Genomic DNA, 60,948 nt, shown 5'->3' with positions numbered 1-60,948 from the left:
ATGTGTTTGTAACAGGCATGTTATATACGATGTTTCCATTATTTCGACTGTCTTGATTTCGTGTTCAAAGTCCATAGTGAGGAATGCAACTCATGTTTATAGGATATCTGAATCGTGTCTGTTAAAATAGAACGCTCTGAAATTGACACAAATAACTTCACATGTGTGCACAGTCGTCTGGGCGTGCATATCCTACTATATTACGACATATTAACTGTCGTCACCTGTTACTAGAGCGAGTCTGCCTGTCAAAAGTCCAGCGGCCATAGCTTTCATTCATCAGATCCCACGCCGATATTTCAACCAATCAGAAAACAGAAAATGACGCACCCTCCGTTGAGGATTCCCACTAACCGTCAGGAACGGTCGACTTATTTACATGAAGGGTGAAACGACTGGCCCACATACTTAAAGTAAGAAGATAGCCGAGTGTAAAGTGTAAAATTTATAACATTATATTCCATTAGATTTCTTTGTCCTTTAAAACAAGTTGCAAAAACCGGGAAAGAAGATTATGTTGGACAAAGGCCACAGCTGCTTTTCTAATACCACCTATTGTCTTTATGAATTCTTCTGTTCTATTTTTAGCTCCACGAGATTCCGCCTTCGTGGACAGACGTCAGAGGACGGTCACGACAGACACGTTTGAACAACCTTGTTGCCTGGTCTTGTGAAACTTTACTCGCCCCACGTGGAAAAGATTATAAATTGGTCAGTCAAAAATGCAGTCGAATAATATAGCAAGATGTTTGAGAGAAGTATTACGTTTAATTCCTGCCGACTTCACAGATTCAGGGCTAAAAACTATGGCAACGGCGCAACTGATAGAACAACAACGACAGTCAACGTTTGCGCCTCATCCGATGGCGGCAGGAGGGAAGAAACCCAAATATCTGGTATGGAAAAAAAAAAAAAAACACTTAAAATACTGGGAATATTAAGGTTGAGACTGCTGTCACGTGGTAGATGTTAATTCATTGTAGAACCAGCTTTTTCACAGTGAACATCAGGAAGGGTTCTTTCATTGCCTAACCGTACTGTTTAAAGGATCATCTGCTCTACAATTAACGGCCAGACTACTTAATTTTTGGTATGATAATATGTATTTTGCAAAAAAGTCTTTTCATTGAAGGAATTAAGCTAGTTTGAAAAGTATTTTCTTAAGAAGAGCATTTGTCTTTCGATGGTGTGGGTGTTTTTTTTTTAAAAGTTGGAATATTAATTAGATCGTTTCATCTGGTTTGATATATTTGACAACAGTATTCAGAATCTTTTTTAATTTAGGTGATGGGAAAGTTATTCCGGTTCAGGCTGTGCCAAGCTCAAATATATTAAACATTGAGGTGTATTTTCAACAATTTGTGATATTTAGTATTACCTGCCTCAGTGTTTATTAATCGAACTGAGAAATCCAGGTGGCTCATTCTGCAAAGCCCAAATAGCGGAATAACATGAACGAAGTGGACCATTTCATATCTGAAATTGTTCAAAATAGACCTTAAACTTTAATTTAATTTGACTGAAATTTAAATTCTCCAAAGGAGAAATTCATGCACCTGGAACGAGTAAGTTTTTTCAACTCTAAACCTGGTTGCTTCGAAGGAAGCCCTGTACTCTGCCTCTCTTGTTTTTTTGTTCCTTTTTAATATTTATATATACGTGTGTTGTGGAATGTTGTGCTGTGAACAACTCTTTTGTGTGGGTGTCAACACCAGCTTGTGCTCTTTCAAGCATGATTCATTTTACTATGGAATTGATACATGTTATTTATCAACTGTTTTTTATATGCCTTACATGGGGATCTGCATGTGTGTGTTGTTTGTACTGAACGTGTGTGTTGTTTGTACTGAGTGTGTGTATGTGTGCAAAACTGTGATTCTTGTTTATTATCTCTGTACTCACTTGATATACTTTCCTTTTATGACAAATATTGTCTGATAATGAGAATGTTCCATTCCTGACACTAGCCGACACTTTGCCATTCTCAACTGATTGCCCTTAATAGTGTTACGCCTCAATCTGAGGTAGATCTACACCCTTACAATCTTGATGACCTTTATAATATGTGTTTTAATCCTATCCAGCTCAGTGATGTTAAACAAGGCAACACCTTTACTGATGATAATCAACCTTGCAGTTGCACATTGGGATGACTTCAATGCAGCTTAGTCCTCTTATTTCTTACAATCGTCTTTCGTTATAGAACCTCTTCTTAACCCTAACTGACCAGCTATCCTTTTTACACTTTAATGCAAGAAGCTTTCATAAGCACTTCACAAAAATTTTAGGTTTCCTATATGACCTAAACTACCCTTTTGCTTGTCTTTGGCTTCTCTGAATGCTGGCTTTCACCTGACACTATTTATAAATTTCCCTGTACAAATTTTCTCTGCAATTTTGTGTGCAAAAAAGTGGGGGTCTAGTACTGTTCATCTCGTCTCACATTGAGTCTTGTCGTCTTACACATGATCTTTGTTTTATCGATGACTCTGTTTGCTGTGAATATCTGTTTGTCAAGGACCTGCATGGTGGGAAAACATACCTCCTCGATTTAGTCTCCCCTGCCCCCTGATACAGATGTTAACGATTTCAACACAAGGCTACTGTCTGTCCTAGAAACATGTCAAGACGAATGGAAAAAATGTGTTATTGTGGGAGGTGTCAATATAGATTTGTTAAAATTTGATAATCACCATCAGACAAAATCTTTTTTCGAAGTTTTGACCTCACACTATTTTTTTCCCCAAATAAAGGAAAACAACCAGGGTTCAGTCCCATTCGGCAGCTCTAATAGATAACATTTTTCAAATTTCCACAGAGATCATATGTTCTCTGGAATTTTACTGACTGATATAACAGACCACTATGTAATCTTTCATGTTATATAATCTAGCCACACCAAACACCTTGCAAGTAAGCCCACTACATACAGAAAATATACTGATAATGAGAAACATATTTTTATTACAGTGGTCCAGAACACTGACTGGTCTCTCGTAACAAATGAACAAAGTGACCTTAACACAGCAGCAAGTTCCTTTATTATTAAACTTGATGACATCCATAATGACTTTCCTTACAATAAACCTGGTAACTAATAAACTAAAAATAATTCAGCCGTGGGTGACATCTGCTCTCCTCACCTTCATTCATGAATCATAAGCAACTTAAGATTAACACCTACGAGAATCGAAAGCAGTATGGAGCATATAGGAACAAGCTGAACAAAACCTTGCGCTACACAAGGAAAAATTATTTGAGGAAAATTTTAATAAACATAATAATATAAAAAAAAGGCATGGATAATTCTGAATCAGACAATGGATAGGGACAAAAAATATAAATTGCCCCCCTCCTTCAGCATAAAGGGCACTAGAAAAGAGGACGTCAAATACATTGCCCTACAATTCATCAAGTATTTCAGCTCTGTAGCAATCGACCTCTATTCCCACATCCCAGTAGCTGGTGGTAATACATTTCACACCCATTTAAAACCCCTACAACTTGCCCAGTGCCGTCTGACTTTCTAATCGCCTTAATCACACCTCTCCTTCGTTTCATGATAGGCAAATCCTCCATCTTTTAAATCTAAATGTATTTTACTGACTCACATATTCTTCTATCATCCAGAACAAATCCCCATAAGTTTCACTAACTATGTGTCTAAACAGTTCACAGTCCACAATTATGTAACAAGAGGACGTACTTCTGATCTCAATAATACTATCTATAAATCTAATCTCTCGTATTATTCTGTGAAGTGTACGGGTCCCCGGGAATGGAACAAATTGTCCATCTGCATACGCTGTATATCTTTAAAATCTCGCTTTAAATCTAAGCTAAAATCATACAACAATCAAATAATATCCAGTGATGTACTGAGACACTATTCATAACACATGGTTTTTTGTTACTTCTCCTGTTATAATCTTGCTTGTGTTGCCACGCTTTGTATAATTGGTTTATGTACATGTAAATCTCTGCCTTACTGAAAGCCTTTGAAAATATCGGCCATGGCATGATTTTATATTCCTTCAGTCGGGATAGATCAAGCTCTCTTGAGCTTTAATCCTGCCAGTGTACTGTATGTAACTATATGTAACTTTATGGATATGTTTTGTCAGTGTCTATAAAGTTTGGCCTTTCTGTTTTTTCATTTGTACTACATTTGTAAATATACAAATCAAAACAAATCAGTTTAGTAGGATGAAAAAGTAAATTTGAGTATGGCAGTTGATGGGTGTAGTAGGGATAATCAGGATGTTCTGAAATTACATCCTACATCATGAATATTCATGGTGGGCAGTTTGCCCAAAGTGATTCCAGGCTAAGTTGATTATAGCTGCCATGGTGACACCTGCTATAAAGATATGTTACCATGGTAGTTACAATCAACTTAGCATACAATCTCTTTGTGCAAGAGGCTCAAATAGTGTAACTCTCAGAACTGAAAATTTTATTGTGACTTAAAATTTAGTACTTAAGCATTTTATTTAGCCATTAGCTTTTCACTCCTGATGATGGCAAAATGTATTGCCTAAATATTGAGCTACAATGAAGTCTCCCTTTTGTTCGGAGTAAATAGGTTACGGTATTACATAAAACATACCAGTGGCACTACAGGCTTGTGAATGCCTTTTTACATGGTATTACTACAACCAATATTTTACTAAACTACATGCTTGAGTTGACATGGTGAGGTTTCACCTTGAAACTGAATGCGGCTGTTTACACTTTATCAGGGTCACCCTGATGTTTATCTTGTGGCAGGGTAAGACTAGGAAAGAGGAGGGAGGAGCACACCCTATATTCCCTCCCTCCCTCTGTGACCTATGACCTGGAAAGTCGCCAAACTTGCTTATAAGCCAGATTGAACCGGTTTAGTCTGCTCAGACTCTGCCAAATCATTGGGCTCTACAGATGTAATCTGCCTTAATCACATTGCCTACTTATTTACCAGCTTAGCAGGCAGTAGTATGCCCTTGACAGCCTAAGCTTAACTAGGCTTTTTAGGAGATACACTGAGATATTTTTATTCCTGGCCTGATCAAATCACATGCCGCTACATCCCTACGTTAGTTTGCTCATGCAAAAAATCGTTACACCAGTAATTCACCTGTGATGTCATTGACCCACAGCGATAATCATATCATTATCTGTTTTCCCCAGGGCTGGGCTGGGATTACAGCTTTCAGCCTTTAAGATAAAGCCAGCATATTTGGGAAACCCAGAACTGTGGTATCTAGCAGTAATGTACACAGAGAACATACATCTTAATTTGGCTGTCTAGAGATTAACATATGTACTGCTGGGTCAGGATTGGGTTACAAGGACAACTGTACATGTAGAAGTTGTCCTTAATCTAATGGAATTAGCCTGGTTTACAGCTTTTGCCTTGTGCAAGGTTCACACCTTTTTAGTAAAAGTTCATTTTGGAGATAAATGGTGATTACCTGTTTCCTATGTTTTCATGTTGACAGAAAACGTAGTAATGTTAGGGCACTCAAGCCATGTTTCTATTGTGCATTGATAGAAAAAATGCAAAGTTTGTTTCTTATTTGAAGTTTGTGGTCAAATTTCTTAAAGCTAACAGGTGGCATTTGAACACTATTCAGGGGAAAGCACCATGAGCGGTTAGTTCTGCCAGCATAAACTAACACACTATGGAGACTTTGTCAGATAAGGTGTCATGGGAGATTTCTTCCCCTTTGAGGATTGATCAGTGAGGCAGCGCTGTAAATATAATAATGGCATTAAAACCTCCCTACTACAGGATGACACCATGATAAGTCATCAGTTACAAATTTGACAAGAATATCATTCTTGAGGACACCAAGATCTTTCTCGGTCTAATTCACAGTGTCTTTCTGTGCTAGCCAACTCTAGCTTTTCTCCAGAATGCATTGTTGTAAACAATGGAGGATGGAGGTATGTTTAATAGACAAGGTGGACCACTATCTAAGCCTTTACCACTGAGGTCACAAGTTCATATTCAGCTTTCAACATGCATGTGATGGTGTGACAAGGCTTTGTCTTGGGTCTGCAAAGTTTTCTCCTAAACGTGGCTGCCATCATCCAGGTGATATAGTCTTGTGTAGGGGTTTATCACAAGTCAAATAAACCTGTTTATAATTTAAGCGAATAAATTTTCGAACAGGTACAAGTGCTTGTTTTAAGTCACCGCTGTTTGCTGTAAAAAAGCCTTTTAATCTGTTTGGGGTTTGATAGAAGGGTCAGATTGGTCTTGTTAATAAAAATTGTTCCCAGCTTTCATTCCAGCGAGCATCTAAGATTTAGTATTAGAAATGATATATTTTTAAATAATTTTGTTGCAATCGTATCTTAAACAGCAGAGGTGATAAAAGCTGATGTCCGCTTTCTGTTTCAGATTGTGGGTTTGGGTAACCATGACCGTCCTCTGACACGTCACAGCGTTGGCATGCAGGTAGTGGACAAACTTGCTGGGTATCTTCATGCCCCGTGGGTCAAGGACCAGAAGAACTGCGTGGGGTTCGTTGCACAGACTTCGATATCGGACAACCTTGATGTGGTCCTACTGAAACCCAAAATGCCCATGAATGTCAACGGGACAAGTGTGGCCAAAACAGGTATGATGTGAGGGAGGCGGCAACTGTTAGAAAATCAGAAATAAGCGTCATCAGTAAGTTTGTTGGCAAACAAAATAGAAGGCTAGGGGCCTCCGTGGCTCAGTTGGTTAGCATGCTAGTGCAGCGTGATGACCCAGAAGCCTCTCACTCACACAGTAGCTGTGAGTTCAAGTCCAGCTCATGCTGGCTTCCTCTCCGGCCTTATGTGAGAAGGTCTGACAGCAACCTGCGGATGTTTGTGGTTTTCCCTGGGTACAAATACTTGGTCTGTACCTGCCGTCATATATATGTGAAATATTCTCGAGTGTGGCGTAAAACACCAATCAAATAAATGAATAAATAACAGTCTAGGAAAATCTGCTTATCGTGTTCTTATTGTGTATACTATATTTCCATGAAGTGATATTGGTTATTATGTCTGGACCATCGTTATGACCACCTACTTGGGATACTTTGTCCATTTATCCCAGTCATACAAGTACTACTTTTTTTTTGAAATTGTGAAGATCTTAGTAAGAATTGTCCACGAGCAGAGATGCATACTAAAAGTGTAGGTTTGTATGCTTGGGTTTTTATGTCGTACTTTACAATTCTTCAGTCATATGACAAAGTAAGTGTGCGTGCACCTACATTCTGTGTTCTTGTGGCAGGGTGAGTCCATTCCGCCAATAAAGTATCATGCCAGAGACACCAGACATGACACCTCACCCAGTCACATCATACTGACATCCGTCTCCGGTTCAGTGATGACGTCATTTCCGAAAATTTTGTACAGTTGACGAGAAATATATATATAAAATATTATTAAGAAGTATAAAGTGTTTCTCAGAAATGAAATTATTTTCTTCATTTGTTGTTGGCATAACTTTCATTTTCCTTAAAATCATAATCTTTGTATAGAGATTCTTTGCATATATCCTGTAATCCTGTGCCCAGTGATTTGGAGTCACACATTTTACACTTAGCTGTGTCCAGTTTTAACAAACACTTTGAGTAGTTTACGAAAAAAGCATTCAGGTGATAAATATTACCTGTAGCTATATGTTATATGTATCCTTTTAAACAGCACATTTGTTTGACACAGTTGGTAGAGTGTCCTAAGACTTTAAAAGAGAAAGTTGCAGCTTCCTCGCTTGGTGTTCAGCATGAAGGGGATAGTGCAATGACTGGTTGACCCGTATCAGTATAAGGCCTCGGGTGGGGCGGCCTACTTGCCTAAGGCATCTCAGTGAAGCAGCACTACATGAAAGAGCGGTGGAAACCCGTCCTGCAACAAGGAGGCACATTACATGCACTCTAAGGATTCCTTCATCATCATATGACTGAAAAATTGTTAATTAGGACGTTAAACCCGAAGCACTCACTCACTCACCCCCCTCACTCATTTGTTTGACCTACAGTGTTAACATTCTTGTTTCTCTCCAGCACAATTGTTTGACATAGAACCTCAGCATATCTACCTGGTCCATGATGACATTGACAAGTCATTAGGGAAGGTGGCAGTCAAGGAGCTGGGCAGTGCAAAGTGAGTTTTATATCACAGGATCCTTCAAAAATGGAAAAAATTGTTAAGTTGGTGCAGGATATAATGGCAAAACTTCCAGACATTCATATTATTAAAATGGTTGTAATTTTATTTGCATGGAAGTTTTGTCCTGATTAATCGGTTATTTCCAGACTTGTCCTTTGTCATTACGATTGTGTGAAGTGGTCAAACACCTGATTTTAAGGTAACACCATATTGGAGAAAATCTGCTCATTGGTGTAAGGTAGGGTGACTAGAGCCAGAAGACTGAGAAAGATAATGCAGAAATGCAGGACCATTGGGCAGTTACAACCATAAAAGCCCATTTTAGCAGTGGCATGTTTGCTAAACAGATCCAGTTCTTGTTTGTTTTTGGGGTGTTAACTTCATGTAAAAGACCTGTTGCATTTCTCTCATATTGTTTGCTTTTTTCTCATTATTGTTTGCTTTTTTCTCATTTCAGTGGCCATAACGGTGTGCGATCATGTATGAATTCCTTGAGATCAGATGTAAGTACTTACAGTTTCAGGTCCCAAAATTCTTTTCATACAAAGACTAAGTCAAATATTCACTCTATAAATTTTCTGGCATTTTATTGATCACTCTGCTTGTTAGGCCTTGGTGACAAACGATCAACAGCGATCCTGTAACCTTATGTGCAGTCTGTTGTGTAATGGAGACTGCTTGTCTTCAGTAACTTGCTAAAGGTCGTTGGTTTATGCAGGACACTCTGACTTCTTCTACTCTTAAAACTGACCGCCTGTGTGCAAATGAAATTTCTTGGGTAAAGTCCTAAGCAACAGTGAAATAAATAAAATATGTCAAAACATGTCTTCTTTGATTTGTTCATGTTGTTCTTTTTTCTCACAGCTTTAAGAAGTATATTGTAGTGTAACATCCAGAAACAAATGAAGACCGCTATTCATTCTGTTGTAGCTCATGCCCAGGTTAAAGATTGGAATAGACCGGCCTCCCAGCAAAGACGAGGTGTCTGATTATGTCCTGTCAGAGTTTTCCTCGTCAGAGCAACAGATCGTGAATCGAGCAGTGGACACGTGTCTCGTCACAATAGCTGATCACATGGCCCGCAGAACAGGTGTGGAGCTCCGCAAAGTTTTAAACCTTCCTCAGGCTGAGTCAAAAACCAGACCTGAATCAAAACGGGAAATGTGATCTGGATTAACTTTAAGAGCTTTAAATTTATTAAATACAGCACAACAATGCAAATGTGATGTGGACAAAACGGAACTGAATTTAAACAGACTAAGGGACAGCTGTGCAACTGCATTCTGTGTGTGGTGATTGGAAATATTTGTTTACTTTCACCTTCATAGCTGAAATGAAAGGCTGGAGTTATGAATTTGGGAACATCTGTCATTAGGTAGAATGCTTCTGTTAAAACTGTGCATACGTCTGTTTTCAGTAAGATTTTGATGTTGTATAGCACAGAAAAGCGCAAGTTTCAGATACATATTTTTTTTTTTCTCATTCTGTGTGAAAGGTGGATTTATTTGTCTGTGTGAGTTTATAAGAGGAGGTTAGTCAACGGTTTAAATGTTCTCATTATTGCCTTGTGCTGTGCGATTTTTTTGTTACATAAAATTGTCTTTCATCCTGATATGTCCTATGGATTTTAATGCCCGTCCTAAATAATTGTCTTAAATTGATCAGTAATATGATCTTGGACACTTTTATAGTATTTAATGTTCATCAGATCCATTTAAATACATGTTCGCAATTCAACAGTCTTTACCATATATCCCATCAATACATAGCCATTGTCTGTATTTTTTTCTTTATATATTGTTTCTTTTCAAATTTATTGCCTATTGAGAATGCCAGTGTGATAGACATTTGAATGTCCTAGCTTATGTAGGACTTATGTTCGTGAAGGAAATTTTTCAGCATTTGAGGAAAACTGACATTTTGGTTTCCTAGTTATCTTGTTATTACACACTTTTCAGTTCTGATATAGGTGATATTTTTATTGGAGGAAACTGCAATAGCCAGGTTCCTCATAAGACAAAGCCATCAGAAGAAATGTGTGTATTGGGCTAATGGTGTTGCTCCTGATTTATGTTTAAAACTTACTTGCCAAGGAATTGAGCTGGAGAAAAGATTATTTATCCTATAAGTGCATTAAATTTGTCAAAACTTTGTTTTTATTATATTTCCTGTTACATGAAAGATACAACCTTAACATTTGTGATGCTTGAAATACCTGTTAACGTCTCATCATTTCAAGTTGTAACTGAAATAATGTAATGTATGATTGTTGAAAATAAAACATTAAGCTAATTAGAGATGCTTGTAATATCACGTTTTAATTTCATAAAAGATGAATTTTTTTTCAGATTGTAAGATTGAAACCCTTACAAACAAAACTGACCCTTTGTATGTGCCCTCGTACAAGTGAAGTATTCTCAAGTACTGCATAAAACTCCAACTAAGTAAACAAATGATTGATCGGGTGTTTACTTTCAATCAGTAGGACTCGTAAGGTGTGGGTTCAACCCCAGTTATGGAGAGGGAATTTGTAGGTTAGTCAGTAATTTGCCAGAGGTTAGTTTACCCCAGCTGCTCCAGTTCCATCTCCTCGTACAACAGACTTCATCATAGAAGTGAACAATTCTTAAGCATCATTTAAATCAGATCAATCAAAAATATATCTAAATAAACAAAGTTATACAGGGAGGCTGGCAGTGATCCCGCTTGGCTTGTATTTCCCTGTGATGGCTGACGTGTACACTGGATGGTCAATACATATGACAAAAATTTTGTGGAGAAATTCCTGAATGAGTTATACTGTTTTCTTTACTCTCCTATAGCTTATCAATTTGGTGGCGAAAAATTAATCTTCCAGAAGCCCAGCGTATTTCATGTACCAAGGGAAGGTAATTTTCATGCGCACTGAGGGGGATACCTCAGCCTCATCGCTGATGTTTGGTCTGATTGCTGGTTTTATGAGTTCACAAAGTCACAGAGAGAATAAGTAAAGCATATACAGCATGACAGATATATAGTATTTGTGACTTAATAGTCACTTTTACAATTTTGACACCGTTTTTGATTAATAATTGAACAGGAAAGCTACAAACTAGCTTGTTTACACAGGTTAACTGCCAGCTAAATCATTCTTTCAGTGTGAGTAGGCCAAGGCCATGTCTTGAGGCATTGGTATGTAATCTTAAATACGCCAGATATAGTCACTGACTCAGAAACAAAACTGAAACAGATCTCGGAATCGAAAGCTAATCGATCATTTCATGGAGTGTGATGTAATACTGCAAGCGGTCTAAAATTATAAGTATATGACAACCTGTTCTTCTAATAACTTCTAAAAGGAAGTTTTGACTTGTTGTGTTTGTTTGGAAAGTACAGTTGGTATAACTGGCGAAATGAGGCAGTCTTTGGTTGTTTATAGTGCACTTGATGTGCCAAGGGGAGATAACTTCCATGCGCAACAAGGGGGATAATGCTGTCTCATGGCTTGGGCTTAGTGGCTTGATGAGCTCACAAAGAAGTAAAGATTGATGAGAACATTCACATGATTGCACAATAAGCATATGTGATTTTATTGCATTCTGTGTAAAAGATTTAAGACATCTTTAATGAACGATGAACAAATGTGCACCTTACAATCTTATTTACAAAAAAGGTAGGCTGTGAGAGGCACACCAAATTAAAGGGAGGAAAGGCATTTTGAGTGTACAATAGCAATTCTTGCCTTGTATACAAGTGACACTTTTCACAATACAATATAAAAATAATCTTGGCTGAATGGCAATTTCTTCTTGTTGCAGCTCATAAACTTTTATTGTCATAATAGTCTAATTTGCTCCTGTGGGAAGGTCTGCCAGCAACGTGTGGATGGTCGCGAGTTTCCCCCGCGCTCTGTCCGGTTTCCTTCCACCATAATGCTGGCCGCTTTTGTATAAGTGAAATATTTTTGAGTACGGCGTAAAACACCAGTCAAATAAATAAAATAAATAATTTGTACCCTAACTACTCATCACATTTTGATTCAAAATCACTCAGATTGTTGTTCACATCCTGAAGGCATTATTCTGTGCAGACTTAAAATTATACTTTTTATGACACCCTGAAACTGTCTTTGGAGCTGTTTCAGTGCTGTTGTTTAACATATATCAGTTAGTGGTGGTCATCGCATATGATTGCAAATATCTGCTAATTATCATATATCACCCAATCACCAAGCAACATGTTTTTATTTCGGGTAATGTAATTCTTCAACCTTTTTGAATGTTTACAAGGTGTTTATTCAAGGATATATTATATTCATTATACCAATCCAACCAGTGTGGTTTTGTCTCCAAAATCTAATGATAAATCTGCATAAATTGCACTGAAAGTTGCTCTTTCATGTGCGAAAAGGTTGAGGAATTAGGGTAGATCCTCTTACTGGGAACAAGACTCTTCCACTGGAATCTCCATGTAATGACAGCTGGCTACAACCTTTGTTGTTTGCAGACAGTATTTCTCTCTGTAACTTGGAGGAAAGTTTTGCAAACGCCCTGAAAACATTACAACACGTTATATATTCAGACGGATACACACTGACATGAAATGAATACTTTTGATGCTTTAAAAAATGAGGTATCTAAAAACACCTATACTAATTTAAAGATTTTACCCTAAATGATATAACATTTCGTCCACAAAAAGTGCATTTTTAGAGGCAAATAAATGTCACAAAATATTATTTTTGGTCATGAAACCTTTCTAAAATCAATGTAACTCTCAGAATCAAGAAAAATGGGCAAATACAGTGCATATATATACAGTGTGATGATTTTTTCGGTATCTTTTATTCCCAGATGTAATTTGCCATACAATCTAACATTTAACACTACTTTTCCTAGTTAAAAACCAAATCTGTTAAAAGTGTATTCTTAAATGTTATTTTAAACAGATATTCTCCCTGGTTTCTCGGGATGCCCTTTACTTTTTTTGTCGCCCTTCGCTCATAACATCAGTGGCCTATCGCGTCACATTTTACTTGATCGGCATACTTTACTACTGGTATTTGGGCCCCCGATATTATGAGCGTAGCAAGTAATTAATAGTACTGTATCTACTAACAAGCTTGCTGCAGCTATACAAATTGGTCACACAAATTTCAAGTATTCATGTATGTAGTATATATGCTTTAGGATTAACGTTGTACATAACAATTTTTCAGTCAAATGACGAGAAGGCGTCAATGAGTGTGTGTACATATACATATCTTCTTGTAGCAGGGTGAGTCCATGCTGTCAAAATTCTGTCAAGCATTCAACTATGCTATATGATTGATCTAATATTTCTTTCATTACTGGTGGAAATCTGTCCTGCAACAAGAAGGCACATTGCATGCACTCTAAGGATTCCTTCGTCGTCATATGACTGAAAAATTGTTAAATACAGCGCTAAAACCCAAGCACTCACTCATTCACTCTGTTTCATTCTTTCTTTATTCATTAATCTGAAGAGGAATTAAGCTGGCAACATTGTAAAAGCACCATCCTATAAGTGAAGAATTCTTGAGCATCGGGTTAAACAAAAATCAAAATAAAGTCAATAAATAAATGACAAAGATGCTTGGTAAATGCTGGTTTTCATAAAGCATACATGAAATCAGTAATGGTTTCCCTTAAGCTCTGCTCAGCTTTACCCAACAGTAAATCTAATTAATTAAGAATTAAAATATTCTTAAGTATGGCGCTAAACACTAATTGATCCATTATTTTATCATTAAGATGGCTATGAGATGGTCACATGAGGTAGCCATCACATATTACCCATGTACCATAATTGCGAGATGGCCAGTTTCTCACAACAGTTTTATCACTTTCTACTGTTACACCTTTTACAGCTCCTGCTTCATGGTTTGTGTAGAGTTGACAACCAGTAGTTCTCCAGTTGCTTTTGAAAAGGTTTAAGGAGCCATTTTTTCTTACTTGTGTGGATGTGTGGAAAGTTCAACTGAAGATTCTTGAGACATGCATCAGTGTACATGATGTGCCAAGGGGAGGTAATTTTCATGCGCATGAAAGGGAACAACCCTGCCTCATTCACGTACAATGGTTACACGATGATGCAGCAGTTCAGGTTGTGCGAAGACACAGTGTGACGACTGTGGTATGGTCAGATGGTCAGATGGGGATGGGAGGCACACCTGGTTAATATGACTCTCATCCAAGTATAATTGACTTGCTATTCATTTTTACATGTAGGATACTATTAGTATGGGAGCAGGTTTGCCGAGAAATTTATATGATTTGCATACCCTATTTCCTCTAATTTTTAGGACACCTTGTCTGCTCATCATAGATGATATATATGTTATTGTAGCGGGAATATTGAGTATCTTTTTATTCACTTGGTTCCATGTAGACCATCTAATGAACAACATACTCATATCTCTACTTTTCCAAAAGGCTGGTAAAGAAATGTAATATTCTACTTTCAACACTATTAATATCTGTGCCAAAAGTTAGAAGAGTTTAGGGTATACATGGATAGGATTCATCTTGCTGTTGACTTGTTCTCAGAAATATATTGTGAAGAGCAGCTTTAGTAATGAATTGACATCTCATTCCCTAACACATGACAAATGCATCAACCTAAGCTTAAACATTCACTACTATGATGCTATTTCTTAATATACTATTGTAGAGAATCTACAAGCAGAGGACATCTTGTTTGTCAAATCTGGTTCATTTATCCTTATACAGTCTCAGTTAAAAACTGACAATACCTTCAGTATCATTTGTCAGAGCCCTCAATATCTTAATTAGTCTACAGAACTTTTAATTTGTCCACCCTCTACGCATTAAGTATGTATTTGCTTTAGCAATTTTAGTTGTATCACAGGGAGAAAAAATGCCAGATTTTGAACAACTAAATTCCCTTGTCCCACTGATCCCCCACTGAACATTGCATAAAAACAGTACCATTGGAGCATTGTAATAAATTGAACAATGCTGAGACACTATAATATGACTGCTGAAATTAATCATCACGAAGACTCAATGACTCATTTTGAATGATCACCACATGAATGATCATGTAAAATACTCATCTTGAATACTCAAATGAATCATGACGGATACTCAAATGAATTCCCATGAATGCTCAAATGTATCATGAATATTCAAGTGAATAATTTTAATATGTGAATGAATACTCAAATTTATCATTATGAATACTTGAATGAATCATACTGAATACCCAATTGTATCATCCATTACAAATGTTAAAATGAATCACCATGAATACTCTCCCCTTCCCACCCATCACTTCATCCTATGCTGATCAGTGGAGCAGTGGCTTTCTTGTTTTCCCCAAAAGTTTTGGCCGACTTAGAAGTTCAGAATTTCAAGAGTACAATTTTTATTCTTCTTCACAAAATATTATTTTTAAGACAACAATTTGAACACTACTGTTGACTCATAATTTAAGTCTAAAATGTCAATTTCCTCGTCTTCAATAAACAAACAATGTGTGCTGCACCCTCAACCACAAGACAACAATGATCAGTATCATACAGAAAACTTACACGTACAGCAATGTGAAATGTGTATATACAGTACAATATGTATGTACATCTTTATTTACATGGCTGAGGTACAATAAATACAAATGGTAATTGTAAACAACAGGAACACTTACTTACCAGATTAATTTATAGATATAAATTTGTAAAAAAATCTTCTACAAGATTATTTATAAACTAGAGGAAACTTTTTGCTTTTGAGTCTTTCAATACATTTCAGTGACAACTTTTAGCTAATATAAGTCAGACTATAAAAATAATTTCCACTTATTAGATTTTGTGTTTAATTAAAAGATTTGTGGTTAAAAAACAGTAGTGTTGCCAGCAATTTTTGTACGTTCAAAAGTTGATGAAAGAAAAGACAAAAAAAACCCCAATAGTTTAGGACATGAGAATAAAAGTCTTAACAAGTAGATGCTGTACAGACATAAGTCAAATTACTCACCAAGATAACAACTCAACTCAGAGTACAATCAGCGATGAAACAGTACATGTCGGTACACATAAAGTAAATCTCTATTTAAGTCTTAATAGTTAACTTCTTTCATCACAGAACTTGCACAAAAATTTTCTAAAAATTCATAACAAGACAAGACCGAGTCACTTATAGAGAAAATACGTGTACCTTTGGGAACACAGAACACTACGCCACGTACATCATTAAAAGTGCCATGCAGTGTGCCTTTCTCCAAATACACACACACAAAAAAGACAACAAAACATGCAATAAAAAATATTGTTATTCAGCATTTCATCTCATGTTTTGTGATAGAGATTACCTGCCGACAGATTCAAACAATTTGAGCTGCTCATTTATTGGCCAAGTCTTATATCCAACAACCATTTTTACTGGTCATGCAAATGTGGAGACATCCTATCACAGACAGCCTTTGAAACAATGTGTGAAGAGGCCAATCAAATTTCCATATAGGTGTCAACGGTTCACCAGGTGATGTGCACCCAACCAATGAAAATCATTAATAGGCTTTACTTGATAGTTTCTTTGAGGATGTAATTGGCCCAAGGGCCATAGGACTTCCAAACCGCTCTCTACTGTGAAGGTCTTTCAGAATGGCTTCCTGGGACCCTGGAGGTGCTTTCTTCAGTAACTGGTCCGCATAAAACATTGCCTGAAGAATCACAAATAAGGACAACATTGAGAAAGATAGTAAATGAACTCAAATTTTGCCCCAAAAGTGCCTTTTTAGAGGCAAACAAAACATTACCTTTGGTGATGGAACTCACATTTTTTCAGGAAGTATATCAGCAAACCATACAGTTTAGCATTCTTCAAGTGACACATCTGATTGATTCATCTATATTATAGGACCACTTAAGAGTTTTTTGCAAAGATTGAATTATTTCTTATCAGAAAAACTTAAGCACTGACATCCAAAGTATAATTTTAAGGCTTTTATTTGATTCTGAAAGTGCATTTTTACGTACTGGTTCCAAACTTTAGGTGAAATGCAGTACTTATTGATGTTACTCAGTGCAGGTAACCCTTAGCTAAGTGTACTTCATATATCTACAGCATACTTTATCAGCTAAGTGTGCTTCTTGAACACCTGAGTCTAATCAACCAGAACTGATTTCTCACCTTAGGAGCACTGACAGTCTGAACTCCGACAGAGCGTGTGAGGACTTTCCGCAGAGCTCCTAGTCGTGTCGTGATTGACAACCCCTTCATCTTGTCAGTGTGGGTAGGGATTTGGTTCTGTGGTCTGGGGATGAGTCCTAGGTCTCCAAGCTGGTAATGTGGAAGGGTGCCAGGCCCGGAGGTCATCGCCATCTGACTGTCAGGGGGAGATAACACAGGTGAAAAGACGTGATAATATGATACAGGACAATGCAGGCTCAATTCCAGCTCAATGAAAACATACTACATCAGTATGTAACAATGAAAAGTAGTACGACTTACAAAATAAAAAGAAATCTCCACCATCAATGACTCTTCTTAAAGTTACTTGAAACAATTTTTCAAAATATAACTTATTTTAATTAAAAACTGTAAAAAAAGTTCACTGAAAATTCCAGTTATTTACAGCCATTATAAAATAATTACATTTGATAGCTACATGTAAAAACATGATGAAAATGTATTATCAGGAGTTTAATGTGTGCTATAAACAGTATATACTGTCACTTCTTCTTGCATTACAGTGCAGAACAGTTAATATTTGTTTATTAATAAAAAAATTATTGTAAGCCACATATTCCACTAGTCATTCAACAATGGGAGAGTGAGCCAGTATAAATTAAAACATCTTCCCTTGACATTGCTGTATTCTCCAACAATCACCACAGGTCTCCTGTTAGCCTTTTTCTTGCCTACTGGCCTTACCCCTTGTGGATTCCCTTGCCTATTGGCCTTACCCCTTGAGGATTCCCTCACTTATTAGCTTACCCTTGCCGATGCCCTTGCCTATCAGCTTTACCCCTTGTGGATTTCCTTGCCTACTGGCGTTAGCGTTCTTTCTTACCGATGCCCTTGTCTATTGGCCTCCATCTTCGCAGATACATTTGTCTATCCTTTGCGGATGCTTTTGCCTATTAGCCTTACCCCTTGCAGATCCCTTTGTTCATTAGCCTTACCCCTTGAGGATGCCCTCACTTATTAGCTTACCCTTGCTGATGCCCTTGCCTATCAGCTTTACCCCTAGTGGATTTCCTTGCCTACTGGTGTTAGCGTTCTTTCTTACCGATGCCCTTGTCTATTGGCCTCCCTCTTCGCAGATACATTTGTCTATCCTTTGCGGATGCTTTGCCCTATTAGCCTTACCCCTTGCAGATCCCTTTGTTCATTAGCCTTACCCCTTAAAAATGCCCTCACTTATTAGCTTACCCTTGTGGATGCCCTTGCCTATCAGCCTTACCCCTAGGGGATGCCCTTGCCTATTGGCCTTACCCCATGTGCATGTCCTTGCCTATTGACTTTACCCCTTGCACATCCTCCTGCCAATTAGACTTACCCCTTGCAGATGCCCTTGTCTATTAGCCTTACCCCTTGCAGGTGCCCTTGCCTTTAAGCCTTACAAATTGCAGGTGCTCTTGCCAATTAGCCTTACTCCTTGCAGGTGCCCTTGCCAATTAGCCTTACCCTGTCCAGATGCCCTTGCCTTTAAGCCTTACCCTTTGTAGGTGCCCTTGCCAATTAGCCTTACCCTTTCCAGATGCCCTTGCCTTTAAGCCTTACCCTTTGTAAGTGCCCTTGCCTATTAGCCTTACCCCTTGCAGGTGCCCTTGCCAATTAGCCTTACCCTTTCCGGATGCCCTTGCCACTGCCTGGGATCTTGGTGCTCCTCTCTTTGACGTCATACTGTTTGCCAAGGTCCCCAGGGAGTGGCCCCACCCCAATGGCTGCAGCGCTGTTCAGCAGGACCAGTAGGTTTTCCAGCATGTGATCTCGTCTCTCCAGATCGTTAAGGTCCTCCTCTTCCTCATCCTCAGGCTTCTCTGTCTGTAAACATTGTACAGGTGAGATAACGACAACATGAGAACGATACAGATACAACAGTTCATCTGCATTACACCTGGAAAGGCCAAGTAAAAACAATAACTATTACAATTAAAACTACCTTCTAAATGACATGCAATGCACTTATAAAATTTTTAAGTATATTTATCATGATTTAATTCTACTTCTTATCATCATCCACATACATAAGGTATCTAATTCCTCGGCATTATACTCCAGGAAATCTGAAGTGGTCTCAGTTGACTTAAAGCCCTTAAATCTGTGTGACACTCAGAAAGGGTGTTCCAAGTAAGGATAATAATTGTTACAATTCAGACTACATTGTAAATGTTCTTGTTTATTTATTATGATTATATTCTTGTTCTTATCAGCACTGTGTCTGGACATAATGAGCTAGAGACAAATAAATACACAGAACCTTTTCTGAACCTTGGCCTGTCATGGCAGACTGAATAACACACACATTTTTCCATTAACTAAGGCAACACCTAAATTGTTTTTTTTTTTTGGGTGGAATGTATCTCTTTCCAATGAGGAAGGTGTAAAAATATAACTTAAAAATCACCTAATTTATGAGAAAAGTGGACTGTACCAGCAATTTTTCTTGCTGAAGATCGAACAAAATGAAATGGTGGTGTTTTATATTTATTCCATTTTTTGATTTTTTGATTTTTCAACCACCTCTGCAAGCAATATTTTGAAACATTCTGACAGAACTATGAGGTGTTGAAAAACAATGTGCACAGTTTTATGAAGCTTGCATCTTTAGTGACACATATTTTCAACAGGTTTGTGCTCTGGTGGTAGACAAAAAGAGAACAAATTTATTTATGTAATTGGCGTACTCAAGAATATTTTACTCATATGGTGGCGGCCAGCAATTTGGGTGGAGGAAACCAAATAAAGCCAACATCAGCTGGGCTTGAACTCACAGTGACCATATTGGTGAGAGGCTCCTGGGTCATTGCGCCTCTCTGGAGTGCTAACTTTCTGCCACCGAGGCCTTCAGCGAATTCTATACTTCTAAATGATGCAGGTGGACAGACAGACTGACAGCTGGACTTAATTATACCAAAATACAACCCATAATGTGGGTTCATCATAAGTAGGGTTAGAAACCATCATTTCATCAGTTTAAGAATTGACAGCCATCGAATCTGATTCCTGGTGACGCTTTATACTAGTTTATTAAATATGTCTCTGAATTCAATTTAGTGGTTATAAATTCTTTCCTGTGCGCCTGCTTTGTACATCTAGGTGCAACCTGTGCAAGAAGCTTCTCCTTAAATTTGACCCCTGACTGGCAAGTCATTCTCACCCTGAGAGCCAGTCTTAAGGCCATGGCTGTGTCTGTCAACACCTTCTCCAGCCTCAACTTGTCCTTTTTGGCTGCTTCCAGGCAGGACTGAATCTCCATGACATTCTGCTGCAGTAGCTCCTGATCGCGCGTCAACGCTTCCATCTCCTGGCTGAAACATTAGAAACATAACAATGGATTCATTTACAGTTTGTTTATTTTCTATATTTATATATGTATAATCATTCTAGACTTATACATTACTCAATGGGGAGAATCACTGGTGAAGAAAATAAGGTGAGAGCAAAATCCTGAGGAAACCAGACCAGAATCAAGCCCAGGGGAAACCTGGTAGGTAAAAGCCCAGATGTAACCCAGGTAGGAAAAAGACCACAGGAAACCAGATTAGAGCCAAGTCCAGAGGAAATCAGGCCACATCTAAGCCCAGAGGAAACCAGGCCAGAGCCAAGCCCAGAGCAAATCAGGCCACATCCAAGCCCAGAGGAAACCAGGCCAGAGCCAAACCCAGAGCAAATCAGGCCGCAGCCAAGTCCAGAATGAAACCTAGTTAAACAAAAGTCCAGAGGAAACCAGGCCATAGGCAAGGTTAGGCATGTAGTCAGACGAAACCAGGCCAGAGCCTAGCCAAGAAGTTGAAAGCTGTCAAACATCTATTTCTCCTGACTAAGTTCCCACGTCGTCAATGGACAGGAACAATAAAAATTCCACAAACTTTGCTGCACTGCAACTTTTTGGACTGAGTATATATTGTAAGCCCAGGACTGGATTTGAACCCCTAATCTCAAGAGGAGGTAACAGTTTGACCAGACTTACTTGTGACTCTCCTCCTGAGCTCTGTATGTTCGGCACGCTTTCTCCAGCTCCTCAAATTCTTCCTCTCTTGACTCATACTCCATTATCATCTCCTCCTGGTTCCTACATTTCTCTGTCAACATCCTTATAATCTGAAACGTGCAGGGAAGTCAACCAGAATGATTCTCAGTGAGTCACAACAGGTGAATTTGTCGTTTTCTCTCTGCTGTGATCTTCAGTTCTTCCGTACAGATCGTTGGGAATTACGAATACTTTATATTATCAACAGAAAGGAAGATAGTATTTGGTTTACTACACTTAAAATTCCCTTTCAATCTGTCATATTGTTTACATGTGTGATACATGGGCAAACATTGCATTGTGGGAATCATTGTGGTTGCTTTTAGTGAGGAGTCAAATGTAACTCATATGTGTATTTAGCTGAACTAACACAAAAAAAAATTTTGAGGGGATATGTCCCTTTAAAATACAATATTTACGTCAGCACTGTTCACAATAGACAAAAGACTGCGTATTAAAATCTTTTCTGGGTATCAACAATGGAGCATCCCCCTCATGGATTTGTGCTTTACATGTACGTAAAACTTGAGTTCATACAGGCTGCACACTTTCAGGTAGCACAGTTAACATTTACGTTAACACTGCTGTAAAAGAAAAGACAAATTAATAATAATAATAGCAGGGTGCGAACAGACCTAAACCGCCAGTCTGATATCTGGCATAACTGTATAAATTGACCTTGAATATGGATTTCTCATCAGCCCATGGATTCAATACACCATTGTATAAGAGCAACCAGAATCATGATGTCACGTCACCTGTACCCCATGCACATGCGGTTAAAAGGCAAAACAGAGTTTGGATGATGTAAGCGGAAACAGCTGCATTTAGATTGGGTTACAGAAATAATGTGTGCCTGATTTGTTAAAACTAATAACATAGCAGTCCTTCAATATTCCAATGTGAGTGAATCTGCTTCCTTTGAACTACCATATCAGGGTTATGCAACACCATAAAAATAAAAAAAGTATGCTTTTAAACTTTATGTGAGATACTTTATCGATGCATGTATACATTTGGTCTGGTGTTGTCTGGTATTGGGTGCCAATGGCCATACAGCACTGTGTGAGTTCTCCACCACACTGTGTGAGTTCTCCACCACACAGTACATGCTGTACTGCACTTGGTCTATGACACCACTTGACTATGTGGTCCTTCACTGTGGTATAAACACAAAAATGCCACACACCCCACAGTCTCTGAAACATGACAAGAACAAACCTTCTGATTACTGTGATTTTTCTTGGCCAGTTCCTTTTCATTGGCTTCTAAAAGCTCCACCTGCTGCTTCTGTTTCTTCTCCTTCTGCTTGATCTCATCGTTCTCCTGTATCAGCTCCATTGTTTTGTCCGACATTTTGGCTAGCTGTGCATTAATGGAGACATTCTCACGGATGGTTCTCTTTGTTGTGTCTGCCATTTGTTTGTTTGACACCTTTCGAAACTCTGCCGCTACCTGGTTCACTCGTAAAACCATCTCTTTTTTTAACCTGAAAGTAACAGAATTTAAATAAAATTTAAATTTAAAAGAATTTATCTATTACTGTTTTGACTCTTCATTTTATCACAAATTGCATGGTAAAGGGAAAGAATACCCTAATCTTTAAAATTTGCATGTGATCACACTAATAAAAAGAATAAAATAAAAGATAAGAATCCTTTACCAGTCACTCGATATTCGATAGAAAACTCAAGACTATTTTACATATTACACCAGATGAATAATTAAAACCACACAACTGGTTTTCCAACTTGATCTGTCATTCCACAAATAAACTTCCACACAAAATTTTATCAAAACAGGGCGGTCTATGGAGCAGTTATTGCACAGAATCTAATGTGTGACAGATGGACAAACCCAAATTAATATTCCCTGCTTGTGGCAAAAACCGAAAAGATATTATTTCTTTTCAGATTTAGTTTTCCACAGTCCTTCAGGTCATGATTATGTACTTTGTGTTTACTTGGATTAATCCCCCTCCATCACCCCCAAACAATATCATCCTGAAGACACCTACCTGTCTTTATCAATGACAGCTTTCCTCTCCAAACTGTAGATGACATCTTTATGGTCTTGTTCTTTCTGAAACAGCTGAGCCTCCAAATCAGCAAACTTAGCCATTAAATCTTCTTTCTGTACTTTGAACTCTTCCAGTGAGGAGAGTTTACCTCCTAAGATGAGAAGAGAAACAACTTTATCAACAGTACATGTAACCAAAAAAATAACAGAATAAAAAAAAAAAAAAAACTAAAACAGGGCAATAAACAACTTATAGAGAAGATAAAATCTTAAAGAATAATTATGCGAATATGTTCTACAGAGGTCAAAACAATAAACAACTTATAGAGCAGCTAAAATCTTGAAAGATGAATATCTGACAGACGCTTATAGAGGGTCTTATTGTGTTCGTCAAAAGAACTATCCAAAAAACCACATAAGCAAAATTTAAAGAACCAAATGAAACTTTTGATACTATTTGTATCCTGATATTGACCTCCTTTTTACAAAATCATTCTTGTGAATACAAGTTTTATGTTTTTCCTTGTTTCGTTTCAGCCTTTAAGGTCTATTGCCTTAATGGTTAATTTTTTTTTCTCAAAAATCAAACATAGATTCAATAAAAAAACTCTGGACATAACCCTTTGGTATATTTTAAAAAGCTATGACAACATTCAATCTACAAGTACTACAAACACTAAAGACTAGAAATGACGAATTTGTATTACCCAGAATCATGTTCTCTGACGTTAAAGTATCTTTAGTCTCTTGAAATTCTGTGCGGAGTTGCCTTAGTGCAGACTCATACTGTTCCTTCTCTGCATCTTTGGCCTGATGAAGGCCAATCAGCCTGTCGTTTAAAGTGGCAATCTCATCCGCTGCAAGCAATAATCAATCTTTCCATCACAAAGGGTGTAGTGAGTTAGGCACACCATCATAAACTGAAGAACTGCTTAAAAAAGTCATATTTATTCACTTGTCTGTCTGGCTGATGTTTACAACACACTTAACAAGTGTTGGTAATATGGCTGCAGTCACTTTCTGATGTGAATGCAGGTGGGCACAGCCATGGGAAAACCACCCACCTTACTAGACACCAGACAAATCTTTCGACTTGCACTAACCAAGCCAGAGCTGAATTTGAAGCTGAGACATCAACCTTAGAGGATATTAGACTTATAGCAGAAGACCCGTTTGATCTTCTGAATAGTCTCTGTTCTATCATCATTACACGGTGGGCTACACAATAGTTATGTATATACATGTACAACAATTAAAACCATCTGCTCCTCTTTGTGTACAAAATCTTCACTTACATGATAATATTTGATTAAATGTAGATGTATACATATTTCAAAACCAGATTCAGAGAGCGCTCATTACATTTATACTATGTGTGTAGTGGATACATATATTAAGTGCATGTATTAGCTTGCACTTGTTTTTAATTATGTATGTCTATGTAATTATAAACAATCCACAACAGCAGAATCGCCATCTGTTCTTTTGACAGAGCAACAATGAAACAGAAGCTTACTTCTTTGTTCCACTTGTTTTTTCCAGAAAGAAACAATTTCTTTCTTGTCTGATGCCATTTGATCAAACTTGTCCTGGAATTGTCCATTTTTAACCAGCAATTCGTCACACCGCTTTTGATATCTGTCAACACAAGTGTTACACAATGTAAATTAAGATACTAGGCTGCTTAACTTCCATAATACAACAACATATATCTCTATTCACCACATAATAATAGATTAAACGGGTAAAAATATATGACTTTCCATGGACTGCCTAAAAATTTAAATCACAATAAAGTAACATCATAATACCCCAGTATATTTATTACACGACAAATTCTTTTATGCATATCTGTTGTTCAATACAGAGTTTGAGTTCATTGCAACTCAGTTTTTAATACCCCTTTCCAACTTTTTGATCAGGAGCTCAGAGTTTCTCAAAATTCTATCACTATAACACTCTTAAATTTCAAGTACCATGTGTTTTTGATAATACTCATGTATTTCACCTCATCCAGCCTTGAAACAATTATGGATTAGGAAGACATGCTTTACTGACGCCGGCTAAGGTTTAAGGTGCAAAAGCAGTTAAGGCATCATGTTTCTCATCTTGTTTCTGATACATTACTTCATTTGTAAAGGTTTCTCTTGGTAAATCAAATCAGTTTCCCAACTCTACAATCAGCAAAGAGGAGGTTTAAGTAAATTCCTGGTTGGTCTCTTGACAGAGGATATAATGTCAGTTCACTGAAGAATCTGTTTTTCGCAATGAATATCTGGGAAGCTGGTTAGTGACACATAACACACGAGTCCATAGTTTTACCTTTTGTGAGCCAGTCAGTGTGCCGAAAAAAGAGCTAGAATACAGTGGTTTCAAGTTATGATGTGACTTCACTTTGTAACTTGATCTCGTCACTTTACAGAACAGTAGGATTAATCACTGCCTTTTAACAAGGGCAGGTATATACAAAAATGAACATTATCCACAAAATATATGACTTTAATTACCTGCATGACCCAGATTGCAAATCCTCTCAAATAAATATTTAAGGTAATAAAATTCATTGATTATGGATGATATTACTGTATATACTAGCTTGGAAAGACTCCAACTCATTTTCCTATACTGGCCTAGCGTCATTGGAGCCTTGATGTTTACAATGTTAATTTTATACTCAACGAAGATCCAGGCCCATTGTCATTGTTATCTAACAAGTCTAGTGGAAATAAAAGACACCAATCTAAAGACCAGCTTTCCGCAAACACCGCCAACGCCACCATCCCCACCCGTCCCTACTCAGGTTAGAATAGATTTATTACAGCCATGAAAGCTTCCACGGTATAAGCTCTTCGGCAACCACCATCATGTTGAGCAAATATGCACATCTCCTGCTTCATAATGGAGCAGTGGAAATATGGCGAAATTCGCCAAGGAGCGTATATCGAAGAAACTTTCATGGCTAAAATAAATCTATTCTAAATTGAGTAGGAACGTATGGTGGTGTGGCAGTGCGGTGGGTGTGGAAAGCAGGTCTTTAGGCTGGTGTCTTTAATTACCGCGAGACTTGTGCGATAACAGACAATCAGCCTGTACCTTTGTTGAGTATGAAATTAACACTGTAAGCGTCTAGACAGAAAACAACGCTAGGCATATACAAGAAAAGGAGTTGGAATCTTTTGGGGTTATGTATATATACATGTCCATGTTAAAATGCATTGATTTTGCCCCACTGTGCTGGAAAGCCAAAAACAAACCAAGCCCATCTGCTGAAGGATTAAACAGCACTACTAGGACTAACAACATGCACTTCGTGATCTATACACACGTACTAAATCATAGAGAGTGTTGACAAAGTGACAACTGAGCCAAAAATACAACCAACCTAGCCAAACGTTGCTCCAAGTCTCTAATCTGAATCAAGAAGTATTCCCTGCTGAGTTCGTTCAGCGTGTCCGACGTTGGTTTTGAGGCGGATGGCCTCGCAGATTTCTTCCCACTCTTCTTCTTTTTTCCACTCTTTTTCTTTTTAGGCGGCATAGTCAGGTGTTCTTACACAAGCCTGGAAATCAGGACAGGTCTGCTATTCTCCAGTAAAGAAACAAACGCTCTTGTTGTTTAAACCTGATGTATATGATGAAGACACTGTCGCAGTCCTGTCGTCTCAACTCAGATGTTTTGGTCCGCCATATTGTTGTGCTCCGTGGTCGTCATTGTCATAGCAACGAACGTTTAATTGAAAAGATAATAAAAACTGAACATTGAAATAAGTTCTACTTTACGTAATGCATCCATAAATTGGTGCTTTTACAAAAAAGAAACAACGACAGTATCTATAATTTAAAACAAAATACAAATCAGGTCACATGACCTGAACATGGCGACCAGAACAAAGTGGCGAAAGGTTTTGTATGAAAATCAAGGAGTTCCAGACAATTACGTGGACGAGACTTTCCTGGATGAACTTAAAAAGAATTGTAATTATTTATACACTTCTTTCTTGTTTTACGAATTGGCATACTAAATAAACGCTATCACTAAACGTCAAAGTGTGTTGCGGAAACTGGACATCCAGTAACACCAGTACCCAATTTCTTTATTGATTTGTTATGAGTTACTAGTACGTGGACAAGAATCTAAAGTTGCAGTTATCATATCGCTAAGTATTGGGTTGGCTCTCCTGTGGTTATCTCACTTTCAGTGTCAAACTCCTACAAATGTGTTAGAATTTTGGAATAATTACAGTGAGAAACATTCCAGACAGAAATTGCTCTGACATTAGGAATGGCAACATTTAGTTGGCCCCAAAACAACGTCAGAGCGTGCTGCATTTAAAAACTTGATGTAGTTACATACCCCGGTTAAATAACGTCGAGGCTGTCAGTACAGCGGTTCGCTTTGAGCATCATCAAGGAATCTCGGACCTAGGGAATAACAGATCGACATTGTTCTTACGATAAATCAACAAACGAAAGGATACATAAAGGAACATAAGTGTCTGCAAACTTAAGGCTGTGAAGACATATTTGATAGATAATTTTTGTCTCGTACGCCGTGACCCACTTCCAGAACAACTGCATCAGGATGGCCTTGGATGGCTTCAAATCAACGTCCGAGCAATCTCGGACCAGAAACATTCTAACCTGTTCAAATCTAGTCCGAGTACACTAGCCCAAAGCTAAGCTGGAATGTTTTACGTAACACTCAGCTTCCTTCATATAAACTTTTACAAGTACAATAAAAATAACAGCTCGATCCCTATCTTACATCTGGCATGCACTGATCCCCCGAGTTAACCAAACTGTAGTTATCTCATAGCCAGCATCGATAAAACATCTTTTAACAGTAATACAGCCATTTAAACTTACAAGCCAAACAAGATGAACCAATGTCGGCCATGTTTTATGGCGAATATATAAATATGTCTACGGCATTGAAGAACAAGGACTACTACGCTGTAAGTCCAGCTCACGCTGGCTCACTCTCTGCTGAGAAGGCCAGTGGTGAGTTTCCACGAAGCTTTACTCGGTTGCCTCCCGCCATAACGCTGGCCCTCCTCGTATATATGCAATATTCTTGACTAGGGTGTAAAAGATCAATTAAATAAATAAATAAATAAACATGACATAATCACTGAATGCTGTGCAAGGAACTAGTATGACATATCTTAGGAATTCTTTTTGTTTTGACTGTTTCCAGTGTATACAAGGAAGTACGACTACTGGTCTGTATTAAAGGAGTCAGGAGTTGTCACACAGCAAATTAGCAGGTGAGCTTCCTGGTTCAGCTAATACACTGTTTAGGTAAAGGTGAATTGTGTTATTAATAAAAGAAAAGACATACCCAAGCATCAGTATATCCAATGGCAGGGAATGAATAGTTAAGCAAAATGTTAGAGGGGTTATTTCAAACAGTAGGCGATGTACTGAGGGGCTTGTTCCATCATTGATTTGCTGTGGACATATTAAATATTGTAAATTACAGGCTTCATGACTTAGTCCGTTAGTCTGTTCTCTTAGTCATATGACTGAAAAATTGTTAAGTGCGACATTAAACCCCAAGCACTCACTCACTCACTTAGTCTGTTTGAATCAATGTTAAACAAAATATTAGGGTTATTATGTTAAAAAGTACTGTATGTAATGAATTCAGTTTTTGCACACATATATCAATTATGGTAAAGCACAGAATTAACCACATAGTGTTTTATATATGCTGTAAGAATCAATGTTGCAGTAAATATTAGGGGTGGTATCTGAAAAAGTACTGCATGTAATGACCTGAAGTTTTGCATGCATATATACAAGCACAGTGACACAAGGGAATGTTCCATGGCAGATGCTCTGCATACATATTAATTACTGTAATTTACTGGGCCGCATCTACATGGTGAGTAAGGGCACTCAAGCAAAAAAGTAAACATTAATCAGTATATTTCTGTCTTTCTTTTCAACAGTGTATGCTTGTTTGTGGTGGTGTACATCTCCATGAGTGAGAAGATGTTGTCACCAGAGTTACTGTTCCTGATTTCCTCACTCCTCACTCTGATTGGTTACATAACCTATGATATCATAGATGACAGAGAAGGACGTTCAGAGTCAGGGCGCTCCAGTGAGTTTCTTTCAAATTCAGAAATTTATGTTTTTCTGCAATTGTGTGTTGGGTATAAATGACATAAAATTACATTACTTCCCAAACAAACCTCAAAACACCGATGTAAGATCAATAGAACTGTCAGAATCAGGCATAAAATGCAACTTAGTCATTTGTAAAATTATAGGTCATTTACAGTTGGTAAATAAATTAAAACAAGTATTATAATGATTGCTATAGTAAGACTGATACCTCAGTGTTGAGTTTTATCGTGACAAAGGTTAGAGAAATGGCGCCATTGACTGTGAAAAACCCAGGCTTGGACGGGAAATTTGTAGAAACCACACCCATTTTTTATAGCCATATAAGGTTGATTAATCAGTCAGAATGAAGCAAAATGTGTGACATCAAAAATGCTGAACTTAAGGTGAAAGGCATTATCTGTAATAACAAAATTAAATAAAGGAATTAAGGTTAAAGGAAGGGAAGTTTTAATCCCATCTACTGGTGGAATTAATCTCAGACTTTGCACCAACATTTACAAATGTCAATATTGCAAATTCAGCAGATTTGATGAATTTTTGCTACCTAAGGGAGTTACCCTAATTCCTCAACCATTTCACGTATCAAAGAGCAACTTTCCGTGCAATTTATGCACATTTTAAATTTTATTTTAGACACAAAATGTGGGGCTTCACAAAGTGAAATTTTATCAGTGTGCTCAGAATAATGTCTTCAGAATATGCTTGAGTAAACACCTTTCCAACAAGCGAAAAGGCTGAGTGAGTGAGTGAGTGAGTGATTGAGTGAGTGCTTTGGGGCAAAAAGGTTGAAGAATTACAGTAATCCAGCATGGTCATGGTAAGGCGGCTTCTTTGCTGTTTATATCTACTAGCCCAATTCAATTCAATCTACATGCATATCATTAATTGAGGAGATTATGTACTAATTAGTTACCTTATTATTAATATTGCAAATTAATATCTGTCATTAATTATTCATTTTAAGCCTAATTTAAGGTGAGATTGATCACTGCCGTCAAATATTTTGGCCTACAGACTAGACATACATGAACATCATGTTCTTATTAGTGACATTACAATTAGGGAGGGAATTTGGATAGCTTTAAGCAGCTGACAAAGTTTGTTGTAAGATGAACTAAGGCCACACCAATAGAATTTGTTGTTTTTTTTTTCCAATGATAGAGGAGCTGATAAAAAAAAATAATAGAAATATGGTTGAATTGGTGGGAAATGTGGACTATCCCAGCAAGTTTTCCTGTTGAAGACATTCTTGTGTGGTAGGAAAGGTTTGAAAGAAAAACCACCAAAATATCAAGATCAGACAAAATAAAAGGTGGATTTTCAGTTTTATTTTCATTCCGTTTTTAGATTGTTTAGTGTTGGCTCACCTGTAAAACACAAAGCAAATTAGTGTTGCTTTGGTAACATGAAAGAGAAAATCTTTCAGGTTAAAGTCTTTATCTTTTTCAGGGGTGGATGATTTGAAGACTGTTGTGATGTTCATTGGGTTCAGTTTTGGTTTGTCTCCTGTCCTGGTCTCCCTGACGGAGACCATCAGCACAGACACAATCTACGCCATGACCACCATTACACTGCTCGCTAACTTACTCTGCCATGATTATGGAGCCAACTCTGCCATGTGAGTTTTTGTCAGGTTAAATAAGTCTCGAGTTTAAATCCAGCCAGATTACAGGAGATGGGATTTCAGATCCGGCCTGTGACAGTTAATTTTTTGGACCCCCTGCTCTTGCTGCTTGTGGTGCTTAGGTGATTAAAAGCAGTCAGCGATGCTCGTGTGGGTAGTTGTAGTCTAATGTTCATTGAATACCACTTCTCATCCACTGGTCCCTGGGTTCCCTTTCTGTTTTTGTTTTGTTTTGTTTTGTTTTGTTTTTTGTTTTGTTTTTTTTTTGTTTTTGTTTTTGTTTTTTCATACCTTCTGATTGTTGTGAAATGGCAACTTATGCAGCTGGACTTGTATTGAATTACTTAACGGAATTTTTAAACATGTAACAATGATTGGTAACTGCATGATTGAGGTCATATTTTGTAACAAAGTTTGTCAGTAACTAACCTGAAGTTGATAGTATTACCCTTGACACGTATCTGGTTTTGTCCACCCATAATACTGACCGCCATTGTATAACAGAAAACTTCTTGGGTATGGCGTTTTACAAAAGTCAGTCAATCAGTCAAATTCAGCTCACTCTTTTGTAATACGGAACCACTTGGCAGGACAGTTAGCCCTTATAGTCATTGTGATGATGAAATATCTCACTCGTTCACCAAATAAGCTGACGTGAAACACTGGCTGCCTTATATGAATTTTACAATTGAACATCGATAATAGTAAATGATTTGAATTATTAGTTGAGCATCATATGACTGAAGTATAATTCCAGTGGGAATGTCATTCTAATGGAAAAGGTTATTATATACTTATTAAAGAAATACTTCAGGAATGTAACTGCCTTAATTCCCATGAAAACAAAATATAAGTACAAAAATTTTGTTTTAAATGATTTTTCATTTAAAGCATATTTCATTTTAGAGGGGCCTCCGTGGCTCAGTTGGTTAGCGCGCTAGCGCAGCATAATGACCCAGGAGCCTCTCACCAATGCGGTCGCTGTGAGTTCAATTCCAGCTCATGCTGGCTTCCTCTCCAGCCATAAGTGGGAAGGTCTGCCAGCAACCTGTGGATGGTCGTGGGTTTCCGCTGGGCTCTGTCCGGTTTCCTCCCACCATAATGTTGGCCGCCGTTGTATAAGTGAAATATTCTTGAGTATGGCGTAAAACACCAATCAAATAAATAAATAAATAAATAAATTCATTTTAGAATTTATGTAAAATGATAAAATGATGACATTGCAGGGTGTCCTGGTCTGTGTCACTCAATGCAGGATTATTTGCCTCTGTCTGTCTGGCGTCACGACTTCACAGCTCAACGTATGCATTTTCATTGGTCACGTTTTCTTTAGAGTTGTTTGCCCTTTGGCCTTTACTGCGACGTAAACTGAAGGTAAGCTGTGTTTATGAAAACAGTTGCAAAAAAAAAAAAAGTGTGAAAACCTACAGATTTTTTGTTAAAGATTTTTAAAAATCACTCAACGTTTCACATCAGTCAAATTCTGTTTTGAATATTTGACTTATATTGTGAATGTAAATGCAGTATATTCGCATTTTTTGCTTTGTTCAGTTACCAACAATATTATTCATTTTTATGTTCAATTGGCTTAGTCCTTAGTGAAGAATTTTCCCCATACACTACAGCATTCATGTTTCTTTGTGGAGGAAATTGTTTGAAGACATGCCTTTAGCCCATGCATTTGACCTTTTAGATAACTTTATGAAACCTTCAAACATATTTACATTTTAGCAGACATGTCCCAGCAGTCACATTCTCCTGACAGTGCTGTCTGGTATAGGTGCAGCCCTCATGTTGCTGCATGTGTCAGCAGTTTGCGCTATTCTCTACATACTTCTTCACATCTTCATCACATTTGTCTGCCCAGCCTGGCTCATCAGTCTCCAACCATTTAAAAAGTGAGTATCTTACCTGTTTAACTTTCTTTTGTACTACAAGTTATGGTTGTATACTAATTACTGATTAGTAGATTAAATGCTGATTTTTGAGACAGATTTTCACAGGATGGCTTCAGTTCATTCAAGTTTGTGAGGTTAACTAAATATTTTAAGAACATAGAGCAGTAGAAATGGCATTTGGAATGTAGAAGGTCCCACATAAGACAAAGTGTAAAATAACAACGATTTCCACTACAAACACTTGGTGTTAATGTGGTGCCTATTGGGGACTACTGTTTTAGCTTGTCAGAGTGGTAGGTGTCATTTAGAAAGGGATTTTGAGTAAGTTTTTTTTTGCTCTTGGAGACCACACTTTCTGGATATAGCTTGGATTCTAGTGATGAAAATTGGCTGAGACCACTCTGAGCAACCTCTGAATCCGGCACCTAATCATCAGCAATACTTGTCAACCATCTAGACCAAATGTCTGTGGCCTAACGGTGAGCGTGCTAGGGCAGCACAGTGACCCAGCAAAATTCTCGTCAAAGTGGACACTGTGATTTCAAGCTCATGCTGGCTTCCTCTGTGGTCATACATGGGAAGGTCTGCCAGCAACGTGCAGGTAGTCATGGAATTCCACCATAATTCTGGTTGGCGTCGTGCAAGTTAAATATCCTTGAGTATGGCCTAAAACACTGGTAAAATAAATACATAAATAAATTTAATAGCTTATTTCTTTTTTGAACATATAAGATTGTCCCCTATTTTCTGTTTTCAAGGGACGGATTAGTTGTCTATTCCATTTTAATTGTATGAACAGTTGTTCATTAGATTTTGGTTCTGTACCTGAGAGTTGTTGCCCTTTGATATGTGCTCACACAATGATTGCTCCCTTAAACTTCTGCACATGTACTGTTTTATAACATAAACCTCACTTGCAATATGTCTGTTTTATGTGCTTATACTGTATTATTTTGGTCAGCAAAGCATTCATTTCAACCACAGTGAGAAATCATTAGGGGAGTTTCGAGTTTGAACTAAAGAAATTCTGTTGTATCATGTGACCTGTCAAAAATGTTAGTCAGCTATTTTTGATCACATTTACTGTAACGTGGACGCATTAATTAATTTTCACAGAAAGTCATTTGGAGTGTACGAACAATGACAAACTTTTGACGAGTCACATGATACAGGTGAACTGTTTTTACCTTGGATGACAAAAGAGTTCCAACTCGAAACTGCCATGTTCTGTCCTTGTTGTTTAACAAACCCATTTTCGAACTCTTGCTGGTCTGTGTATTTCTAGATTGGAGATATTCAACAAATTGAATGAAGTGGTCGTTGATTGAATATTTGTGTTTTTCTTTTTCAGTAACATATATGGTCCTTGGGATGAAGCTGTTATCCAGGACAGCTGAGAGTGACATGGGAAAAACCTGTAATCAAGCCACCTGTGATGATAGTGCTGGAGCACTCTGTGCTCTGAGGTCACACACCTGACAGCTGACAGTGACACAGGACAAGCCTGTAATCAAGTCACCTGTGATGGTAATGCTGGAGAACTCTGTGCTCTGAGGTCACACACCTGATAGCTGACACTGACACAGGACAAGCCTGTAATCAAGTCACCTGTGATGATAGTGCTCGAGCACTATGTGCTCTGAGGTCACACACCTGACAGCTCACACTGACACAGGACATGCCTGTAATCAAGTCACCTGTGATGATAGTGCTGGAGCACTCTGTGCCCTGAGGTCGCAAACTTGACAGCTGACTGTGAAACAGGACAAGCCTGTAATCAAGTCACCTGTGATGATAGTGCTGGAGAACTCTGTGCTCTGAGATCACACACCTGACAGCTCAGTGACACAGGACACACAAGTAATCTAGTCACCTATGATGATGGTGCTGGAGAACTCTGTGCTCTGAGATCACACACCTGACAGCTCAGTGACACAGGGAACACAAGTAATCTAGTCACCTGTGATGATAGTGCTGAAGAACTCTGTGCTCTGAGATCACACACCTGACAGCTCAGTGACACAGGGCACACAAGTAATCTAGTCACCTGTGATGATGGTGCTGGAGAACTCTGTGCTCTGAGATCACACACCTGACAGCTCAGTGACACAGGGCACACAAGTAATCTAGTCACCTGTGATGATAGTGCTGGAGAACTCTGTGCTCTGAGATCACACACCTGACAGCTCAGTGACACAGGGCACACAAGTAATCTTGTCACTTGTGATGATAGTGCTGAAGCCTGAAACATGTATTTAGTCTCCACAAATGAAATTCTTTCTATACCAGTAGTTATCTCTTATTTCCTTCAGAGTTGACTTTAGGATCTTTGATGTATAATTTAACACAATTCCACCAATGAAGTAGCGGAGCAGAGGAGCTTTTGTGACCAATCAGCATCTCCATCTAAAGTGTTCAAGGCAGACTGGAGCTTTCATCATCATGTGACGTCGATTTTGGAATGTAGCCAGTATGATCATGTGACTTTAAAGGTATATGCTGAGAGATTTCACTGGATGACCTGGCTAAGACTAACCTGTAACTTAGTCGAATTGCATAGTTTATTGGAAACAGTCAAGTGATTGGCTGCAGCAGAGTGAAACACACATATAATTGTAAAACAGAAAAGGGTGGCCAGCGTCATATCCCATCGTTTGTGCTCATACCGCCTTTTGGATCTTATTGTGACATGCACACCTATTTCATTGTAAGAAACACTGGGATTCCACCCCAAAGCTTGACTCTGTTAGAACTGTCAGTTAACCCCACAGATAGGACGGTGTCAGAAGTGGGATTCTTATTAAACAGGTTCAGTATGATTTTCCATATGAGTTTTGTGTAGGAAATGTTTTCCCAATTACAGAAATGTCAGTCTGATCTACCATATAAATTGCAGTTAGATTGCATATGTGCTCACTGATTTTTTGTGCAAAGTTAATTAAATGGTTGACTGAATAAAACCTCTTCCACTCTGAGATGCAATGTAATAAAATTACACTGAGTGTCATATAGTCATATAATCAGGCGCAAAACCTGACAGCAGACATTCTCTGTATCACAAATCTTGGTGTCAGGCATGAGATCATTATTAAAAGCAATTGCCCGAATGATTTGATCGTGCTTTGAGGTGTAGTTTAGTGTTAGAAAGTTGATATAGATAACCAATACCTATACCAATTATCAACCATAATGGACGCTTTTGGTTAGTAATATTATGAGCAATCTAAAATAAAAACAAAACATTTAAAAATTTAAAAATGACCATGACTGCCAGCGGCACAAGACAAGCATAGCATAACATAATCAGTCAGTATCAACAGGTGATCAGTACAAACATGCAAGACCATGGAAACAAACATGCGCAAAGAGCTAATACAACATCGGTGTACAGAATACAAATATTATAAAAAGGTCGCTGTGAGTTCAAGTCCAGCTCATGCTGGCTTCCTCTCCCGCCGTACGTTGGAAGGTCTTCCAGCAACCTGCGGATGGTCGTGAGTTTCCCCCGGGCTCTGCCCGGTTTCCACCTACTATAATGCTGGCCGCTGTCGTATAAGTGAAATATTCTTGAGTACGGCGTATAAACACCAATCAAATTAATCAAATCATTATAAAAAAAAAACGCACGTTCGCTTATCCAACGTTTTACCTTTGACAACCTTCGTATTGTCACGGTTTGCCATAGGGGTTTGACTATAATCACGTAACTGGTGAACACGATAACATATTAATACGAGACAGTTCTGTAATAGATAGGAATGCCTAGGGGCTGCTCTAGGCTAGAGCAAAGGCAAAAGGCGCCATGTTAGAAGTGCTGAGCTGCACCGTGCAAATTCATAGCTGCTCTGAGCCAATCGTCAGCACACTCTTAGGTCACGTGACTAGAATACTGGAGATGAAGACAAAGCGAATTTAACCCAGATGAGATAGGCATCAAAGAAGATTTTAGCATAAAACATGAAAAATTTAGCTTATAGGTAAGAAACTCTTTCTGGAAAAGTAATCCGAACGTATATAGCCTTCAGATATGATAGTTTCATGATTCTGTAGTACTTTAAGCTGCAAAACTTCATTTCACTCATTTAGCTCCATTTTATTCATCACCTTCGAGGAAATCGGGTGCTCAAAACTATGAATACAAAGCTCAGCTACATTACAGTGCTATTTTATAACTAATGTATAGCTGGAAATACAGCCCTACACTACATCATCGTTGTACACTAATAGCAATACAACTTGCAATATACCACATAAATTCAATACGAGTGCTGATTGATCAATGCAGTGTGCTACCCAGTCCATCCACGCAGACACACATTCACATTCGAGATAGAAAGGACAAACCCAGAGCTTAAAGGGATACAAAATCGACGCTGATTGGTTGGGTATATGGTTTCTTAGGTTACCCCCCCACCCAATAAATCTGCCCTACCTAAAATTCAGCTTAAACTACTTGCCTTTCTCTCAGACTAGCCAGTCAGAAACGGTTCTGTATGCCAGACTAGCGAGAGGTCAAAGTGCATCTGAGATACATATCTTAATCAACAACAACTTCATCCTAGCATGGTACACGATTTGGATGTTGATTCGATGTATGCGCCTAGAACATTCCTTGTGTATTTTCATAGGACGAGTCAAAATGTGTGCCATCTAAAAACAACATCAGATATGTAATTTCGGTTTAGGCGACGTCACTTACACTTAATTCAATTGTGTCTTTATGCATTGGAAAATAAACAACTTAATTGGAAATTGTACATATGCTTAGTTTCGCGTTGCTCACTCTCCTAACAAGGCACAATCTCTGCAAACGTCAATTCATCGTAAATTGCTTTCAAATCGAAACTCTCAACCTAGACACGGTTGTGTAAGCCCTGGGATTCGTTTCACAAAACTTCTGTAGCCGTCTAAGGTCTGTCAGTCCGCTAAGTGCCATTTAGCTGGACTATCGTGATTTGTTCTTCTGTTTCGTTTTCGACATAGTTTGTTTACAAAGGTTATAGTAGTTCGGCCCTTTGACATTTCTGAAAAGCCGTAAATCCTGTATTCACTAATCCAGCTCAATGATTTGCGACACTCACACAGAATAGGAATAGCTCTATTCACTAAGTGCCTTTCAGCATTTTCCCTCAAGTGACCTGCAAATATAGCACAGCAAAAATTGTACTTTTTCGCACTTTGATGGCCATTTGACCAGATTCGTGGTCAGGACGCCAAGCTAAGCTAGGTAACACGTTTAGAATTCATTTTCTTTTCATTTGACACCCTTCCGCTGTATAAATCCACAGAATTCGTACCGGAACTGTTTGTTGTAAATCCCGTATATAGTAGGGTTAAAGGAGTGGATTGTGAAATTCTCCATCGATTGCAGGGTGAGGTCATCCATATACCCGTGGTAAAAATTCTACGAAAGCCGTACCGTGACAAAAGGGAACTAGCAGAAGAAATATATCCCTGTTATGAATGCATTTGTATAGGTCGCTTTTGTTCCTCTTGGCCCTGTTTTACCTTTGTTCGCGTTGGTCTGTGTTTGTGCCGTAAACACAGGGCGTCAGTTATACTCTTGGCGCTTCCCGTAGACGCTGGTGTAGAAATAAATGATGACGCTTGCCCCAGGGAAAAAGAGAAGTGACCCAACAGCGTAAATATATATCAGTCGAACAAGGTCAGGAGATCAGAATTTGAGGTTGTCGCAGTAAACGCACTCTCCAAACGGCACTAACGGCATGGCGGCTGAGATGGACGAGTATGACCAGCAGAAGGCAACGGTCGCTCCGAACTTGTTCCTGTTCAGAATTTGGCGATATCGTAATGACCTTGTAACGGCTACGTAACGGTCACCGGCAAGGCAATCCAGAGTCAACCGATCCACATACGCCAACCACATGCTGATAAATCCAAACAAGATACACAAATGGTGTCCAAACATCCAGCGGTCTTTGAAGACACTGGGCGTCACTAACACCGCAGACACCAAGGCGAAGGTGAAATGTTTAAAGCCCAAGTTGGTCACGAAGTAGGACACACTGTACAGAGCGTGACGCCGGACAACAGTGGCAATCAACAAACTGTTACCAATGACGGTGAGCGTGTAATACGTTATTTCGACAATAGTTAAAGCGGTGGGGGCAGCATCAGAATAAGGGTCTATATCTGTGAGATTGTGACAATCGGTAACGTTTAACGTCAGCACTGCCATTTTTCTATTCTCGGCTTCAGATTTGAACGGACAGGAATGTCGTGATCTCGATGTGCCCAAACTGACCTTCGACCTGACGCTATGCACCCTGGTAATAAGGCGAAATCAGTACAAGATGTAGATTTGTTGGAAAATGGGTTTTACCTTAGACTTACTGTGAGGTACATGTTAGGTACATAACTAGGTCCATACATGAACAGCCACCAACTAAAACAACAAAAGAATACACCGCTACAGACCGACTTGTTTTACGCGCGCAATGCATTTCCCATTGTCAACGAGACAGCTTATTCAAAAAAACACATACATGGACCTTATAAAAATGAAAAACAATATACAATATACAACATGCACCCCCATGCAGACATGCAGACATCATTCAAATGTACGTACTTGATCCAGGATTTTCATGTGATTATTGGTTAAATGTGATGACAACAAAGCATTTTGAATAATTCTAGAGCAATGACGTTTAATGAACTGTATTTAACATCACTGCATTTCTGTTTTGTTTGTCTAAGTCTGGTTAGGGGCGTGTAATTTGTTACTATTTAAACGTTTACATGAACATTTTGAAAAACTCTAACTGAGGTAAATTGACAAGAGGCCATATTTCACTGGTTACGTGTGGCCATTTCCCAGTTATCACAATGTTGGCGCTAATCTTGTTTTGCTCCCTATGCTGTAGTCCTTTGTATGTGGAGAGCAAATTACGATGGTGACGTTGTCTACTGAAACCATTTTGGAACTATTTTAAATGCGAAAACGTATCTTTATTTTTCAGCAGGTCAGTCTGTCTGTCCAATTTTTGACATCCTGTTTCTTAATAAGTTTATTCTATCTTTCGAAATTGACTATTCACTCGCCAGAGGACTGAGAATAAGGGATGTCGCCACTGTGGAAGGTCTGACAGCAACCTGCAGATGGCGGTGGGTTTCCCTCGGCTCTGTCCGGTTTCCTCCCACCAGAATGCTGGCCGTCGTCGTAAAATATTTTTGCACCAGTGGAATAAATAAATCAAATATTCTGCTGAAATGAAATTAAAGGGGGGTTATTTTCCAACCGGAAAACTGGATTGCATGATTGGCTAAAATCTCAATATAAAATATGACTTAATACCATTATTAGCTAATACAATTTCGAACAAGTGGACCCTGGGATAGCCCCTGTTCTGGACGTCCGTGCGCAAGGTGGACACACCTGCTATGAAGCTTGTGAGCTTTCAGTTTCACCCTCATTCATTTGTTGTGTGTGTGTGTGTGTGCTTGGGTTTTAACGTCTTACTTAACAATTTTTCAGTCACGAAGGAATCCCTAGAGTGCTATGAGGCCTGATGTGGTGTCATTTATAGCCTGAGAAACCTCTGTCAAAATCAACCCTGACCAAACAATAGTCTGTCTTACATTGTTTTCGATTCAACTTTAAACTTGTGGTCGGCGTGGTGTTCACGTGAAAAAATGAACTTTAGAATGTCAACCTGTAAGCCAAATTGTTGTATCCTGTATTGCCACGAATAAACGACTCCAGCTAGTTATTTAATAAACTGAGTTTGTTTGTCGTTCGTGTTAGGGGAGAACGAACCTATGTGTAATGATAACAGCCACGTGATATCTTACGTGGGAAGGTCTGCCACCAACTGCGGATGGTCGTGGGTTTCCTCCAGGATTGTACCATAATGTTGGCCGCCGTTGTACAAGTAAAACATTCTTGAGTACGGCGTAAAACAGCACTCAAGTAAATCAATAAATGTCGTTAACAATGAAACAATTGAGATCATTCAGCACTCATTTTTTTACTTCGGTATTTTTTCACCTTTCACAAAAAATGAGACGAGCTAATGCGGGTTTTATAAGAATATGCCAAAAAATGAGAAATATTGTCATTAAGGAACCACAGAATAAGGCAAATGTTGAAACCCATGCAAGAATCTCTAGACATTGATTTTGTGCGATACCCAGCGGGGGCCAAGAGCTATACCCAGCGGTGACCAGGTGTGATGCCCAGCGGCGGCCAAGTGCGATACCCAGCGGTGGCCAAGTGCGATACCCAGCGGTGACCAAGTGTGATACCCAGTGGTGGCCACGGGCGATACCCAGCGGTGACTATGGGTGATGCTCAGCGGAGGCCAAGTGCGATATCCAGCGTTGGCCAAGGTTAATGCCCAGCAGTGGACAAGTGTGATACCCAGTGGTGGACAAGTGCGATATCCAGCGGTTTCCAGAGCGTTTTCAAGATCGAGCAAGGGACTTGATACGTCAAGGCGTAGAATCAGTCTCAGAGAGGTATGATGGGAAAGAGCAAATTCAAAATGCAGTTCAGCTCTGTAAATTTCTGAATCAGAAGTCTAAAACTTTTGTCGAAGGCGCGCATATAAGTTATGTGACCATGCTAGTAACAACCCGGCGAGATGCGTTCGCGATCAAAAACGTCAATTTTTGGATCTTGTGTGTATTTTCTGCATGCTATTTGCTGCAATTGTCAAGTTATGCTTGTATTAAACAAGGGTTATCACGAATTACAATCGATAATTGTCAAGGATGCTTGTATTAAACAAGTGGCAACTACACCGAAATCATAACGTGAATCATGCTTGAGAGTTTGTACGGTCGTGTGTCGTTAACTTGTCATGCTTTGTGTAATATGTAGCGGAATTAATAAGGCTGAAAGTTACGTTTGTTATATGATCGATCGAAAAAGTTACTGTGCATTAAACTTTGCAGAAGTTTATTAATGCTCAATGAGATTATACAAGCACCTATCCTACATTAATATTCGTTAAAGTCGACCTCGGAATACTCATTCACAGAATAAATTACGCGTTACATGAAGCAACACGGATCACGTGACACTTTTGCCACTGGTTAAAATTATATACAGCGGCAAATAAATTACATTTGGACAGTGAAAGGTGGTGTATTTAAATACGAATAGAGATGTTGGCATAATGTTACCTGAGTAAACCTTCTGATATAAGTTATTGTGGGGAGGACTCCACAACCATAACCACTGTGTTTCAGAAGGTCTAATGTTTTAAAATATTAAGATCAAATTCGTAAACCACTGGGCATCGATAAATCAGATGTTGTGACTTGCCACAGTGACATCTCAAACCACGGTAGTGCCAATTACAAGCAAGAAAATAACCGGATTGAGAGGGCACGAAACTTTGCGGATTTAATGCCCTTCGGCTCATAAAGAGATGGGCTGTTTTGTTGATCATAGAGTTGCTTAAATTTCTTATTAATTTGGGAAAGCATAAATCAATAGTGTATAAGTATTCCGATGGATTGGACCTCCCTTTTGCTTAACCTCTTCCTGATCTAGTATGAATACGGGTATATGCAGAAAACTATTAAGGAGTATTTCTCACCAGGTCCGATCTTTCCCATTCACTAAACGGTATATTGATAATCTTCCAGCTTTAAACAATCCATACAGAGCAAATGCTGTGAAAGATATATACTCACGTTTGCTGATTTTAGAGGAAGCCACAGACTATCCAGATGATAAGTTTTATCAGACATTAAAACCAAAGGCGCGACGACAGTGTGATAACTGACAAATGGTCACACGTAATCGGTGAAATACAGCCTCACCGATGTCAATACAGTCATTTTACCTCAGTCAGGGTTTTATTCTAAGTTTTCATGTAAATGCATAACTATCAGTCCATAAGTTAGTCAAAATGGAAATTTAGGATCTATAAATGCTCGGCCATTTCCTAAAACAACGTTCAATACAAACTACCAAAACTATGCGTCGAAACAGACATTCATACACCAGCCGTTAACGAATAAGGACGCTCCACATCAGGGTGATATCCATTCCCCTGGACGAGATATTGGTAACGCAGTGTAGACAGGTTATGTAATGTATGTATGCTTCGGGTTTAACGTCGTACTTAACAATTTTTCAGTCACATGACGACGAGGAGTCATTACATGTGTGTGTATATATACTGCGCCTTCTTGTGGCAGGGCGAGTCCATGCCGCCAAAGTGCTGCCCCCACTGAAGTATTATGCCTAAGACATCAGACATGATACCCCACCCAGTCACATTACGCTGAAACCGCGCCAACCAGCCATGTTTCCTTGCCCTAACCTCTCACTGCTTAGCGCCAAGCGAGGCCACAGCAAATGCTATTTTTAAAGTCTTTGGTATGACCCGACCCGGGTGTAGACCGTATCCCTAGGGTTGTTTTATATGTTAGTGTCAACAGATAGCAAGTGCAACGTCTTGACACAACAAACAATATGATGACCAATAATGCGTCGTTATTAGTTTAAAGCAATTTATTTTGCAACATTTTCTGTCCGCCAGACTGCGGAAGAAAACGAAGTGAACAATGTACCAAACTAAGATTGACGACATAAGAATATATTTCTAACCTGGCTACACACACGTTGAAATTTACAAGGAAATGAAATGAATCCGCATATACAATTTTATCGGTGTGATGGTCACATCACGTCTGAGAGATTTTTGGTTGTGCAACCAAAATAGGTCACGTGCCGAATTTACCATTCCTGGTAAAGCTATATCCCATCAGATTTATGACGACCAGGGGCAAAATGTTTGCACTCAGAATGCCTTAGCTTATGTCAACATGAAAGAAAGAAGAAATAACAGTTTTTTTTTTATTTTTTGAATACGTTAATTGCACAGATGGCCAAGGATCCGTGTACACATTCATTATGATACAATGCCATTAGATGCACATATATTAATGATATACAACATTTTACAGATGTTCATAATTGATATACATATATAACAGCATGATCATAGACTACTGGCTCATCTTAAGAACAGGGGTCGATTTCACAAAGCCATTTTTGACTTAAGTCAAAATTGAAGACCTCCCCACAAGGCTTTATTTTTGGAAATGAAAGCTAAAATTTCGACACATTTGTCTTAAGACGACAATCATGAGGTGGACAGAATTTTACATTCCCAAGTCTAAAAAATAAGCTTTAACACGGTATTTTAAATTAAGTCAGAAATCGCTTTGTGAAATTGGCCCCTAATCTGTGGCTGAGTGCTACATAACAATATTTAGCAACATGTTTTATATTTGTTATTCTTTTTTTATTAAGACATTATTTCTTTTTTTGTTAAGACATGAACATCATAATTCTATGCATGTTTTTGGCTCTAAGAAGATAACAGTATTGCACGTAGGGCGTAAAAGTCCGGACAGACATGAACAAAAACGATACTGGTCTTCTACGACACAAAAGTCATATAAAGCACATAACGATTCGTCATATGGTACATTCTTCAACAATCTTCCTCAGGTTCAGCCGTCCCAGCTCTTACTATGTTAAAATGTTTTTTATGCTCTAAAGCAATAGCTTGAAGATGTGTATAGGCAATACATACGACACCTGGTACTACTGTTGATATCTGAGGAGGTACATGTAACTGTCCCTAAGCCTGGTTTTGAATGTCTTCAGGAATGTAATATTGTTAACCACCCCTTTTTGGCGCCACACATACCCATACTCTCATCTAAAAAGAATTTGTTTTACATCCATTGCCCAATTTTGTTTCCCGTTCGAATCCCCTTAGAAAAGCAAGACATAGGCTGTCGTGGGCGATCTTGGTAAGAAGATAATGCGTAGCAAATACACAGTTGTAAACAATTGTCACAAATCAATGGATACTGCCCATATTCTGCAAAGGCTGTAATAGACTGGCATTGATCTGAAAGTGCTGTTTACAAGCCCCCCCCCCCCCTCCCCATGTTCAAGTTCAAGGTTTTTTGGTTTTTTTTTTTTAAATCCCGGAATCTCCGAGCCATGACAGGATAGGCTTCATTTTGATGTCGAATAGCTTGCAAAAACACCGTACGGCAGATCGCCAAGGCGCAGCATTGTTCTTAACACTTCTGTTAGTGCTGTTTGCGCTTGCGAGGCTGGATGTGATTTACATTCACACCCTATTCTTCACAGCATTAATCTGGTCTCCGTAGACCACACGGGCTGTAAGCTAGGAGAACATTGTCGTCAGAGAACATCGGCAACAGTAACGGAGTAATAGCCAGGAGCATCTCTATACATGCCGTCTTTTCCAAAGTGAATAACATCTTTACCGAATTCGTTTATAGCAAACAGTGAAAAGTAAAGGGCTTAATACACCTCCCTGTCTGATTCCCTGTTAATACCTTTTTAACAGTTAAATATAAGCGTCATGTCTGACATTCGCATACCATTCATAGTCTGCAAAGGGCGTTCCAAGTCGATAATCGCAAGATCCATTTCCAAAACAACGTTTGACACTAGTTCCTAAAGACAAAGGTATGTAAGAAATTATACGAATAAGAAATAAAGCCAGTAACACACCACAGAGAAGCGGTCATCAGTTTTCAATGATGCCGGGCAGACAGTTGATACTCCAGGCATGAATTCCATATCAAAGTTCAAATTCGTTGTCCATGAATGAGGTCCAGGTCAAATTACAATTAAACAAGTATCTCAGTCGCGCTTTGATTGCAACTGTTCATAAAGGCATCATGCACATGTAATGAGCATGGCTGCCTTTACAGCCCCTAGCCCCAGGTTAAGCGGTATTAGATACAGTTGGAAAATGACGAGCGTTACAGACCTTAAGCGAACAGATTGTGATTCAAAAGTAACGGACGATTACGTCTTTTCCGTTAATATGTAAGGATATCATACCACAAGAGGCGCCATCCATGATGTTACACATGACATGCTGGTCTGTATAAAAGCTGTCTACAAGATAGACGGTTACACTCGGCAACCAGCGCCATCTATGTTGTTAAATACCACGTACGCGATAGATATGTATATAAGGATAACAGCGCCGTGTATGTGGTTGATCAAAATGCAGATCGCCAGAGATTCTGAACGCTCTGTCCATACCTGCCAACGAGAGTGTTATACGCATTGTAAAATTTGAGAAACTGAGAATGAAGGCGTTTGAAAGACTATCCATGACAAACTGGTTTTCGAACTAACAACTTGTGATGTAGATTGAAGTCATCACAATTTACGCAAGATCTGACAAATGCTACAAGGCGAGACATGTATACGCCATATGCAGGACCCTTAGGTAGGCCTATATTGCTATCCAAATAAGGATAATTTACAATATCAAAATTGTAAATATCTCTTTTGTCGTGAGGGCGGGGTGAAAGACATTTCTTTCAAGTCTGTGAGCGAGTAGTACAGTTGAATACTTTTTCAAAATCAATAACTGCAGCGTATAATTGACCCTTCAGCTTACTTACAAATTTTTGAACACATGCGTTAAAGGTAAATATATTGTCAGTTGTAGAATACCCTGGCTGAGATCCAGCTTTGGATTTGGACAGTACACTGACGCTTTCAGCCAAATAATATTGTCTCTGGCTTTAAATAGATCGAAGAACTTACTGAAAATACTCAATAGTTTAATACCTCTGTAATTACAAGTGTTAGTGGGATCGTCAGATTTATATAGTTGTATTATCATTGCAGTTCTCAAATCCCCCGGCGTTCAACCAGTATGGAAAACATGACTAAACAGGTTTGACAGATACTGAAAGCAATCAAAGGACTGTACATTTCAACAATTCCACTAAGAGTTTGTCATTCCACGCAGATTTACAAGACAGGCGTTGAATAACAGTCTCAATTCCTTCCGACCGGCCCGGATAGCACAGCTGGTAGAGCGTCCCCTTCTGGAGATGTAGATACAGGGTCAAACCTGGGACGAGTCACACCTATGACTTTAAAAGGGGAAGTTGTAACGTCCTCGTTTGGCGTTCAGCATGAAGGTGACAGTGCAACGAGTGGTTCACCCGCATCAGTATAATGGCTCGGGCGGGAGGGCTTACTTTCCTTCTGTAAGTCGTCTCAGTGAAGCAACACTACATAAAAGAGCGGTGGAAATCCGTCCTGTAACAAGGAGGCACATAACATACACCCTAAGTGTCTTCGGATACACGCAATGAATTGTCATCGAACCAGATTCTATCAATAAAGCGGTCTGACTAATTTAGCTCATTCTATTTGTAGCACGAATCCACCCTCCCCCCCCCCCCCCATGAAGGATTGTTATTTAGTTAAATTTTGATGTAATTGATTAAATAGCAGCAAATTACACGCCCATTATCATCATGACTAAAGTAGAATTAGGTTTAAAAAAATATCAATTTCCCTCAGTTAACGTTTTATTCTAAACGCGCAGTTCCGACCGTACGTGGAAAGATCTGTCATCAACTTGCGGGTAGTCATGAAGTTCCTCAGGGCTCTGCCCGGTTTCCTCCTACCATAATGCTGGCCGCCGACGTATAGGTGAAATATTCTTACAGCGTGAAACCCCAAACAAATAAATAAATTCAATCGTTATGACACATGACGACTTCGTTCAATCCTAGCACAGGACGTGAAATCGCCGACATTCCCCAGCTATTGGGCGGTTTGTTGCAGATAACTATACTCCTTACAGCCAATGTGCCACGCTCTTGAGAGGGTCATCTCTTCATCAGTTCCACAGTTTCAACCTAAACCTGTATCGGTTGTCCACTTTTCTTAGTTCTATGTATCGTATTTACAAAGTTATGATGCCATTGAATACAAAATCAACCGAGCAATCAATCACTCAACCAATCAATCCACCAATCCAAATCGTTTTTGTCTACAGCTCAATATAATTAGTAGCTTACCTTTAACTGGCGCAATCAATCAATCAATCAACCCAGCAATCAATCAATCAATCCAAATCGTTTTTGTCTACAGCTCAATATAATTAGTAGCTTACCTTTAACTGGCGCAATCAATCAATCAACCCAGCAATCAATCAATCAATCAATCAATCAATTCAAATCGTTTTTGTCTACAGCTCAATATAATTAGTAGCTTACCTTTAACTGGCGCAATCAATCAATCAACCCAGCCATCAATCAATCAATCCAAATCGTTTTTGTCTACAGCTCAATATAATTAGTAGCTTACCTTTAACTGGCGCAATCAATCAATCAACCCAGCAATCAATCAATCAATCAATCAATTCAAATCGATTTTGTCTACAGCTCAATATAATTAGTAGCTTACCTTTAACTGGCGCAATCAATCAATCAACCCAGCAATCAATCAATCAATCAATCCAAATCGTTTTTGTCTACAGCTCAATATAATTAGTAGCTTACCTTTAACTGGCGCAATCAATCAATCAACCCGTCCACCAGTCCAAATCGTTTTTGTCTACAGCTCAATGCCCGGATGGTGAAGCCCTGTCAACTGCGCTGGCAGTCTGTGCGTTCTTACCAGGTGACAACACGGCAATCTGCTCGGGTCCAGGCAACTCCATCATACCCTCGTCGTCAGTCTTAGCAGTCCTTTTCGGGACAGTGTGTAGAATCGTTAACTCGATCATCTCACTACCTGCGCTCGGCCATGCCTGACCTGTCTCGGAAGTGTGTCAATCTGTATAGCCGGTAAGCACATTTTCTTTTTGTATCTAACTCCTTTTCTCTACATTACAGATGTCTGTCAAATCATGTGCCTGAAGGTGAGCTTTTGTTATTCACTTCTTTCATTTGTCTTTGACGTCATCGTCTTCTTAATATGTTTCTCTAAAATAAACAGCGGATATATATATATATATATATATATATATATATATATATATATATATATATATATATATATATATAACGAAGGACGCCAATAAATAAATAAATAATTAGGTAAATAAGTAAGAAAATGGAGGAAACACCTGATAAACCCTTTGACCTCAGGTCGCAGCAGAGCCAGCGATTGCTGTGATTTAGGAGTGTACCGGTCATAGCCATGAATATTTACACGTTACTGTCTTCAAAGGCTGAACGTTAAACCCCAAGCACTCACTCACTCAAAGACTGAAATGCCATCTGAACAATGCACGTGATCTACCAACCTTTAAATGTAATTCCTTTTTTTTTTATGTCACCATTGAAATTACTTATAATTATTAATTCATTTAATTTGGAATATTTAGAACATTTTGAATATTTCATTTATACGAGGCCCATTAATGGAGGACCTCTGCGTCAGTTCACCAAAATATTTTGTTATTTTCTCCCGCAACGTTAAAATTATATCCATTTATTTTATCGGTATATCCATTTTTGTCTTTTTAAGCGAATGTCGCCGTTGGCGGCCTTGGCATTCTTGACGGGGGTCTTGGTGGTCTTGTAGGCGGTCTTACAGGCGGTCTTGGTGGTCTTGGCGGTGTTGTGGGCGGTGTTGTGGGCGGTGTTGCAGGCGATCTTGAAGTCGATATTGTTGCCGAGGTTGCAGTCGATATTGTTGCCGAGGTTGCAGCCGATGATGCAGCCGATCTTGCAGCTAGTGTTGTATGTGGTGTTACAGGCGGTGTTGCAGGCCGTGCTGCAGCCGATGTTGTAGTCGGTGTTGCAGCTGATGTTGCAGCCGTTGTTGCAGCCGATGTTGCAGGCGGTCTTGCAGGGGGTCGTGGGGTGTCGCAGCCGGTGTTGCAGGCGATGCTGCTGCCGATGTTGCAGCAGGTGTTGCAGATGCACCCGATGGCCAGGAATAACCGATGACGATTTCCTACTCCACCATTTTCTTATGAAATATCCTCTGACAGATCCGTTCTTTTTGCACACATGTTAACCGGTATATAACCCTACTCTTATCATATCTTTACTATGCACCTGGTATTTTGCGGAACCCTTCTCTCAATAAAGTCTCGTTGCAAGCACATTGACCTTTTCATTGGATGAATTGTTTTATAAGTTGCGCGAGTCAGAGGCTGCAATTTGCGATGTGGTGTGTTGATCTACCCTAAATGACCATAAATTTCGTCCATGACTAACTTGCCCATTTTCTCTGATTCTGAGAGTTTAGAAATGTGGGTTGAGGTTTCATATGAGAACATGAGATGATATTCTACTGGAAATTGTAAGTTTCGGCACCAAAAATAATATTTTTGTGACATTTGTTTGCCTCTAAAATGCACGTTTGTGTCCAAAATTTTAGGTCATTTAGGGTATTTACAGGTTTGATGAAGTCGTGTTTAACGCCGTTAGCGAGAATATTGCACTGATTAGGCGATCGACATGATAATGGATGAAAAAGACAACCACACAATGGATATCATGCAGGAGATGCGTTCGAACATGATGCAAAACTTAGCAGGACACTAAATAGCCCATTGATTAGTTGATTGATTGATGAATTGACTCGTTGATGCCCGCAAGGACTTGTATAAAAGAATTTTCTCTTAGTATATTGGTTAGACGTTCTGGCAATTTCTTGAATGAAAGAAGAGAGGGGAAGAACAGCGAAACTGCCTGCCAGAGCTCGTCAGTTTTTGCTGCCCTAATTGATTGATTTATTTATTTGATTGGTGTTTTACGCCTTACTCAACAATATTTCACTTATTCGACGGCGGCCAGCATTATGGTGGGAGGAAAACGGGCAGAGCCATGCGGAAATCCATTACCATTCGCAGGTTGTTGACAGACCTTCCTACTTACGATCGGAGAGGAAGTTAGCATGAGCTGGGCTTGAACTCACAGTGACCGCATTGGTGAGAGGCTCCAGGGTCATTACGCTGAGCTAGCGTCCTGCCCTAATAGTAGCATGCTGAACACCGCGAACTAACAACGACTTAGATCTGAGATTTGTTTCATTCTTGATTCCCAGATTAGCTTTTGCAAAATACAGATCAGCTGGGCCCAGTTGTACGAAGCCCACTTAACGTTACGAGTACGTAAGGGCCTTGGTGACGATGGTGCTTACACTGCCTGTTGCCATGGAACTCGGTCTTGAGCATAGCGTCATGAATGATAATGAGCATAGCGTCATAATTATCACAAATGTACCTGGCGCAACCGCAGCAAGCCAACATTTTCGAACCGACGCTTTTAGTCGAATCGACAGGACAGTCAGCAACACGGAATGATTGGGCTTAACCATCTAAAGGAAAACGGACAAATTGCGTGTGGGTCTTAACTTTAAAAATGCGTGTTTATGCGGGTATACATTCTTCCCAAGAAGATCACCTTAGTAAGTGTCTACTTACGAATACACCACGCATCCAAGTTAGACTTTCACTAGCTCCACAGGGCTGTGATACTATCACAGCTCTGTCTTGTTCCATACGCTTACCTTGAACACCTCTGTACTTCACTTGCTGGTTTCAGCGTAGTACTGCTGGGCACCAAATAATTTGCTTGTCCGTAGTCACAGGCGTCTCTTATATCAGTTCCAGGTAGGTGTTCTTATGTGTCATCACTAGTAAACCCACACAAGCATAAAACTATAGTGAAAACTGGATAAATTCCAACTCCAACCGCCATGTTTGAATATTTGAAAGTTTTGGGTTTGCATTGATGAAGTGTAACTGAAAATACTAAGTAGAGTTTAATTATATAAGAAAATTATCTAACTTTAAAGAAACATACATGATGGATCTGTACATGGATAAATTATTATTATTTTTTTTTGTATTTTCATAATTATTTCAGAAAAATATTCCACCCATTCATCACAAAATGCAGTTAAAATACTTGTAGCATAACGTTAAACTCCATATAAACTTTATATAGGTATGAAGATTACATTGCCTCAAGAGACGTCATACACATATTTATTTTTTTATTTCTTTGGTGTTTTACGCCCTACTCAGGAATATTCCACTCATACAACGGCGGTCAGCATTATGACCCCCTTTCGCAGGTTGCTGGCAGACTTTCCACATACACCAGAAGAGGAATTCTTCATAAAAGGGCGTGCCTGTGGATAAAGGGCGTGCAGAGCAATCTGTTTTACTATAGTAGCCCCACAAGCTGTTAAGACAATCTCCACTACTCTTCCTGAGAACAGCCTGCATTGTCTTTTTTAAAAAAAATTTCCTAACATCGAACTGTCGTTTGATCACAGCATTACTGACGACAAAATAAATTAACATCTTATAATGTTGAAAACAATATCAGTTATGGCCGTGTCACAAGTAGACCTTAAAGTGAAGTTCATGAAAAGTTATCAGCTGTTATACCGGACTCCGCCCATTATCCAGCATGACACTTGACCGGACTCCGCCCATTGTCCAGCATGCCACTTGTTTTTGAATAATTATAACGTAGCCCATGTAATGAAGTGTTCCTTTGAAAAGCAAGCTTGTGGTATTTAACATTATGAATTATAGAAGGAGTGTTTTAGCTGCATTTTATTTACAATATGATACAGGGTTCGATGTGTAACATATCGATTGATGAGTGAAGCTTGTGGTGTTACGCGTCACTACACTCAAAAAAATAATCAGCTGATTTTAACAGAAAGCCAGTTGTCTAAGTGTCGCTGGAATTTATTCTGTTATCATAGCAGATTAGGTTAAATACAACACACACATCCTATTATTTCAACATAAAGATTCCATCAGACTAACAAGATATAATGTTGAATGTGACAGAATGATATGTTACAATAATAAAATCATTAACATGTTATAATCATGCTTTGTGTTAAAATTAAGGTTAATTTTTGAGTGTAACGAAAAACAATTTTGGAAGTGACTGAGTGATTTTATTTATTTAATTGATTGGTATTTTACGCCGTATTCAAGAATGTTTCACTTATTCGACGGTAGACAGCATAATATTGGGAGGAAGCCGTGCCCAGCCCGGGAGAAACCCACAACCATCCGCAGACTGATTTTCTAAAGAGCTGAATATAGGTGACAAGATGAAAGAAAAAGACAACATCATTTTGTGTTCATCGCATTTGAACCTGTCAGTGGAAAACAGTGTTTTTGACACTTGAAAATCATCGTAATTTTAGAATCTTATAAAATGTTTACCCCACGCATTAGCAATGTTCAAATGGAGGACAAAAGTTCACATGGAGGACGGAAGATGACATGAAGGTCAGTCGAACTTTCTCATATCGCTTACAGCGCATGCGCAGCTCTCTACATTTTGCTTTAAATCACCGTCACTACCGGGAAATTGTGTACAGAAATCTTGAACAATGCCGAGACCATTGCATGGGGATCAGGGTCTCAGCCTTCGTTTCTAATATTTCATACAAATCCATTTTCTTTACCTGAAGTATCAAAACATTATTCTAACCACAATCTGAGGCAATTTTATTGATGAGTGCTGATTAAATGGTACCGCGCGAGACACCAATGGAGTGCCTAAGCCTCATTAACAGGCTTCAAAAGCCAAGTTTGTCTAGTGGTGGCAATGATGAAGAGCGAGGGTATAGAGAGCGGCACATACGCTGTAAGGACTATGTCACTTGGCGTCTGTGACAACACACATTAACTTCCTTTTGCTGGTTCAAATCCAGTGAATTATAGTTTTTTTTTCACTGTGCATCTATTTGTTTGAGAACATTTAAATTATCAATAAATGTATAAACGGGGTATATAGGTATTTTAAGGGTACCTCTAACCAAGTATTTGACAAAGGGTTAATGCTGTCGGCTTCGACATAGCCAAACACTGTCCCCCAAGTAACACTGTAGAAACTTCCAAACGTCTCTTACGAGTGGTTGCTCTTTTATCATCAATGATAAGTCTTACTTCCGAACTAAATCTAAAATCGGTGGGTTCGTTCTTGTAAATTTTATTCAACAGCAGTGTTCTGACAAAGAGAACCGAAGATTTCTCGGGCTGTCCGACAGATGGTGATCCCGGAAGGGACAAGATAAAAGTACTTAAAAGTAATATCTTAAAAGCTCGATCCTTTTCATTTACCAAGCGGTATATTAATGATCTACTGGCGTGAAATAACCTCAATATTGCTGAAGCGGTGAAGGAAATCTATCCGCCTTCATTGGATTTAAAGGAGACAACAGATAGTCCTGATGGTACATCTTATTTGAATCTATATCTGTATCAAGGCGAACAAGGTACCCTTTCACGCCGCCTTCACGACAAAAGGATGATTTCAGTTTTGATATTGTAAATTATCCTTATTTGGATAGCAATATACCAAAGGGTCCTGCATATGGCGTATACGTATTTCGCATTGTAGCATTTGTCAGATCTTGCGTTAATTGTGATGACTTTAATCTGCGTCACAAGTTGCTAGTCCAAATCCAAAGCTGGATCTCAGCCAGGGTATTCTACAACTGACAATATATTTACCTTTAACGCATGTGTTCAAAAATTTGTAAGTAAGCTGAAGGGTCAATTATACGCTGCAGTTATTGATTTTGAAAAAGTATTCAACTGTACTACTCGCTCACAGACTTGAAAGAAATGTCTTTAACCCCGCCCTCACGACAAAAGAGATATTTACAATTTTGATATTGTAAATTATCCTTATTTGGATAGCAATATAGGCCTACCTAAGGGTCCTGCATATGGCGTATAGGTATTTCGCATTGTAGCATTTGTCAGATCTTGCGTTAATTGTGATGACTTTAATCTGCGTCACAAGTTGCTAGTTCAAAAACTAGTTTGTCAAGAATACTCCATAAAACGATTTCATTCTAAGTTTCTCAAATTTTACAATGCGTATAACACTCTCGTTGGCAGGTATGGACAGAGCGTTGTGATCAACCACATAGACGGCGCTGTTATCCTCATGTAAATATCTATCATGTACTTTGTATTTAACAACATAGATGGCGCTGGTTGCCGAGTGTAACCGTCTATCTTGTAGACAGCTTTTATACAGACCAGCATGTCATGTGTAACATCATAGATGGCGCCTCATGTAGTATGAGATCCTTACATATTAACGGGAAAGACGTAATCGTCCGTTACTTTTGAATCACAGTCTGTTCGGTTAAGGTCTCCCGGTTAGAAAATGACGAGCGTTACAGACTGTCTGTAACGCTCGTCATTTTCGAACCGTATGAATGGTATGCGAATGTCGGACATGACGCTTATATTTAACTGTTTAAAAAGGTATTAACAGGGAATCAAACAGGGAGGTGTAATAAGCCCTTTACCTTTTCACTGTTTGTTATGAACGAATTAAGTAAAGATGTTATTCACCAGGTTTGACCCTGGATCTACCTCTCCAGAAGGGAACGCTCTACCAGCTGTGCTATCCGGGCCGGTCGGAAGAAATTGAGACAGCTATTCAACGCCAGTCTTGTAAATCTGCTGGAAATGACGAACTCTTAGGGGAATTGTTGAAATGTACAGTCCTTTGATTGCTTTCAGTATCTGTCAAACCTGTTTAGTCATGTTTTCCATACTGGTGAACGCCGGTGGATTTGAGAACTGCAGTGATAATACAACTATATAAATCTGACGATCCCACTAACACTTGTAATTACAGAGGTATTATACTGTTGAGTATTTTCAGTAAGTTCTTCGATCTATTTAAAGCCAGAGACAATATTATTTGGCTGAAAGCGTCAGTGTACTGTCCAAATCCAAAGGTGGATCTCAGCCAGGGTATTCTACAATTGACAATATATTTACCTTTAACGCATGCGTTCAAAATTTGTAAGTAAGCTGAGGGGTCAATTATACACCGCAGTTATTGATTTTGAAAATGTATTCAACTGTCAATCACAGCGTGGAAACAAGATGGACGCTCCAGGTCAATAAACGCAAGCCTAATCGCTCAAAATTACAATCTGAACTATACCCACTCACAGACTTAAAAGAAATGTCTTTAACCCCGCCCTCACGACAAAAGGGATATTTTCATTTTTGATATTGTAAATTATCCTTATTTGGATAGCAATATACCAAAGGGTCCTGCATAGGGCGTATACATATCTCGCCTTGTAGCATTTGTCATATCTTGCGTAAATTGTGATGACTTCAATCTACATCACATGTTGTTAGTTCGAAAACTAGTTTGTCAAGGAAACTTTTTCAAACGCCTTCATTCTAAGTTTCTCAAATTTTACAATGAGTATAACACTTTCGTTGGCAGGTATGGATAGAGCGTTCAGAATCTCTGGCGATCGGCATTGTGATCAACCACATAGACGGCGCTGTTATCCTTATATGTATATCTATCGCGTACGTGGTATTTAACAACATAGATGGCGCTGGTTGCCGAGTGTAACCCCTATCTTGTAGACAGCTTTTATACAGACCAGCATGTCATGTGTAACATCATAGATGGCGCCTCTTGTAGTATGAGATTCTTTGATATTAACGGGAAAGATGTAATCGTCCGTTAATTTTGAATCACAATCTGTTCGGTTAAGGTCTGTAACGCTCGTCATTTTCGAACTGTAACACCGCTTAACCTGGGGTTAGAGGCCGGAAAGATGCCTTTATGAACAGTTGCAATCAAAGCGCGACTGAGATACTTGTTTAGTTGTAATTTGACCTGGAACTCATTCACGGACTACGAATTTGAACTTTGATATGGAATTCATGCCTGGAAATTTCATTGTCTGCCCGGCATCATTGAAAACTGATGACCGCTTCTCTCTGGTGTGTTACTGGCTTTATTTCTTATTTGTATAATTTCTTACATACCTTTGTCTTTGGGAACTAGTGTCAAACGTTGTTTTGGAAATGGATCTTGCGATTATCGACTTGGAACGCCCTTTACGGACTACGAATGGTATATAAATGTCGGACATGACGCTTATATTTACCTATAAAATATGTGCATGCGTTCGGATGGAGAGAAAGGGTGTGGGTTTGGGGTTATGTTGTGTGGGGGTCTGGGGTATGTGGATGTGGTGTTGGTGGATGAATCGGTAAATCTGCAAACTTTTGTGATTTTGTCCCCATAAGTATACATACTTAACAGGCTTCATTATTAAACGAAGGCTTTCTTAATGCTGAAATAACAGATATTTATTGCGTCCTGTAAAATATATGTAAATCCTATATCTACCAGGAGTCAACGGTGGCTCAGATGCTTAAACCGCATCCTCGATACAACAGTCTAACCCTCGCCACATTCACGGCCCGATTTCCTCCCAGCAAAATTAACTTTTTGAAATTAACTTCCAGGATAAGGTCAGGAAAACGCACAGCATTAAGTGACATTACCATGAAACAAAACAATATGAGACACTTCAGAACATTTAATTGTACACTGCTTTCATTTCAAACAGTATAGACTTATACCAGCGTATCCAAAACTGTTTATAATCTATGAGTTTCACTTTTCGCTTTCAACTGTCCAAGGACTGGTGTATGTATGCTTGGGGTTTAACGTTGTACTTGACAACTGCTCAGTCATATGACGACGAGGAGTCATTACATGTGCGTACATACAATGTATCTTTTTGTGGCAGGACGAGCCCACGTTTCCAAACTGCTGCCTTCACTGAAGTGTCATGTCGAAGATACCAGTCATGACACTCCACGCAGTCACATTATGCCGACACCGGGCCAACCAGTCATGTTTCCTTGCTCTAATATTTAAGTGCTGAGCGCCAAGCGAGGCAGCAACAAGGACCATTTTTAAAGTCTTTGATATGACCCGACCCGGTTCAAAGGAATCGATCAACAGGTTAACAAATGGCTGCCGTTCGTCAAGCAAATATTAAGTTCTGGAGGGTAATTATGTAATCCAGTGAAGTGCGGAATACAGAAAAACAAAATAAACTGAGTTCTTTTCATAAGCATTTATTATTATTTTTACTAATATATCCGTGCACAAGGGGAACATTTATAAAAAGGCGATTTTACAAAAAGGGTTTAAATTCGCAAAATGCGGCATTTGAAAAATATATATACATGACATTAGCTGTTGACAAGTATAAAATGACGAAACCACATGAAATAAAACAAATATTTAAACTAGAAAGTAATAAATACTTTCTAAAGCAATAAAATATTATACTCCACTTGATATCATTGAAGTTAAGTGTCATTTATTTTCGTGAGCGCTGATTCAATTTATATGATAGGATTACTTTACCATTATTAATAACTGTGTCTCTCCGAATACTCATTGTACCTCTCACTGTGCCACTCATTGTACCACTGACTGTGCCACTCTTTGTACCACTCTGTGTCACTCACGGAGTCACTGTGTCACTCATTACAGAACTCTTGGTGCAACTCATTGTACCACCCACTGTGCTATTCATTCTTTTACTCAGTGTGGCACTCATTGTACCATGCACTGTGTCACTCATTGTACAACTCACTGAACAACTCACTGTGCAACTCATGGTACTACTCACTGTTCCACTTATTCTAACACTCACCCTGCCACTCATTGTACTACTCACTATGGTGCTCATTGTACTACTCACTATGTCAGTCATAGCACAAGTCACTGTCCCACTGATTCTACCAGTCACTGTACCAATCATTGTACCCCCTCATTGTGTCACTTTTTGTACTACTCACGGTGCCACTCATTGTACTACTCACCATGTCAGTCACAGCAACAGTCAATGTGCCACTCATTTTGTAACATGCTGTGCCACTCTGTACCTCTCGCTGTGTCAATCATTGTACCAATCACTGTGGTACTCACTGTGCCACTCATTGTACTACTCACTGTGCCACTTATTGCAGAACTCAAAGTGCCACTCCTTGTACTAGTAACTATGTCAGTCATAGTACCACTCACTGTGCACTCATTGTGCCACTCCTGGGGCTATTCTAGGTCCAAAGTTTGGGCACCCTTGGGCCGAGCGTAGCGAGGCGTTGCCTATTAGCTGGGGGTCTGGTGGCCGCAGGCCCCCAGCCGCTAGATTTTTTCGACGCCCAGAAATGCATTCTAGGCCATATTAAGCACTTTGATAGATGTTATGAAAAGCACTCTCAGGTATTTTAAACAGCTTAAAATATTAGTTAATACTATCCACACATTTATATTTTACATCTATATATATATGTTTTAATAATATAACGATATACGTCTCTGTTGTAGGCCTACGAACTGGGACTGACCCTGAGTTTTAGATGTGACATACATACATGTGACAAATAATGAAACAGTGCATTTTGTCGCAGACCCTCGGGTTTAAATTTATAACACATACCATCACATATATGTCAGCAGGTTTGTTGTTGTAAATAAACAAGTGCATGCACAATGTACCTTGACTTTCACCCAAGCACTGCTTTGAGTTCATTTACTTGCTCATTATAGTAAACATTCTATTTCTTATGTATTGACTTGATAACTATCAGTATGTCAGACATGCACATAATAGATACATTCAGAACCATAATGTGCAAAAAGTCTCAAACAAATTGTGTATTAACTCACCAAGTTCATCTTTTCAAATGAAAATTAGCACATTATGATTCAGCAAGGCAGGATCCTACGATCTTTCACTGAAGCCCATTTCTCCGCTATTCTTTTCACGTATGATTCTGAAAGGCTGTCAGGGCCATTCAGGTTTATTCTCATGAAACGATCCAAGCTTGTTTGGTTGAGTGAGGCTCTCAGTGAGCTGCAAATGAGGTTCATGGTAGAAAAACCTCTTTCTACGTTTGCTGTGGAAGGCGGGATTAGTAGTGCCAATTCAAACAATTTCATACAGTGCTTTGTGGTAGTTAAGCTCCCTGACCCAGAAGCACACATTTGCTGATAAACTGAGGCAGATTCCACGGGATGACTGTCAATGTAGTCACTGGTGTCCATCTTTTTGATTTTCTTTTCTCGGACCATCTTAGCAACTTCTGTCCTGAAATCGTAGCAACAAGTTTCGTAAGCCTGATCAAATTCTTGTAGAAAATCTGACCTCTCTCCAACTGCTTCCTGCCTATTAATTAAAGGATAGGAAGTGTTTGTTTCACCCCCGTGAGTATCCAACTGTGTGTCACCATAAAACTCAATGAGAGCATCCAAGTGAGCAAGCCTGTCACTAACTTGAGGCTTGAGTGAAGGATTAAACACATCAAAATGTTTTAACACAGGGTTGTTGATTGATATGGCATCCTCCAATTCTTGTAGAAGACTGTGCAAAAATGGTCTTGCTACAGTTTGTTTGAATTGTTCCACAGTTTCTGTAACAGACTGATCGTGATCAAGAAAGCTGTCTTCCCGTCTGAGGCGTCTCCCCATCTCTGCTCTTGTCTTGTTCTTTTCCACAAATTTTCTTGCTTGTGAAAAGTATTTGCCTAGATCCAAATTTGCAGAAAGCTCTGAAATAGCTAATTTCAGTTTTTGAAATCTTGCCGGAATAGATGTGAAATCCAGGTTCTTTCTCTGAAGAAACTTAGAGAACTGATTTACGGCGATCAGCACGTCGGCGAGTAAAACTGCCATCAAGCACACTTCAATAAGCTGATCTCTACAGCCCTTTACTTCAGGTTCGCCTCGATTAGCGAACAGAGTGTCAAGAGAATCCAGCAAACAGTCCCAGCGTGACAATATCCTCACACATGCTTCTCCGTGACTCAGCCACCGTGTTGTGCAAGCCTTCAAAATTTTAACAGGCGTGAGGCCTTCAACAGCCTGTGCTTCTTCAAAAACGGCGAACTTGATAGTTGAGTGTTTGAAAAGTTTCCAAACTGTGAGCAATACTTTGTCCAGCTGCTGAAGTAATGGGAATTTCTTCATTAAGTGTACGAATACTAAAGCCAGTTTGTGATTTCTGCAATTCTGGTATATTGCGTGAGGGGATATGTGCCTAATTCTTCTCTGAAGTCCGTTTTTTTCACCAGACATTGTGTTTGTTCCATCAAACCCAGTAAATCGAATTTCTTTCGGTTCAAGTCCTTTCTGTTTTAAAACGCCCATCACCTCAGTGAAAAGCGACCCAGCTGTTTTATCAGCCTTGATTTGAACAATTGATAAATATTCTTCACTAACCTTGTGTGTTATTCTGTCCACGTACCTG

The 60,948-nt window shown here is 38.9% G+C and overlaps 6 protein-coding genes across 7 annotated transcripts in view; 3 read left to right on the top strand and 3 right to left on the bottom strand.

Annotated features, from left to right (window-relative positions):
- Positions 1-607: 607 nt before the first annotated feature.
- LOC135480336 (probable peptidyl-tRNA hydrolase) lies at positions 608-10,436 on the top strand. Its single transcript, XM_064760161.1, has 5 exons — positions 608-896; positions 6,389-6,608; positions 8,034-8,133; positions 8,597-8,642; positions 9,070-10,436. The coding sequence occupies exons 1-5, from the start codon at positions 723-725 to the stop codon at positions 9,304-9,306; spliced, it is 777 nt and encodes a 258-aa protein (XP_064616231.1). The 5' UTR covers positions 608-722; the 3' UTR covers positions 9,307-10,436.
- Positions 10,437-15,757: 5,321 nt separating this feature from the next.
- Positions 15,758-27,051, bottom strand: LOC135480600 (cilia- and flagella-associated protein 157-like). The gene is made up of 10 exons (XM_064760471.1): positions 26,762-27,051; positions 24,896-25,017; positions 24,087-24,236; positions 23,378-23,531; positions 22,582-22,849; positions 21,301-21,431; positions 20,488-20,638; positions 18,952-19,151; positions 17,292-17,487; positions 15,758-16,821 (listed from the first exon to the last, which is right to left on the bottom strand). The coding sequence occupies exons 1-10, from the start codon at positions 26,914-26,916 to the stop codon at positions 16,669-16,671; spliced, it is 1,680 nt and encodes a 559-aa protein (XP_064616541.1). The 5' UTR covers positions 26,917-27,051; the 3' UTR covers positions 15,758-16,668.
- A 193-nt stretch (positions 27,052-27,244) lies between these two features.
- On the top strand, positions 27,245-34,465 carry LOC135480762 (phosphatidylinositol N-acetylglucosaminyltransferase subunit C-like). Of its 2 annotated transcripts, none has more exons than XM_064760686.1 (7): positions 27,245-27,353; positions 28,576-28,645; positions 29,333-29,487; positions 30,963-31,131; positions 32,364-32,511; positions 32,869-33,035; positions 34,387-34,465. In XM_064760686.1, exons 1-7 carry the CDS (start codon positions 27,254-27,256, stop codon positions 34,430-34,432), a joined length of 855 nt encoding a protein of 284 aa, XP_064616756.1. In that variant the 5' UTR covers positions 27,245-27,253; the 3' UTR covers positions 34,433-34,465. The 2 variants fall into 2 exon arrangements, with proteins under 2 accessions (XP_064616756.1, XP_064616755.1); XM_064760685.1 differs by having other exon boundaries at positions 27,254-27,353; positions 32,872-33,035.
- Positions 34,466-38,709: 4,244 nt separating this feature from the next.
- Positions 38,710-39,234, bottom strand: LOC135480486 (octopamine receptor 1-like). The gene has a single exon (XM_064760329.1). It carries the CDS (start codon positions 39,232-39,234, stop codon positions 38,710-38,712), a length of 525 nt encoding a protein of 174 aa, XP_064616399.1.
- A 7,821-nt stretch (positions 39,235-47,055) lies between these two features.
- On the top strand, positions 47,056-49,790 carry LOC135480485 (uncharacterized). The gene is made up of 3 exons (XM_064760328.1): positions 47,056-47,087; positions 48,729-48,754; positions 49,366-49,790. The coding sequence occupies exons 1-3, from the start codon at positions 47,056-47,058 to the stop codon at positions 49,788-49,790; spliced, it is 483 nt and encodes a 160-aa protein (XP_064616398.1).
- Positions 49,791-59,408: 9,618 nt separating this feature from the next.
- Positions 59,409-60,948, bottom strand: part of LOC135480484 (protein FAM200B-like) — a 2,577-nt gene continuing 1,037 nt past the window's right edge. The window contains exon 1 of the mRNA XM_064760327.1: positions 59,409-60,948. This exon is cut by the window's right edge and continues 1,037 nt beyond it. Within this exon, the coding sequence (XP_064616397.1) occupies positions 59,409-60,948 (1,540 nt within the window).

Source organism: Liolophura sinensis, chromosome 13 (assembly GCF_032854445.1).
Source record: "Liolophura sinensis isolate JHLJ2023 chromosome 13, CUHK_Ljap_v2, whole genome shotgun sequence".
Lineage (NCBI taxonomy): Eukaryota > Metazoa > Mollusca > Polyplacophora > Chitonida > Chitonidae > Liolophura > Liolophura sinensis.
This window is presented reverse-complemented; position numbering and strand designations above follow the sequence as displayed.

What these genes read in the sequence shown, in the direction of transcription:
- LOC135480336 (XM_064760161.1), top strand. Translation starts at nt 723, where the DNA reads ATGCAGTCGAATAATATAGCAAGATGTTTGAGAGAAGTATTACGTTTA. An exon ending in GGAAGAAACCCAAATATCTG is followed by an intron (nt 897 to 6,388) that starts GTATGGAAAAAA and finishes TTTCTGTTTCAG; the next exon opens with ATTGTGGGTTTGGGTAACCA. An exon ending in TGAATTCCTTGAGATCAGAT is followed by an intron (nt 8,643 to 9,069) that starts GTAAGTACTTAC and finishes ATTCTGTTGTAG; the next exon opens with CTCATGCCCAGGTTAAAGAT.
- LOC135480485 (XM_064760328.1), top strand. Translation starts at nt 47,056, where the DNA reads ATGGCTCGGGCGGGAGGGCTTACTTTCCTTCT. An exon ending in GGAGGGCTTACTTTCCTTCT is followed by an intron (nt 47,088 to 48,728) that starts GTAAGTCGTCTC and finishes TCTACATTACAG; the next exon opens with ATGTCTGTCAAATCATGTGC. An exon ending in GTCAAATCATGTGCCTGAAG is followed by an intron (nt 48,755 to 49,365) that starts GTGAGCTTTTGT and finishes TGTCTTTTTAAG; the next exon opens with CGAATGTCGCCGTTGGCGGC.
- LOC135480600 (XM_064760471.1), bottom strand. Translation starts at nt 26,916, where the DNA reads ATGCCGCCTAAAAAGAAAAAGAGTGGAAAAAAGAAGAAGAGTGGGAAG. An exon ending in GTCAGAGAACATGATTCTGG is followed by an intron (nt 23,532 to 24,086) that starts GTAATACAAATT and finishes TTCTCATCTTAG; the next exon opens with GAGGTAAACTCTCCTCACTG. An exon ending in AAAATCACAGTAATCAGAAG is followed by an intron (nt 21,432 to 22,581) that starts GTTTGTTCTTGT and finishes TGCACGTTTCAG; the next exon opens with ATTATAAGGATGTTGACAGA.
- LOC135480762 (XM_064760686.1), top strand. Translation starts at nt 27,254, where the DNA reads ATGGCGACCAGAACAAAGTGGCGAAAGGTTTTGTATGAAAATCAAGGA. An exon ending in TTCAGAGTCAGGGCGCTCCA is followed by an intron (nt 29,488 to 30,962) that starts GTGAGTTTCTTT and finishes TATCTTTTTCAG; the next exon opens with GGGTGGATGATTTGAAGACT. An exon ending in AGTCTCCAACCATTTAAAAA is followed by an intron (nt 33,036 to 34,386) that starts GTGAGTATCTTA and finishes TTTCTTTTTCAG; the next exon opens with TAACATATATGGTCCTTGGG.
- LOC135480486 (XM_064760329.1), bottom strand. Translation starts at nt 39,234, where the DNA reads ATGGCAGTGCTGACGTTAAACGTTACCGATTGTCACAATCTCACAGAT.